Source organism: Tachysurus fulvidraco, chromosome 26, assembly GCF_022655615.1.
Source record: "Tachysurus fulvidraco isolate hzauxx_2018 chromosome 26, HZAU_PFXX_2.0, whole genome shotgun sequence".
Taxonomy (NCBI): Eukaryota; Metazoa; Chordata; class Actinopteri; order Siluriformes; family Bagridae; genus Tachysurus; species Tachysurus fulvidraco.
This window is the reverse complement of record NC_062543.1, coordinates 13,316,367-13,381,027: the sequence shown is the minus strand read 5'-3', so window position 1 is coordinate 13,381,027 and position 64,661 is coordinate 13,316,367. Positions and strand designations below refer to the sequence as shown.

At 37.0% G+C, this 64,661-nt stretch overlaps 6 protein-coding genes across 18 annotated transcripts in view; 4 read left to right on the top strand and 2 right to left on the bottom strand.

Annotated features, from left to right (window-relative positions):
- Positions 1–5,784, bottom strand: part of LOC113641487 (neuronal tyrosine-phosphorylated phosphoinositide-3-kinase adapter 1) — a 36,562-nt gene extending 30,778 nt beyond the window's left edge. For 3 of the 5 annotated variants that reach the window (XM_047809366.1, XM_047809365.1, XM_027144182.2), the window contains exon 1: positions 5,584–5,781. The gene's annotated coding sequence lies outside the window, so the exon portion shown is untranslated. Of the gene's footprint in view, positions 1–5,300; positions 5,523–5,583 lie in introns of those variants that run through there. The other 2 variants (XM_027144185.2, XM_027144183.2) reach the window with 2 other exon arrangements.
- Positions 5,785–8,913: 3,129 nt separating this feature from the next.
- On the top strand, positions 8,914–14,488 carry mogat3b (monoacylglycerol O-acyltransferase 3b). Its single transcript, XM_027144213.2, has 8 exons — positions 8,914–9,157; positions 10,459–10,560; positions 10,641–10,748; positions 11,299–11,369; positions 11,551–11,755; positions 12,258–12,432; positions 13,740–13,924; positions 14,200–14,488. The coding sequence occupies exons 1-8, from the start codon at positions 9,145–9,147 to the stop codon at positions 14,352–14,354; spliced, it is 1,014 nt and encodes a 337-aa protein (XP_027000014.2). The 5' UTR covers positions 8,914–9,144; the 3' UTR covers positions 14,355–14,488.
- Positions 14,489–14,717: 229 nt separating this feature from the next.
- Positions 14,718–17,968, bottom strand: znhit1 (zinc finger, HIT-type containing 1). Of its 2 annotated transcripts, XR_003440327.2 has the most exons (6): positions 17,812–17,968; positions 17,149–17,319; positions 16,117–16,196; positions 15,644–15,813; positions 14,974–15,444; positions 14,718–14,818 (listed from the first exon to the last, which is right to left on the bottom strand). XR_003440327.2 is itself a non-coding variant. In XM_027144231.2 (5 exons), the coding sequence occupies exons 1-5, from the start codon at positions 17,831–17,833 to the stop codon at positions 15,423–15,425; spliced, it is 465 nt and encodes a 154-aa protein (XP_027000032.1). In that variant the 5' UTR covers positions 17,834–17,952; the 3' UTR covers positions 14,858–15,422. The 2 variants fall into 2 exon arrangements, 1 of the variants encoding a protein (XP_027000032.1); XM_027144231.2 differs by lacking the exon at positions 14,718–14,818 and having other exon boundaries at positions 14,858–15,444; positions 17,812–17,952.
- Positions 17,969–18,242: 274 nt separating this feature from the next.
- On the top strand, positions 18,243–24,934 carry LOC113641493. Of its 8 annotated transcripts, none has more exons than XM_047809401.1 (18): positions 18,244–18,579; positions 18,903–19,112; positions 19,483–19,661; positions 19,758–19,791; positions 20,022–20,261; positions 20,488–20,675; positions 20,789–20,822; positions 21,183–21,422; positions 21,667–21,854; positions 21,975–22,008; positions 22,380–22,558; positions 22,688–22,712; positions 23,105–23,341; positions 23,557–23,750; positions 23,837–23,876; positions 24,050–24,076; positions 24,182–24,220; positions 24,374–24,549. In XM_047809401.1, exons 1-18 carry the CDS (start codon positions 18,564–18,566, stop codon positions 24,412–24,414), a joined length of 2,145 nt encoding a protein of 714 aa, XP_047665357.1. In that variant the 5' UTR covers positions 18,244–18,563; the 3' UTR covers positions 24,415–24,549. The 8 variants fall into 8 exon arrangements, with proteins under 8 accessions (XP_047665362.1, XP_047665357.1, XP_047665361.1 ...); XM_047809400.1 differs by having other exon boundaries at positions 18,245–18,579; positions 22,679–22,712; positions 24,406–24,934; XM_047809402.1 differs by having other exon boundaries at positions 18,245–18,567; positions 22,679–22,712.
- Positions 24,935–31,142: 6,208 nt separating this feature from the next.
- On the top strand, positions 31,143–43,011 carry LOC113640201. The gene is made up of 14 exons (XM_047809358.1): positions 31,143–31,237; positions 33,863–34,027; positions 34,271–36,016; positions 37,653–37,850; positions 38,252–38,436; positions 38,721–38,778; positions 38,943–39,530; positions 40,215–40,424; positions 40,794–40,972; positions 41,060–41,093; positions 41,324–41,563; positions 41,779–41,972; positions 42,047–42,086; positions 42,485–43,011. Exons 2-14 carry the CDS (start codon positions 33,931–33,933, stop codon positions 42,490–42,492), a joined length of 3,777 nt encoding a protein of 1,258 aa, XP_047665314.1. The 5' UTR covers positions 31,143–31,237; positions 33,863–33,930; the 3' UTR covers positions 42,493–43,011.
- A 10,820-nt stretch (positions 43,012–53,831) lies between these two features.
- Positions 53,832–59,445, top strand: LOC113640204 (plectin-like). Its single transcript, XM_027142591.2, has 7 exons — positions 53,832–54,120; positions 54,457–54,783; positions 56,596–56,627; positions 56,772–56,804; positions 57,090–57,150; positions 57,259–57,438; positions 57,721–59,445. The coding sequence occupies exons 1-7, from the start codon at positions 54,102–54,104 to the stop codon at positions 58,977–58,979; spliced, it is 1,911 nt and encodes a 636-aa protein (XP_026998392.2). The 5' UTR covers positions 53,832–54,101; the 3' UTR covers positions 58,980–59,445.
- Positions 59,446–64,661: the final 5,216 nt, after the last annotated feature.

Genomic DNA, 64,661 nt, shown 5'->3' with positions numbered 1-64,661 from the left:
TGTGAACGTGAAAGTCCTTGCTAACTACATAGCAGAATCGTGTACTGTTTATTATTGAACTAAGTCTAACAGGCTACTGAATCGAATGAGAAAGTTTAGTACACTGACTATTATCATGACAGATTGATAATGTTGTTAACATTAACTGGACTACTAACTAGCTACTAACTAAATAGTGTGTTTTGCTTGACTTTAACATGACTATTTTTACCTGTTTTTTAGCTACACTGCCCAACACTTAGCTTGGCTAATTTTAGCTAGCTATGTACTACTGTATGTTTCATTCACTTACTGACTGACTAACTAGCAGAATTTCTTTCAATTTCTCTCTAAATTCTTCTTTCCCCTTAACTAGCAATATCACAGATATTACATACTATTATATAGTATGTGCCTCTGCTCACGCTTATTCACAAATGCTACGCAGCCGATATGCTTGAAATGCTATGTTTTTTCCTAACAAGATAGTCACTGGATTAAGATCAGTTAACTGTACAACACATTTAAAAGTTGTTCAAGAGTATTGAAAGCAGCTAGCAGCAAGCAACATGCTAAACCCTGCAATCCTAGCATGTTTACTGATATACAAACAAGAAACTATTTACATTTTGATAAAACAATATTGGAATTTAAAGCTTAACCTGGGGTCTGTCCATGTAAATGTACGCTTAGTAAATTGAATACTACTGTATGCTACCTTTGCGGGCAGGAAGACACTTCTCTCTCTTTCTCTCTTCCTATTTTATCTCTCCTTCTGTCTTGTTTCACTAATCACTCTCCATCTCTGCCTTTCAGCCTTATTTTCTTTTCTCTTTTGGTGTATGGACGAAAAAAAAAAAAAACATGCATACACGACAAAATTCAATAATTTAATTTGGGTTTCCAGAGAAATCCGCAGTGAAAAGGCAGACTGGAAAGGCGAGCCTTTAAAGATGAGCTTTTTTGTCAAAGTCTAATCAGAATCCCCCCCCTTCTATCTCTCTCTTTCTTTTTCTCCGATTTTAATTACAGCATGCTTTGTGGGAATGACAAGACGTAATACTGCAACATTTGAGTCGCCATAGCATGTACTGTAAAAGCATAAATGTTTTTATGAAAGTATGAGAAACTTGAATGCTACGTGAGAACACAGATCACATTTGAGGTTAGAGGATGATGTTTAAAATAGACACTGATGCTGAAATCCCTCTCTGGGTTTGCTAATGATTAATGAGACTTTTATTTTGTATTGTACATTCACACTAGCAAGCAACAAAGTGACAGGTGACTAATTTCTATGTGTTTCATGACATGGGGCTGCGACTTCAGTGACAGCGCAAGTGATGTTGCTTCCCTCATTTATGCGATCGAAGCTAGTAAGAAGTAAACTACCTTCTTGGCTTGTACCTTGATGGTTGATTCCAACCTCCACCCTGTATGTACTCCCCATGCTTTGGAGGTTTTGTGTAGTTACTGTACATGCATGTCTAAACTGCATGCAATTGTTTCCTGCAATGGGTTGGAACCACATCCAGGGTGTCCACCACCTTGTGCCTGGAGTAGTCTCAGGGTTCCCCATGAGGATAAGAAACAGTACAGAAAATAGATAGATGCACAGTTAACTTTAGAAGCTCTACTGTATATACTGTAGGTGTGACCATTTGTCATGTCTGCAAGCTACAAACTACAAACAATGCCACTTAGCTAGTGTGAATGTAGGGTATATATTTTCTTGCTGCACTCTCTCTCTCTCTCTCTCTCTCTGTCTCATTTACTTCATCACTCTCACTGATTGGCACCAGCTGCTTCACCTTCCAAATATTGAGTCTCCACTCTCATCCTGTTTGCACACCTTCAGCCGAAATCCCTCAAATCACAGTTTCTCTTTATTATCCACCCCAGTCTCCTCTTTCTCCCTTTCTCCCTCTTTCAAATGAGCCGCACGGAAGGCACTGCAGGTCCGTGTTCGTTGTGAATGAACCTCTTGTATGAGAGAGGAAGAGAGAGAAAGAGAGAGAGAGAGAGAGAGAGAGAGAGAGAGAGAGAGATTGAGAATGATGAATGATTAAGATGAGAGTACTGCAGAATTTAGCATGAGTGTGCCTCCAAAAATCAATGGCTACTCTGTGATACATGCAGCGAACAAGTGGACGATCAAAGCGTTTCTGCACAACCCAGTGCTCCATATACTTGCACACACACTCACACACACACACACACACACACACACACACACACACACACACACACACCCCACACACACACGCGCACACACACACACACACACACACACACACACACACACACACACACACACACACACACACACACACACACTTCCAGATAATCCACTGTGATATGATTTGAATGTCATAATCAATTCGATTTCTCAAACACTCATGTAACAGATAAGGCCAAAATCCAATATAATATAAATCCAGTCCAATGCATTATGCATTCGTCTATGTAATTAATATAAGCAACAAAACTGTCTGTCTAATTGCGTAAATACTGCATCATATCTCATGCATCATTTATCCTTCATCATCATGATTTATCGACTACCGGCTGGAACGCGTCAAAACAGCACGTCATCATCGGTGCTCACCGGTCGCCATGGTAACCCTCCAAACCGCATGTCTACGCTACTACCGCACTGTCATGACGCAAACCTACTACTTGAGGTATAAGGATAGGATATTCGACATTTAATGCATATTAAATGACTCTCCGGTTGCCAGATTGGGAATTTTGAACTCTCAATAATACACATTTTTAGCTGGGAAAGCTTGAGAATGTGGCAAAAAAAAAAAAAAAAAAAAACCCCCAAACAATATTAGATCTGAAGGAATCCCTGTAATAAACTCTACAAATCTCTTATTTTGTGGTGTATTGTGTTAAACCTTGAGATATATATCCTATTGGCTCACATAATTGCTTTAGAATTAATACTAGAAATACAGTAGTAATTACAAAAGTGTCATCTTAAAAGTATCACACAATTATCCTCAACTAGACATGTATGTAAGCAACTCCAAGGAATTAGGGAATGTTGTACATTAATCTAATCAGTTGTACACAGTTTGTAAACACTTTTGTGCTATTTTACATCTTCTCTTTATAAATGTCTGGACTTCTTCTTTTTCTCCCAAAACAACCGGCTACACTACATTTCCACAAGGTGTGTATAAATGAGTTTATGATGCCCTGAGATGGACTGGTTTCCCATTCAATGAGTGTTCATACTTTTTGTCTTTGTCTTCTGGATCTATCACTTTCCTGGCAACGATGAAGCAGTCGCTGAAAGTGTGTTAGCGAATTGGATCCTAAGGCCTACTGTGGGTACTTCAATTAACTTTGAAAGGGTGCAAATACTTTACTCTCACCATGTGTATGTGCATGCAAGCAGCTGCTGTGCGAACAGCATTGTTCACATACTCTCATATGTAATGTACATCTGGGGGATTAAATCTGGCGTCCACCAAGAAAACATATATGTCCTCCAGTCAAAGTGTTTAGTGATTTGACCAACGGACATTGTTGTCATCTGCTTCTTTAATCAAAAACCTTCACTGTACATTCAAAAGTATTTTAGTGATCTAGAAAATCCAGAAGGCTTGTACTCGAAACAGACCTTTCAGTCAGTTTGAGGAGGTTTTTAAAATTTAACACAAATTGTAATAGTATAATATATACTATAGACCGGTATTAACTGCTATCAATAAACGGGGTTATTGTTAGCATTCAATACCGGTCTATAGTATTGATACGTTTACACAACATTTCCAATGTTAGTGTTCTACTAAGTTGAGGTCACAGTGTCAACACTGACTCCACATTTTACTTTGGTGTCACACCATGTAGACATGCTGCGTAAATCACTGAGAACGTGCAACAACAACACGCCAAACAACCACAGGATAGCACGTGTCCATCATGCGTACACATACGTGTAGTTACCAACAAGTGCAAGTCTTCATATGTTAAAGCTAAACATTCTGCACCTTTCTATTTAAAAGATACACAGTACAGATATAAAAGATATGTAACTGCAAAGGAAATGTATAGGTTAATACCCTGTTTATATATCAACATATCAACATATTGGTGCCAATGTTAGAAACATTATGGTTGAATTGAATTGATTACTGGTTTCTTAATATGTTGATTATATACCTCTAGGCTATTTGTCCTGTGTGAGCATTCACATTAATGAGCAAGGTTATTAAATTTTGGAGGGTTAGAACGGTGTCACCAATCTGGCAACCCTGACTCCTGAAACGCGCGTTTCTCGCAGGCGAGACGGTGCGCGAGCAGAACATGGCGGAACGCCGACGTAACGCCCATTCAATTTTTGTATAGTAGACAAGTTCAAACGCGACATAAAACTGAAACGTCTTTCGGGCGGTTTTACCTGGCCCACTGAGTCTGATAACACGTTTACGCGCGCGCAAATCCGGCACAGACGCAATACCGGTGAGGGTCGGTGTGTTTACTCTGCTACGGCTACCGACCGCTGTCGGGTGTGCAGGCTGAATGTCCGCACGAATAAACAGCTGACTTTCTTTTCCATCAAGAAAAAAGAACACACGGGGCGTCACGACAGAAACGGCGCATGGTGTTTACGCGCATCCACGTGAGCCATGAGGGCAATCATCGCTAAATGAGAAAAAAAATTTGTGTAAGTGTAATATTTCTAACCCCAACAACTCCCCAACACACTCACACACACACACGCACGCAAGCGTGCGCACGGATGTTTGTAACCGTATATTCGTCCACAAATCGATATCAAAGCCGCTGGAATTTCACCACAACGAGCATCGCGACCGTAAAAACGTCCCGTGGCAATATTTCACTCCCCCATGAAAATAAAATACCCACTAATGAAATGATGCGCGGAAATAAAACGCACGCACGCACGCACGCACACACACACACACACACACACACACACACACACACACACACACACACACACACACACACACACACACACACACACACACACATTAACACAGAGGCCAAAATTCACAACAAATCCACAGAGGGATGCGCACACCGGCACCGGTATCGCCTTTGATAGAATGAGGAAAATAATAATAATAATAATAATAATAATAATAATAATAATAATAATAATAATAATAATAATAATAATAAGCCATGAGACGTCTCGGTGTCTGTGCGTCGGTGGCGGTTTGTAAACAACGGTCCCGTTCACTTCACTGCGTAAAACAAAAACAGCATAAGAAAAAAAAACACAGAAAAACATCAGTGTTAAATATATGCTTTGAATATATGGTGGTCTCGTGACGTACCGGCGTTTCCGTGCGCAGATTTTCACAACGGTGAGTGAAGAAGAAGACGAAGATGAAGAAGCAGCGACAAACGAGCGAATTTTTAAAAACATGGATTTTAATGTCGCAGTTCTTCCATAAGGAGCTCACAGAGGAGGAGAAGAAGACTCGTTCCCGTCACACGCACTTGTTTTTTTTTTTATTTTTCTAATAATAATTCTCTCTCTCTCTTTTTTTTTAAACCGAAGGACATTTCATCTGCTCCGCCATGCTAAACAGGTACATCGCTGTTGTTTGCTCTCACCTCGTGCACGCGCCCGCCCTCATCTCCTCCATCCTCCCCGGTCTCCGTGCGTCCGCTGACTGACTCGTGGCTCCGATGTGACAGGTTTCCTCCGCGATCAGCCGGTCAGCACTGCGAGCGAGAAAACAGCGCCCGCCGAAACCCCAACCCCTGATGACGCGCCCGCACGCACGCACGCACGCGCGCAAACGCTCTCTCTCTCTCTCTCTCTCTCACACACACACACACACACACACACACACACACACACACACACACACACACACACACACACACACACACACACACAGAGCGTGTCTGGACACCCCGCGATATCAATCGGACTCTCTCTCTCTCTATATCTCTCTCTCTCCCCCTGTCTCTCTCTATCTGTGTGTCTTTCTCTCTGTCTTATACACACTCGGAACGGAGGACATGTCTAGACACCCCGCGATGTCAGACAGTCTATTTTTATTTTCTCGTCAGACACACACACACACACACACACACACACACACACACACACACACACGCAGCACCTTTACTGAACTTCCGTTTATTAGTGCGTCTAAGCACTAATTTGTGTAAATTGAAAACATTTGGTGTAATTAGAGGTTAGAAATCATTTGTTCATGAATCTGATCATGTTGATTTGGACATGTCATCTAATAACATGTCTATGTGTCTACATGCAATCATCAGGTGCAACCTGCACAGCGGAGACCAGAACATTTATTCCCAAACGTGGGTGTGTTAAGTCACATCAGGGTCAGTACTGAAATTCAGATAATTTATTTGTTTGTTGGTTTGTTTGTTTTTGTGTTGTGACGCAGCAGGTAGCTTTGCTGCATCACAGCTCTGGAGTCCCTGAGTCAATCCTGAGCTCTGGTTACCGTCCATGTGGAATTTCTCTCCTCTACGTGTCTGTGTGGGTTCCCTCCTGGTTCTCTGTTCTCCAACAAAACATGCCAGTATAATGATTGCTGATGCACTAATGATCTATTTCTGCCTCACACACTGCCTCTGGTCTACCTCTAATCCAGATCAAGATGAATATAAATCAGAAAGTCATATACCCTCACCTCTTAATTCCTGTTATTACAGCGTTTACATTTGCATAATCAAGCATGATTAGCTCTTACACCTTATGATACAATAACACAGACCCCTTAAGATTTGTGGATTTTGCTTTGAAGACTGAATCCCAAATTACCCAAGTAACAATATTATGTTTTGTGGGATCATTGTTGCTGAAATTAGTTAAACATTTTGAAACCAGTTTATTTAAGTCTTTAAGTACAATTTATCCCTTCACATGTTAATAAGGACATGACTGACCTGTATAATTTACATACAGAATTATTAAACACATCACATTCACAAGAAACATGTCTTTATTTTCATACATGTTTAAGTTTTCTTACACGTAATCTTTAGATGATTCTTCCATTTTTTTATACACCTTGTATATTTTCACATGATTTGTAATCACATGTGATTGTATTTATACACAATTTATTTATTTTCACTTGTGATTTTACATACATATTTGTTTACAAACGTGATGTTTACACAATTCATGTATGTTCTCATGCGATTTTTACATGGTTACTTTGATTTTGACGATTATGTTGTTAAACAGCTAATTTGTTTTACATGTCAGTTTTAAAATAAAACTATTTCATATGTGGTGTTTACATGTAATTCTTGTGTTTTTTTTTGTACATGGGATTTGTACAATACTTGTTTATTCTCAGGTATTTTTGTTACACAATATGATTTTCCACATTCTTTTTGCAGTAAAGCATTTTGTTTTACAGACATTTGAAACACCCCCCCCCCCCCAAACACACACATGTGATCATATATTACTCCCATAATCGGATGTGGAAATCTTGTGATCATTTTATAATGTATGTGATTCATTAAGGGCAATTCTTAAGCCATTGTATTTGTAATTGAAATGTTCATTGATGCATGGTATTAATTAATCAAGACACAATATTACAGTTTATAAGTCCTTTGTCTTTGAATATTTGGTCATTACACTGATCCTGAAATGAAGCAAACATACAGAGTTCTAAATAAACAGAATACACTAATACAATAAATACATTAATGATGAGGCCAGACCCTAGAAACGTGCACAACTATTATTGTTATTTCTTGGTAATAATGTTTTAAATGCAATGCCAATGTATTGTTTTTTTCCTTTTTTCCCCCCTTCAAATTATCCTGTGTGTATGTCGTTGTGTCGTTATTTTAATGTTACCCATTGCACTGAAAGGAAAATATAAAACGTTATATATACAGTGCATACTACAGTAATTATTATATCCTAGCCCATATTTAAAAGGCTGTAGGAGCCATATTTAATAGGCTGTAAGAAAGCTTTTAGTAGCCTATTAGGCCACATAATGTGCATTCAGAGAGAGAGAGAGAGAGAGATAGAGAGAGAGAGAGAGAGAGAGAGAGAGAGAGAGAGAGAGAGAGAGAGAGAGAGAGAGAGAGAGAGAAAACAAGCATGCACACACGCACACGTTTTTTTAAGTTTAAGGAATAACACCTACAGCTAGAGTTATACTAATTACCAGAATAACTAATATATTCAGTATCCCTATTCCTGGATATGAATTTATATTCATTACATATAAAGTATAATTTAATAAGTATAATCATTTTATTTCATCCTTGTTAGTGATGACCAGAGGAAATCTGGCTCCCCCTGCTGATGATCCCACCCTAACTGCATCTTATGTGTTTTTTCCTTGGTTCATTTATATTCTGTTTATATTATTTTTTATTATTTGTTCGGTTTTTCGGTTCCACTTACTCCATTCTGTTCTTTTATCTATCTATCTATCTATCTATCTATCTATCTATCTATCTATCTATCTATCTATCTATCTATCTATCTGTCTGTCTGTCTGTCTGTCTGTCTATCTATCTATCTATCTATCTATCTATCTATCTATCTATCTATCTATCTATCTATCTGTCTGTCTGTCTGTCTGTCTGTCTATTTGTCTGTCTGTCTATCTGTCTATATTTTAATTTATTATTGTGTGCGTCTTCTTTACAGTCAGTTCTATGTCCAGTTTGGTTCCTAGTGTGTTTTTTTTTCTGTTCTGTTTTGTTGATCCTGTTCTGCGACATTCTGCGCTTTTTTCTCTCCCTGCGTGTTCAGTTTGTGTACGTTTTTATCACGTCACGTCACGTACGTACACGTGCAACAGGTCACTTTCTGGAACGCTCTTGGCCACGCCCATGACCTGCGCGCGCTCGCGCTCGCCCTCTACTTCCTTTTACCTTTTATTTCGTGGACGAGCGCTTCCTTCAGGCCCTAGCAGTATGTTTACTAACCAGCGAGAACGTCTCAACAGATGAGTCCCTCGTTTTAGCACCTCCGGTTCCTGTGGGTGCGGAAGCTGTGGCAGTTTGCAGTCAGAACTTTTCTTAGCCGCTGCACGTGGATCACAGTGCAGAGGCGCGAGCGCGGGGACGGGAGCGAGCAGGGACGGGGACGGGAGCGCGCAATCAGCTGAAGCGCAGTGATTTCTACGGTCAACCAACCGGAGAGACATGAATGGAACAGGTATATATTAATATACTATATTATAAATATAACATATAAACATATAAAAATATACTATATTATACATATAACGTATAAAATTATACTATATATGTATATATATATATATATATATATATATATATATATATATATATATATATATATATATATGTGTGTGTGTGTGTGTGTGTGTGTGTGTGTGTGTGTGTATGTAGTCGTCTTTTACTTTCCCTCTCTGTTATTTCTCACAGTCTTATTGTACCTTTGTCTCTGCTTGTCTATTTGTTCCTTTCTCTTTATTGCCACTGATCCCCTTCATTCTACCCCCCTCTCACTTTCTCTCTCTCTCTCTCTCTCTCTCTCTCTCTCTCTCTCTCTCTCTCTCTCTCTCTCTCTCTCTCTCTCTCATGGCACGTCTTCTTATTCTTCTTAACTTTACCTGTTTCAGTGTCCTTCTGTCTTTTTCACTCTTTCACCTTTACTGCCTCACTTATCCTCTATCACAGCCTGGTTCCTGTTTCTTTTGTGTCTCTTTCTGTCTGTGTTTTCTAACTAAGGATTCATATAAATGTGTCATTTCAGTAAAATTGAGTGCAGTGTGCAACGACTTGCTATCTAAATATATTACCAAATATCCTACTCTGAATGCGTTACACAAGGTGAGAAGGTCCATCACGCTGGCAGATATGATAACACAATCGGTCAGAGGTCGGTCTGATGAATCGGTCGTACTTTATAGTGACATCCACGTGTAGATCAGAATGAATTACAGTAGGAACAGTTCAGGTGAGAAAAGGAAAACCTCCCGGTTTAGTATTGTGATAATCAAAGGCATGGTTTGGATCAGTGATACTGTTTGTACGTAAAATGTTTCATGGGATAACAAACGTTTATTTCATTCAATTCCTTTACTAAATTTTCCCAAAAATCACTTCTGTCTGCTTACGACATGTTACTAAATGTAAACAAGACGAACAATCAACAGTATGATGGTTGTATGGAGTGATTTGCTGAGGAAAAAATGATTTACTAATGACAATTATTGCTATTGTTTATAGCCTTTTGTTATAGATATCAGTTTATCATACTACACGATAACGTCTCGCATTACTAACTGAGTCAAAAGGGAAACTTCAGACACCAAAGACAAGTTGGCTAATCAGTTACGTTTTGGCTAAAGCCCAGTTCCGTCATGGCCACTTACGAAACAGGAAACTGGATCTTTTACAACTCATCTGTGGAGCTTCATCAGTTCTGACACGTGACTATGTTTATCGTGTTTTGGATGTCTTTCCGTTAAATGTCTCTTTGTCTCTCAGTTGCGTCAGTTGATGAGATGGAGAACAGGCAGAAATCACGATGGAAACTGTTTCTTGAGGATATCAGTGTGTTACAGCTGGTGCTGTCCTTCTTGTTCATGGGTGAGATACAGTACTCGTACCTGTGTAATATCACATTGTAAGCGTTTATGCTAATTATCGAAGACTCTATTTTTGTTTAGGAATCTCATGTATGGCGTTGATGCTTTATCTGATGTTTACTTCGCTGTGGCCGATTCCCATTCTGTACTTTACCTGGCAGTTTTTTGACTGGAACACACCTGAGAGAGGTTTTACACAAACACAATCACTTCCTTTTTTGAATATACAAACATTGACTGTCTTACTGTTTCACCCGTTTACACACACCTTTATTTATGAGTCAGGCCATTTTCACATTTCTGCTTTCCTTGATATTAAGCATAACTTCATAACTATACATTCTGTGTTAAAATCAAATCTCAGCCTTCTGAATAAAAAAATTATTTATTTAATTTTCTTTTTTTTCTCTCTCCAGATGTTCACGCCATTCTCTAACTGAGATGGTTAAACAATACAAAGTGTATTTAGAAAGTGTTGGAAGATGTGAAAGTCTGGATTGCAGAATCACATTAAACAATAAAATTAAATAATGAATAAATAACATATTTAACTAATGAATTAATTAACATTAATTGATCAAATTCATTATTATACTTTTTTTAATATAATATGGTCAAATAATCGTTTCCAGTTATTCTTTTATACGGACACTTGTAACGGTTGTTTAGCAGTCATCATCTAAGACTAAAAACTGCTGCCAAGTTCCTCATACTGAGAGCATTTTTGTGTTTTTACCAGGTGGAAGAAGAACTAGGTTTGTGAGAAGCTGGCGTGTGTGGAAACATTTTAAAGACTACTTCCCAATAAAGGTAATCTAGACCTGCCTCCATTTCCACTCCTCATTCCTGACTTCTGCCCCCCGACCCATTTTAGAGCCATTGTAGGGGCTGTTAATGTTTATACTTATTATTCAAAGTGTTTAAAGCTTCATGATGGTTGTATATAGTATAGTATAGTATAGTATAAAAATAACATCCTTCGCCCTTTCAGCTGGTGAAGACAGCAGATCTGAGTCCCAGTAGGAACTATGTTCTGGGTTGCCACCCGCATGGCATCATGAGCATAGGCGCCGTCTCCTGCTTCATCACAGAACATGGCGGGTTTGCACAGGCGTTCCCTGGAATACGTCCCTCACTGGCCATGCTGGCTGGCCTCTTCCGCATACCTCTGTTCAGAGATTACCTCATGTTTTCAGGTCAGTGCATGCTAGTATTCACACTATGGGTATGATGGGATACCATGATAAGGGAATTTGAGTTAATTATAGCGGTCATACAACATACAGTATATACAGCATACATGTACATTTAATAAGACTTTATATAAGGACGTGAAAGGGAATGTGGAGCGCACTGCATGCCCACTACGTACCCACTGTTTATCTCATACGCACTAGATACCATCATATTTTTTGCTCTAGTGCTGTTTCTTTAAGGCAGTTGTTCTGGCATTTAAACAAGACATATAAAGTACATGAGTATAAACCCCAAACGCTGGTGTTTCTGCAAAACACGTGCAGGAAATGTGATTACGCTTTATTACAATTTTACTACACTCACTCCCTGTGTGCAGTCTCTTTATTTTTCATTAAACACAGATTTCATTAATGGTGTAAGTGTTTCACACTAAAGTAGATTAAAGAAATCTAATCAAAATCAAATTCCTCTAAGATTAACAAACCTCTCTCGGTCTCTCAGGAATATTGCCGGTCAGTAAAGATAGTCTGAAATACATGCTGAGTCAATCCGGTGTAGGCAACGCTATGGTCATCATAGTCGGAGGAGCTGAGGAGTCACTAGCTTCTTCTCCTGGAGTGAACACCGTGGTCATGAAGCAGAGGAAAGGCTTCGTGCGTCTCGCTCTGGAAAACGGGTGAGGAGAGAAAATTACATGGGCCTTACACGGGTTGGTGCCTCAATAGCTGACAGCTTTTAATCCTTGTATGGTGTTTGTATTTTTTTTTTACTCAGCCAGTGTTCGTGGGTCTGGTGACTCGCTGCATTTTTGGGTTTTTAATTCAACACAATCAAAAATTTTATGTTAAAATACTCTACAGATGTTTACTTCATCCCAATTACAAGCAATCTAAACAGCATATATGGTTAATATTTGCCCTTTACCTTTATTACGTCACATTTTTTAAATAAAGTGCTACTCGTTTTTTGTTGTTTTTTAATAAAATGCAATAAAAAAAGAAAATCAAATTTAATCAAGTTATGAGTGAAAAAAAAATCAACAAATTTACAAGGAAGCAAAGTTTTTCAAAACTATTGATGTTTACTAATATGGGTCCCACAGACCCGAACATCATACAAGGGTTAATTCCTTATATTTCATTTTGCGTCCTTCGTTCTTCTGAAACTGGTCTTCTAACTGTTCCTTTAACTCGTTTACCATCGATGGGTGATCGGGCTTTCTTTTCACTAGCTCCAAAACTTTGGAATTCTTTACCAACTGAGATAAGGCAAGCAAAATCTCAGCTTAAAACTCATTTTTTAGGGTAGCTTTTAATTGACTAATTGTAATTTTACATAGTGCTTATTTTATAGTCTATTTTTGTTGCTTTAATTTTAATCTTTATATTATGTGATGTATTTTTGTTGATTTATTTGCTTTTGTAAAGTGCTTTGAGATAATAAATAAAGGTTATTATTATTATTATTATTATTATTATTATTATCATAAAATACACAAGTCACTTTATGAAGGCCAGATTTTAAAATACTGATCATGGAGAAAGGGATGTGTTACAGTGATTACACTGGTAAATTTTTGTAACAAGTTTTCGTTAAAGTTAATTAATCGTCTTGTCTGCGTCACAAATCGTATAGCGTTACGAAATATAACTGTCGCCACAACCCTTATACCAAATCACTAGTTCGGGTGCTATAAATAAATGATGTGTCAGAATATCCCTGTTATATCCCAGCTAGGAACTTACTTTAGGTTTCTATTATCTAGATTAAGATCTTGCTATTTAATGCGAAAGGTTATTTTTTTAAATCTGTTTAATGTAATTTATATACATAATTGTTGCCTCAAAAAATAATAATAACGCCTAAGAAACTCAGTGCTCCATTTCTGACTGCTTTACTATCATATTTCCACATTTGATTCCTTACAGGTTATTAACAATAGTATGTGAATGCTTTTACATGTGATCCTGGTCGTCTTCTCAGGGCTGACCTCGTTCCGGTGTACTCATTCGGGGAGAACGAGCTCTTTCCCCAGGTTCTGCTGTCCGAGGGCAGCGTAGGCCGCAGGCTTCAGGCTCTGTTTAAGCAAGTGATGGGATTTGCGCCGTGTCTCGTCACCGGGGGACGCTGGCTGTTCCTGCCTTACAGGAGACCCGTCACTACTGTGGGTGAGTCCAACACAATTTGTACCTTCAGTAGGAATGTTGATGCAGAGATGTTTCTCTATTCACTTACTTAGGATAACTACACTGTGTATAAACCCTAGAGATGTCCAAGTCTTGAATAAATCTCAATCTCTATAAAAAACACAGGCTTTAGAGTTTAAAGGCTGCTTTGCCCTTGCAGTCTCCGGTACATGTTGGACAGGACGTGTTTTAATAAGCATAGCTGCCTGTGATGCATGACATTAAAGCTTAATTATCTCTCTTGTCCTCTGTCTCAGTTGGAAGCCCCATCTCTGTTCCTCACGTATACAATCCATCCGAACAACAGGTGGACCACTATCACACGCTTTACATGGAATCTCTGTCCGAACTCTTCCACACGCACAAAAGCAGCTGCGGTCTGGCCGACACACACCAGCTACGCATCATCTAAACATCACACACACACACAAAGTTGAATTTTAATCCTGTAAAATACACAAGTATTATTTTTAAATGACATTTGCTGCTTTTATCTACTTTATAGCTTTGTAGTTGTTTGCTCTCGATTAAATATAAACATTACTACGACGTGTAGTAATGTTTTGCCTTTTTTATGTTTATGTTCAATTATGCTTACATGTGACTTGCACAAAATAAAGAAATAACTGACCTTAAAAACATAATTACCCTTTGAGTCACTTATAAACTTTTTTTATATTAACTTGTATATGAATGTATAAACCTCAGTGTTGCACTTAAGCAGAAATTTAAAAAAAAAAAAAAAAAAGTGAATTTAAATAAATAAATAACAACATTTTGTGGTAAAATTCCAGATATTTATTTATTTATTTTTTAGCTTGCTCAGATTTCCTTGACTGCAGGTTTGGTCAGTGTAAGTCAGCGCCTGTGTTTTACCTGTAAAAACGTGTAACATTACATGAATACAAACAATCATCCTTCTCCAATATTTATTTACAATAGAGTTATTTCAGCGACAATAAAGTAACAAGACCAATTCTAAAGCAAAAGTTTACTCTAACAGGCCTGCAGCTAGCCTAATGGTTACATACCTGTATGTTTAAGACTGAAGGTTATCCATTAGATTGTATATGAAACATTTCCCTCAGAATTTTATGGCGTAATGAATTTGTTGCTTTTAGATGGAAATTGACAGCATGAGAAAACTGTACAATAAATATGTTATGGAGATTTTTGAGAGCGTAACTCTGATCCTGCAAAGCTGCAGTCCAGCTACATGGCTTTTCTAAAGCTTGAGGGATGCCAACGTTACCATTCGAGATGATTGTTTCAGTTTGTTTTTTTTTGCACGCTTTCTTGCTACTGTCATCATGCCATTGTGCAAAGTAGTACATCCCAAACGGCATTGAGGAATCCGGGTCTCTCTTTAGGACGTACTCCTACATGGGTCCTCTGTCTACCAGCACTGGCGTAGATCAAACAGATTTCAATCTTGTTCAATCCAGGGTGAAGTGGATTTTAAACCATCGAATACGTCCGATCACACGGTCCACTTCAGACACCTGATTTTAACAAAAAACAAACAAAAAAGAATGTGTCATGGTGCAGCTTGGAAATCCAGATGGTTTGATCATCTCAAAACAGACATATATAGTTTTAAATCTGTAGCAAATATATTTATAAATAGAAAGTCGTGCACAAACAGTGTAGATACAACACTACAAGATCACTTCAAGCATCATAAAGAACGGTGTGTGTTACCTGGTCTCGTGATGTGTGGCTAAGCAGCGTACGCAGCAGTAGCGAGCTCCGCAGGACACGCACGTGTAGTTGGAAGGGAAACCGCACACGGCACAGAAGTGTCGCTGAGGAAAAGATGACGGCTCGACACACGCCGTCAGGTAGTTCGGACCCTCGCTAACACTCAAGTCCTGGATAGAGAGAGAAATGTTTTAAAGGTTTAATTCCTCCCCTATAGCTCATATGTTCTCCCTTTCCCTTTATTCCATTCTACACATACATGCTTTCTTTCATGCCTCAATCACTTGTTATATGGCATTTAGTTGTAAAGCAACCAAATGAAAATGTCAGCGATTAAACTGTAAAAATTAAACCTTTAGAGTAACTTTCTCCCGTTTCACTATAGAAGTTAGCATAAGTAAACAAATAACGTAATAAAAATGGTGGATTGCGACACATGAGGATTAGGATAGAGTTTGTGTGCAAAGCCTCACCTCTTCCTCAAGCAGGGCCTGGAAGTTTTTCCGGAAACGTTGCTTGAAATGATCGCCTCTGGTCTTCTTCCTCCGTTTCCCTTAAGAGTTACAGCACAAACAAAGACGGGTCAAGTTAAAGAACAGAAGTAACACATCTATGAGATCTGATAAGTGAACAGATGCCAACACCAGACAGGAAATTAGTTACTTAGAGAACCGTATCAGCATATACGTAGTAGAATGTCATTTTTAGTGTGACAATCAGACACAAGTCAAATAATCAATTCAAATTAAGAATAAACAGGATTTTATCTGTTTTTTTGGATTTGTTATTGCCCTTCCTGTAAGTGATAATCAGCTTACACACACTCTTTACCCTCCTGCTGTCTTAGAAAAAGGTACCGAAGCCCTCACGACCAGACTGTGTAACAGTTTCTTTCCACAAGCCATCAAACTCCTTAATAACTGAACAGTACTGAGCATAACGCACACACACACATCAACTGTATGGACTGCACAGACCTACACCAAATACACACACTTCCAATATACATCCATCAATATGTTACATGCTGTTTTTGCACACTGTAAGAAGATCGTTTTCCAAGGACTTTCCTACTATCAGAATCAAGTATTTCTTCTTTCCGGTGACGTGACAGATGGACAAAGATGCACGCTACGTTAATGCCAGCTGTGTGGATCATGAATGGTGCTTATGACAGAATGAAGTGAGGAGGCACAAAGCTCATCTATATGTAAGGGGATGTTTGTAAAAACAAAAGAATTAACGTTAAGATTTGAGGACACTGCACTGTGATCTGTACTATAATAAAGAGGATTTGTAATAGTTTCTAGTTCTGCTACAACCTCAGAAACACGGCTTACACACCTGACGAAGGACAGCACTAGTCCACAGTAGACTGTTTGGTAGATTTACCTCAGTTCACGTGTGAAATGGCATCAAACTCAGAACTATAAGTTAGCACGTGCGTGGAACGTGTCTTTAAACGTGTCGTATTAGGAACCAGAACAGTGTGAACGCATCTATACCAGGTTCGTCATTCTCGTCGAAATGCGGCAGGCGCTTCACCGGCGGCGGGAGGCTCGTCTGTGGGTCGTCCTGGAAGTTATCCTTCTCGAGCGCCTCGAGCTGCCTCGTGAGCCTCCGGTGACGTGTCGCTACATCCAGCACGCGCCGCTGGCTCTGGTCCTGAGAGCGCACTGAAGGAACACAAACACTGATTAAAATGACGATATTTATTTATAAAACCTGTATATAATATGTCTTATATACACACACACACATATATATATATATATATATATTCAAATAGTTAGCCAACTCATATGCTAATTAGCTAATACTGGCTAAACAATCTGACTAACTTTAGCCAACTCGGTTAGCATCTTTAGCCAACTCGGTTAGCATCTTTAGCCAACTCGGTTAGCATCTTTAGCCAACTCGGTTAGCATCTTTAGCCAACTCGGTTAGCATCTTTAGCCAACTCGGTTAGCATCTTTAGCCAACTCGGTTAGCATCTTTAGCCAACTCGGTTAGCATCTTTAGCCAACTCGGTTAGCAACTTTAAACCCAAAATAAAAAAGGCCGTAAGTGCTGTAAGTTTTACTACTTAAATATATAGAATATAGAAACCGCGTTACTAACAGTAGCTCGACAGAATAAACAAATAGACATAAACAAAACAAACCTACCTGCTATTTTCTTCTCAGCCATTTTCCCAGCTACGGCGCAGCGAAGAGGACAAATCAGATGCGTTACGTAAATAACCACGTGACTACTTTTCCAATTGATCAGAATCTTTCTGTATAATTCAGTATCCAAAATCTTTTAAAGCTGTGTTTTAAGCAGTGTGTTTTTTTTTAAATATAAAGATCAAAATACGAATACAGGATTATTTTATTATATACACAAGTCTCCTTACAGTGACATATAATTTAAAAGCTTACATTTGTTCAAATGTAAGTTGTTATTATAAATAGAATTGTGCATGATTTCGTTTTATTTCGTTTTTTACTGTTTTTTTTTCTGTCACAAAGTACATTTCAACTGTTATCCTTAAACCCAGTGGTTTGTACTTTAAAAACGAAGCACATGGAGTGACTCGGTATAAACTAGTCTTCAAAATAAAAGCCCTACTGCGCCATTGCTAGCATGACGTGCACTTTTTCACGTTTGATTTGTGAGGTCTTTAATAATTCTATCATTTTTATTTCTAAGACAAAAACAGCCAAAGTGCTGCTCCAAGTTTCCAGTGGATCCTTTATATTTAGGGATAATTAAAAACACATCCGGGTCCTTGATAGTTGCTGTTTTGATGATTAGTGGAATGATAGGATCTATAGAGCTCAGAAGCAAAAGTGAAAGTATCCATATAGCATAAAAAGTAAAGTATTTCCTTATTCGGATAAACCGCATGTAAAGCTGTGAAGCTGTGAAGCTGAAAATGGGTAATATGCAATGTAATTTCTTGCTTTTATATAAATACTGTTTTTTTAAGCTGTAGATTTCCCTTTTTTCCATCTCAATGGTTGTCATTTTGATCAGTATGTTTGTTTCAGTCTATAACTGTGTAAATGTCTAAACATTCAGTCACTTATTCAGAAAATCATTGAAAAACATAAAGAAAAATGTGTGAGTGTACCAAGTTAGAGGTTTTTCTTTTAGAGGTTTAATTATTTCTTAATTGGGTGTTGAAGTGAAAAACAGGCATATTTTTTGTAATGTCATTTACACCTGTGAGTTCATTTTATTCTTACAAATTTCTGTTGTTTAACATATTTAGCTCAGGACCACACAACTAACCAGACTATGAAGTATGTTACTTTTGCACTTGGATGCACATTAAAACATCATATGGATATAGAACAGAAATTCCAGGAAATAATTCCAGCTCTACAGAATGTGCAGGATCCAGAGGACTGTGATTTCATTATGGCTTTCTGCTCTGTTGTTGCTAAGAAAGCAACAAAACAGATGCTTAAAACCCTACCAGGTAAAACCCTCATTATTATTTATTATAGCTTCATGAAAACATCCGAATGCATAAATTAGACATAAGAAGTATATGGAATATGAGAAGTAAGATTTTTGTCTTTATGCTGAATCTCATTAAAATGTATTTACTTTTTATAATTTGTTAAATGTGAAAGTATGAAACACGTGAAACATCTTTTGCTTTCTGTTTGTTGAATAGTTGAGATAAGACGGTTTCTAATTGACTCAGTTCCAGTGAATATCTGGGACTGGGTGCAATAAGGAACACCTCAGTGTTTAAGTTTCTGTGCTGGTGACTAATAAGATGTGAGTTTAAGTAAATAACTAAACATTCAATCATTTTTATTCTCACATGTCTCCATCAATAGGTAACAAACCTGTAGTTCTGGTGGTGCTTCATCATCCAGAATATATTGTACCAGTCAGCAGCAGATCTGTAAATAGACAGAATACGATCACAGTCGACTGTGTAATCCATGAAGATCAGAGATTAGTGCAGTGTCCTGAAAATGACAAAGCATTGTCCAAGGTTATAAAATTTATTGAGGTGAGGATTTAATTTTTTTCTTAAATCGTGGTTAATTTTAACAAAATTAAATAGGAAAATCTAGAAATCAAAATGTTCTAACAATATATTTTACAGGACATTCAGGGAGGGACACCGAGTAAAAGTCCATGTAAGTCACATTGTCACATACAGTTTATTGTGTATAATGTAACATTACCACATAGTTAATTAATTTAGTCCTTTTTCAATTTAAATCTTTTTTAGACTCATCAAATCCCAGTAGCTACTTTTATTGCACTTTTATTTAGTACAGTTAAAATCCCATTAATCATTTATATTATGCTACAGTGGCTGATGATTTGATGTTTCTTTGCAATCTACATTTTATTTTCTCTTTAGATGATCAGCCTTCTGGTAACCAGATGTTGAAGCGTCCTCGTCTAACATACTTCACTCCAATGTCTGGAAACACATTAGGACATCATGAGGACATAGAGAAGAAACTTCAGGAACTAATACCAGGTCTGCAGAAGGTGACGAAATTGGAAGAGTCTGATTTAGTTCTAGTTTTCTGCCCTGCTGTTTCACAAGCTGGAACTGACACTGAAGCAGGAGTAGAGATGCTCAATACCCAAGCAGGTAAAACACTCATTATTCCAATAAATAAATAAAATTAAAAAAAATTTAAGAGTATGATCAAATAATTAAATAGAATTTGACATAAGCTCACTTACCTTCATTCCTTTTTTACCTTCACTTACCTTTTTTTTTTTATTAAACTTTATTATTTTCCCAAAGTTTAATTTTACAATATGAGAAATATTTGCTTTCTTATTTCACTAAACTCCAATGTCTCCATCAAAAGGTAACAAACCTGCAGTTCTGGTACTGTTTCATCACACGTTTAATGCAGAATTCATTGTATCAGACAGCAGCAAATCTATTAACAGTCAGAATACGATCACAGTCGACTGTCGGTTCCATAATGATCAGGGATTACTGACGTGTCATAAGAACAACAAAGCACTGTCCAAAGTTGAAAACTGGATTAAGGTGAGGATTTTTATTTCTCTAAAATCATGGTGAATTTTACAACAAAATTAAATTGGGAAATATTTAGAATTTAAATGGCCAAGTTGAAAATGTTTTAACAATATATTCTACAGATCAATCAGGAAAAGTCAACAAGAGAAAGTCCAAGTAAGTCACTTTGTTTCAGACAGTTTATCATGTATAATGTAACAGCAACACATATATTTAATTTATTTAGTCATTTTTTCAATATACAACCCACAATTACTGAGTAATCGAGGGTCGAGGGCCTTGCACAGGGGCCCAGCAGTGGCAGCTTAATGAACCTAGGATTCAAATTCACAACCTACCCCTCAGTTGTCCAACACCTTAATCACTAAACTACCACATCCCATAAATCTTTCTTGAAATACTGGTGGCAAATTTGCTGTTGCTCAATAATTATCCTGATTCCTGCAACACAGCTAAAATATTCCTAGGAATCATTTATATTATGCTACAGTGACTGATGATTTATTTTCCCTTTAGATCATCAGCCTTCTGGCATCCAGATGTTGAAGCGTCCTCATCTAACATACTTCACTCTAATGTCTGGAAACACATTAGGACATCATGTGGAAATAGAGAGGAAACTTCAGGAACAAATACCAGGTCTGCAGAAGGTGACGAAATTGGAAGAGTCTGATTTAGTTCTAGTTTTCTGCCCAGTTGTTTCACGAGCTGGAACTGACATTGAAGCAGCAGTAGAGATGCTCAATACCCAAGCAGGTAAAACACTCATTATTCCAATAAATAAATAATTTTCACAAAAATTTACAAGCATTAATTTTAAGGATGAAAAATAATAAAGAGAATGATCAAACAATTAAATAGAATTTGACATGAGCTCACTTACCTTCATTCTGAAACTTTGTTTTTATTAAACTTTTATATTTGCCCAAAGTTTTTATTTTACAATATGATAAATTATTTGTTTTCTTATTTCACTAAACTCCAATGTCTCCATCAATAGGGGACAAACCTGCAGTTCTGGTGGTGCTTCATCACACGTTTAATGCAGAACATATTGTACCAGACAGCAGCAAATCTGTAAACAGACATAATACGTTTACAGCCGACTGTCTGTTCCATGAAGATCAGGGATTACTGACGTGTCATAAGAACAATGAAGCACTGTCCAAAGTTGTAAACTGGATTAAGGTGAGGATTTTTATTTCTCTAAAATCATGGTGAATTTTACATTTTACAACAAAAATAAATTGGGAAATCTTTAGAATTTAAATGACCAAGTTGAAAATGTTCTAACAATATAATCTACAGATCATTCAGGGAAAGACAACAAGAAAAAGTCCAAGTAAGTCACTTTGTTGAAGCCAGTTTATCATGTATGATGTAACACCAACACATACTTAATTTATTTAGTCCTTTTTTTCAATTTACAACCCTCAATTACTGAGTAACCTGGGATTCAAATTCACAACCTACCTATCAGTTGTCCGACACATTTTCAAATACAGTGTATTGTGTAAAATATAACATGATCACATATTTAATTAATTTAGTCCTTTTTCAATTTGAATCTTTCTTAGACTCATGAGATCCCAGTAGCTACTTTTATTGCTCAATTCTTAGTAATTAGTTAAAATTCCAGGAATCATCTATATTACGCTACAGTGACTGATGATTTGATGTTTCTTTGCAATCTACATTTTATTTTTTCTTTAGATAATCAGCCTTCTGGTAATCAGATGTTGAATAATACAGAGAATAATGTACCAGACAGCAGCAGATCTGTAAACAGACAGAATACAATCACAACCGACCGCCCGTTGAATGAAGATCAGAGATCACTGCCATGTCATAAGAACAATGAAGCATTGTCCAAAGATGTAAACATCACTGAGGTGAGGATTTTTATTTCTCTAAAATCATGGTGCATTTTACATTTTGCAACAAAAATAAATTGGGAAATCTTTAGAATTTAAATGGTCAAGTCGAAAATGTTCTAACAAAATATTCTACAGATCTTTCAGGAAAAGGCATCAAGAAAAAGTAAAAGTAAGTCACTTTGTTTCAGACAGTTTATCATGTATGATGTAACACCAACACATATTTAATTTCTTTAGTCCTTTTTTTTTTTCAATTTACAACCCACAATTACTGAGTAATCGAGGGTCGAGGGCCTTGCACAGGGGCCCAGCAGTGGCAGCTTAATGAACCTGGGATTCAAATTCACAACCTACCCCTCAGTTGTCCAACACCTTAACCACTAAACTACCACATCCCATAAATCTTCTGGGATGTGTTACCATACAGTAAATCTTTCTTGAAATACTGGAGGCAAATTTGCTATTTCTCAATAATTATCCTGTTTCATGTAATGCATCTAAAATATTCCCAGGAATCATTTATATTATACTACAGGGACTGATGATTTGATTTCTCTTTAGATCATCAGCCTTCTGGTGATCAGATGTTGAAGCGTCCTCGTCTAACATACTTCACTCTAATGTCTGGAAAGACATTAGGACATCATGTGGACATAGAGAAGAAACTTCAGGAACAAATACCAGGTCTGCAGAAGGTGGAATTGGAAGATTCTGATTTCATTTTGATTTTCTGCCCAGTTGTTTCACAAGCTGGAACTGACATTGTAGAAGCATTGAAGATGCTCAATACCCAAGCAGGTAAAACACTCATTATTCTAGTAAATAAATTATTTTCACAAAAAATTACAAGCATTAATTTACAGGATGAAAAATAATATTTGACATGATCTCATTTACCTTCATTCTGAATCTTTGTTTTTATTAAACTTTTATATTTGCGTAAAAGTTAAATTTTACAACAAAAGAAATATTTGCTTTTTTATTTCACTAAACTCCAATGTCTCCATCAAAAGGGGACAAACGTGCAGTTCTGGTGGTTCTTCATCACACGTTTAATCCAGAGCTTATTGTACCAGACAGCAGCAGATCTGTAAATAGACAGAATACGATCACAGTCGACTGTCTGTTCTATGAAGATCAGGGATTACTGACTTGTCATAAGAACAATGAAGCACTGTCCAAAGTTGTAAACTTCCTGAATCCCAAGGTGAGGCTGAAATCACTCACAGTGGGTGGGTTTTGTTTGTTCTACCATAGGTTTAGTGTTAACCGCTTTGTTGCGTGTGTTTGCAGGGTGATGAAAATCCTGAAAAGAACACATTTGGCAACTTTGGTGAGTTTGACAAATTTGTAATTAATTTAAGCTAAGTTAGATGAATCTGTACATTACGCCAGTGAGAAAAATCTGAAGCTTTTATTTCCTGACAGCTGCTGATAAACATAAGTACATAACATTATGAATGAAATTTGAATTAATGACTACTGTATGAATGTTCATTTATTCAGGAATAAAGTTGCCAAAATTACCTGACAGTATGTGATTTTTTTTTCTTTTTTGCAAATATTTAAGTAAATAAATAAGTACATAACATTATGAATGAATTTTGAATGAATGACTATGAACGTTCATTTATTCAGGAATAAAGTTGCCCAAATGGGGGTCAAAAGACACTGACAGTATGTGATTTTTTCTTCTTTTTTTGTAAATACTTAAGTAAATAAAAAAATGATATAGTAAATATAAAAAAGAGAGATGAATTTTATGTTATTGCAAAAATGTAAGAATAAGAAATAGATTAAAAAAGACAAAAGACTAATCATGTGCTTTAGATGTGTTTTTGTTTTATTTATCTTCATCAAAGAGAGTATAGAAAAAAGAAAACATGATGAATGATGAATACAGAGAAGGCCATGTCCAACCTGGACCATCTTCCAGACCTTGAAGATCTCGGTTTCTTCTCAAGAAGCACTGACCAACCCACTACCTATATATATCTTAAATAAATCATGTTTAGAACTTGTAAGATTTATTCATGTAAAATTGACTCGTCTCCATTATGATTAATGTCCTTAAAACTGCTGAGTATTAGCATGTAGTAGATGCCTGCTTTTATTTGTGGCTCTCTCTATTCTTCCTACAAGCATGAACAGTGGACAATGTAATGTTCTTTATGATAATCTTTTAAATATACTGAATAAATGAAATACGTAACAATTATAGTAAGCAGTATATTATGATTTAATATAATGATTTAGTTATGTAAAATAAAAATATATAAATGAAACAGTAGGGTTCATGTTGCTGTAGTAATGCCAGGTATGATGCAGCATGATATAACACATTAGTTATTGCCTGTTATTCTGTGACAAACAATAAATGTTCTTAAAGCAGCTTTTGTTTCAGCAACTTTTTCCACTTAAAATGAGACAAAACTAATGAAAGCACAAAATTCTGCGATAACTATATATACCACGCAAACCAAACAAAAGCCTTTGACCAATCAGATTCGAGAAGTTTGTAAATTGAGTTCTTTCCACTGATTGGACGAGACATCTGTCATTCAGGATATACAAGAAGTAGGAAACTGTGCAGAAAACTTTATTTCTTGTACATGTATGGAGTTCTGAGTTCTAGTTAACTATTTTAAAACTATTTTAAAGAGCACCATTATATCTAACAATATATTCCATTGGGAAGCAGGAAGAAAATATAATGATGGTAGCATATCATAGCATAAAGATTAAGTTTCCATCTCCGACAACACACTTGGAGAACGTACGTTTGTTTCAAAGACAAAACTATTCACACTAAATGATGTAAGGAATGCTACAAGAGCAGAATATCTTGAGTGACAGGTTTTCCGCTGCTGAGTATTCACTGTAGTTCCGCATGCATTCGGCCGCTAGTGGTTGGAACGAACGAGCCCTTCTCAGCACCTACCACAATGGCCTTAAACCAGCACTGAGGTTGCAACTCTGAGCCTGCCTACGATGACACCATGGGCTTAGAGAGCTTCATTCAGAGATGAAGCTTAGAGATGACACGTAAGTATGTACCTCTGCATCATCGGAATCCTCTCATTTATAAGGCACATATGTCTACAGGCACTGGTCATCTCGGCATACATCAAACCCTCTCACTGCTGAAACATCACTTCTGGTGGCCCAACATGGCTCAGGACATCAGAAGGTTCCATGACTCCCCGACATCTTCCCACCGGTAAACTTTGTCCACTTCCCATTCCACACAGTCTCTGGTCACACCTAGGACTGGACTTTGCCACAGACCTCTCAGCTTCCCAAGGTAACACATGCATATTCATCATAGTGGAACGTTTCTCTAAGTCATTTTGACTCATTTCCCTCAAGGGTTTACCCACTGCCATACAAAGTGCAGAATTACTCTTCCAGCATGTGTTCAGATACTTCAGTATCCCAGAAGATATTGTTTCTGATATTGTCACTGACTTTAGCAAACCATGTCTTTATGGAGCTCATATTGTGCATATAGTGTTGTTATGTTAGAAGATGTTTTGTATCTTTCTTATTGGTATCTTTCTTTTCTGTTAGTTCTCCAAAAGTCTGTGTCTGTGTCTGTTTAGTTAACTCTCTGTACTCAAACCAGTATCTAATCATTATTATGAGTCTCACTCAGGAGGTTGCACACATAAACACATTTGAGAAGATAATATGGACACGACTCACAGTGTATCACCGTAACCAAAAGGACGATGGTCAGTAAAATGTTTATGATAGTACAGTAAATAGCACCATTATCTTCTTCTTCTACATTTCGTCCGGTATGTTGTCTCAGTTTTGGTTTGTTTCTCTTTGTTTGTTCATACACATTCTGTGACCTGGAGAGTCTCTGCTGCAAGAATCTCCATTGTCCAAAAAATCTTATCTATAATGACCAAAGATATTGAGGAACTAGGATACATCAAGCAAGGCTAGAGTTTTTTTTTACATTTTGATGAAGTCAAGTCAAGTAAAGAAGCTTTTATTGTCATTTTAACCATATATATAGCTGTTGAAGTATACAGTGAAATGAGACAACGTTTCTCCAGGACCATGGTGCTACATAGAACAAAGACAGTGCTAAATAAGTTAGTCCTAGCCACATAAAGTGCATCTGTGCAACCTGGTGTACACAGTGCTGGACAAAATACAAAAAAGACAAAAGTCAGTGCAAACACAAAAAAAAAACAAGACAATACAGAAAAGACAAAAGACAATCCACAAAAACAGCACCCACCAGTGTAAATACTGTATGTTCAATAAATATTATTCATGTGTCTGCCCTGCCCTTGTCTCTTCCTCCCTGCCTCTGCACACCTGTTCCTCATGTGTTCATCGTGTTGTGTATTTAACCGTGCCGCGTTGCCTATGGCGGCGCAGAATCCTCTTGGTTTGTCGTGTTAGTTGTCATGTCTTTGTTCCTGTTTTGTGTTTTTTATTTAATAAACCCGTTTATTTTACGCTATCCTGCATTTGGGTCTGTTTTTGTCCCCCCTATCCCTGACACTTAAAGCATTTCATGGACACAAACAAACCACATTTCCGTCTAATTCCATCTAATAGTTAAGTCGTGGCCTAATGGTTAGGGAGTCTGACTTCTAACCCTAAAGTTGGGGGTTCGAGTCTCGGGCCGGCTCCGGGTGTGCTCCCCGGGCCCCGCAGCATAAATGGCTGCCCACTGCTCCGGGTGTATGTTCACAGTGTGTGTGTGTGTTCACTGCTTTGTGTGTGCACTTTGGATGGGTTAAATGCGGAGAACAAATTCTGAGTATGGGTTACCGTACTTAGCCGTATGTCACATCACGTCACTAATTGCAGTTTCTGTTCCAGAACAACATTAAGAAAGTTGTTTCCATTTTGAACAGATAATACAATTAACTATACATTTCATGTATAAGGATAAATTGAATATTGGATAATTCATAGTTAATGCAATCAAACCTTATGTATGTTTTTTATATTTCTTTTACTCAGACTGCGGATAAATATTAATAAGGACAACAAGGCCAAGAACCTTTCCATCTGTCTCAAAACAAATATTTTCCAACCAGCATGCTTACCAATACTACTGTATGGCTGCGAAAGCTGGATTATAACAGAGAAGCTCAAACAAAGCCTCAACAGTTTTGCCACCAACTGCTACAGAGTAATGCTCAACATCAAGCGCTTGGACAAAGTCTCAAATGCAGTGATATACCATACGATCGGTATTGACCCGCTACACCTCCAGATACAATGGAGGCAACTTAGATATGTCGGTCATTGTCTACGCAAACCAGAGTTCGAGCTGATCAACAAGTACGTTCTCTATCAACCATTGGAAAGAAAGCGTGGTAAACCAAAGCTTCTCTACCCACAGTACATCGGCAAATTGATCAACAGTGAGATACCACCAACAGTTTATGAAATGCGAACAGCAGCAAGAAACAGAACAGAATGGAAGAAGATTGTTGACGCCTGCAAACCACTAATATTTGCAGCCGACTGATGATGATGATGATGAAAAATCAATTTATAGTGGCAATAAACAATTGTTCCATCATCAGGGTCACCAACGTCACTTTTTCCAATCTTAAATGTAATTATACAAAAAGAAAATGCATGATACAGCAAATGAAAGCCAAGGAAAAAGACAAAAAAACAAAAGGTCCGATGTGGGTGCAGGTTTTCATTCCAAACAAGCAGAATGTAACCTGCACTACTAATAAATTATTGATTTTTGATATCACCATATTGGGGGTCCTTTTCTGTCTAAGATTCTCCTTCCATAACATTTTATATTACATTTACATTTACAGCATTACATTTACATTTACACACTTATCCAAAGCGACATACAGAAGTGCTTAAGTCTCTGTCATTGGAGACATTAACTCTGGTTCACTAGGTTTCATACTTAAGATACCATGAGTTTTTTTGTTTGTTTTGTTTTTATGCAACAAAAAGGGAAACAAGTCATGGCAGCAGCTGCCAACTGGTGCTCCCACAGGTACCTGGATTATATTTATTCATTTCCAGTCTAATGTATTGTTCAACTTATTATTTGACAATTTTGGCCCTATGTTTGGACCAAAAACAAAAGTCGCCCAACAACTTGACCCTCTTGGTCAATAGTATGTCACTGTTGGTATTTGAATTTGCTTTATTTTGGTCCTTAGTTAAAGATAAAGCAACCAGTGTTGCTTGTTGATTTTTGTATTGTCATAAATGTTAAAATTATTTTAAACTTAACTTGGTAATTGCACCCCAGAGTTACTAAGCTGGTTTTGAGCTGCAGCGTTGTCATCATCCACCAGGTGGCGCCAAAGTCCTGTTATTACCACGAGCGTTAAACAGAGTTTCCAAAACCGTCCTTTGGAATATTTCACTCACTCATTTTCTACCGCTTTATCCGAACTACCTCGGGTCACGGGGAGCCTGTGCCTATCTCAGGCGTCATCGGGCATCAAGGCAGGATACACCCTGGACGGAGTGCCAACCCATCGCAGGGCACACACACACTCTCATTCACTCACACACACACACACACACACACACACACACACACACACACACACACACACACACACACACACACACACACACTACGGACAATTTTCCAGAGATGCCAATTAACATACCATGCATGTCTTTGGACCGGGGGAGGAAACCGGAGTACCCGGAGGAAAACCCCGAGGCACGGGAGAACATGCAAACTCCGCACACACAAGGCGGAGGCGTGAAGAGGTGTGAGGCAAACGTGCTACTCACTAAGCCACCGTGCCCCCCCTTTGGAATATTTAAGATGATTAAATATGGAAAGATTAGAAATATGCTTAAAAGTGTCCTATTCACATAAATTACAATAAAATTCAGCAAACGGTGGGATGTTTGTTTATCCAGCTCATTTACATATAGACTGTGTGCTTAACCTCTAACATTAAAGGAGACCTAATCCAAAAAAAAAAAACAAAAAATTAAGAATCTTGTGAATTGGACCTTATTATTTTATGCATACTACATACATTTTGGTTTGCACTTTGCACTAAAGCTCAATAATATTCTACTAATCAGTAATTATTTATATGGTTTATCCTGATGGGCCATAGTCAGATACGCAGTGTTGTATAAAGTACTAGAAAGCAATACTTGATTAAAAGTAGGCTACAAGTATCGTACTAGAAACAGACTTTGGTAGAAATGAAAGTTACCTTTTAGAATATTACTCAAGTAAAAGTCTTAAAGTATCTGATATTTACTGTACTTAAGTATCAAAAGTAATTTTCTGATATTTAATGTACTTACTGTAAGTATTTGAAGTAAAAGTAAAAGGTAAAATTTCAGTGGTTTTCGGTAGGCATAAGAGGCACTTCATCCGGTAGGAAGAATCTTTCATTCCAATGTACAGTACAGAAAAGTTTCTTGCAAATACGGCCACGTGTGTATAACGTTATCTTCACCCTGTTCACCCTGTTCACCATTATCGTCGGGGTGGTCGTGTACTACAGGGGCGGAAATGCCCGGCCACGTGCGGCTCTTACGTTCACATCGAAGTTTGTATTTGTGTCTTTTTATTGTGCGAGTTTGCTTCGCTTCAGTTTAAATACGGTATTTTCATCAAACTTGCATGTGAGTGGGATGAAAAATGGCAGGAAAAAAAGGTGATGATCATGTGTGCCCATGTGTATGATGTGGTTCTTTGCGGTAACATAGTAAAAAATGTGGCTCTTGGTCTCTGACTAGTTGGCCACCCCTGGTCTACGATAACGGGAGGTCCTCCAGTAGGTGCTTCCATGGCAGTTGTGCTTCTTTTGGCAACATTACGCTGAAATAGAGCGTGCGGCGCTACGTAATGCAATCTAGAGGCAGTGATTCGCCAAACCTCCCTTATTGCAGTCACACACATTTCTGCTGATTTTATTTTGTAGTAACGAGTAACGAAAATGCTTAGTGGAAATATAACGTAGTAAAAGTATACATTTTATCTTATAAAATTGTATTACCATTATTACCTATGCAGGGCTCTCAAGTTTTGAAGACAGACAAGAGTGACATCTCCAACCCCCACCCAAACACAACATTGGGCCTACCCTTTTCACCACCTTCTCTGGGCCAGCATCCTGCAACCTGGCCTTTTTAGGGAGCTTTCCTCTCATGGCGAATGAGAGAATGCGTTGCCTTTTAGTTGACATCTTTGAAAGACAGATGCAATGATTAATGCATCCATGGCCAGGATATAAAATATGACATGATCTTAAAATAATAATTGATGTATCCTAAAATCAAGATAAGATAATTTATCCATGTATCCTGCCTTGATGCCCGATGACGCCTGAGACAGGCACAGGCTCCCCGTGACCCGAGAAGTTTGTATAAAAGCGGTAGAAAATGAATGAATGAATGAATCATCATTATCATCATCATCATCATCATCATCATCATCATCATCATCATCATCATCATCATCATCAATAAAACCAACCATTAATAACACCACACTTAAACAGATTATACAGTTTTCATTAAAAACAATCGAAGTTAATACACACTGTTTAGTGACGTCACGGGTCACTGAACCTGATCTCACAAAACCAGTAACTCATGAACATGATCCACATTCCAGTGACTGAGATTGTGGGAGTGCTGATGGTTCTTGTGATCTTGAGTCCGTGGTGGTGTGGAACGAGAGCTGTGACGGTATGTGCTGTGGAAATAATACATCCAGTATTTATGGATAAAAAATGATTAGTAATGTTGTTCTGTCATTAGACTAAATTATAAATGTAGAGGAAGCTTAGAACATATTTCAGCTGAGCTAAAACCATAAAAGAATCACAAAAAAACACATAGGTGACTTTACTTCTGGTTCTGTTAAATGCTACAGAGAAATATATTTAAATGTGAGACGAAGAGTTAAAGGAATCTATAGTGTACATTATTTAAGACAATTTAAGATATATGGCAGTGAGAGGGTTAAGAGAGAACGCGAGAAACAAATGAGAATGAAAGTGAAAGGTACAGATGTTCTAAAGGACAGTTTGAAAGACATGTGTCTAGTATGTTTGCTGTGTTTTGTGTGTGTGTGTGTGTGTGTGTGTGTGTGTGTGTGTGAGCTTGTATTTGTGTCTTTTTATTGTGTGTGTTCGCTTCACTTGAGTTCAATATGATATTTTCATCAAACGCGCATGTGAGTGGGATGAAAATACCTCAAAGTTTCCCAGTAGGAGCAAGATCATTTGTGTAAACAATTTATGTCAAGTTTGCTCTCAAAATGGCAGGGAAAAAATGTGATGTTCATGTGTGCTCATGTGTATGATGTGGCTCTTTGCGGTAACATCGTAAACACAGTATTTATGGATAAAAAATGATTAGTAATGTTGTTCTGTCATTAGACTAAATTATAAATGTAGAGGAAGCTTAGAACATATTTCAGCTGAGCTAAAACCATAAAAGAATCACAAAAAAACACATAGGTGACTTTACTTCTGGTTCTGTTAAATGCTACAGAGAAATATATTTAAATGTGAGACGAAGAGTTAAAGGAATCTATAGTGTACATTATTTAAGACAATTTAAGATATATGGCAGTGAGAGGGTTAAGAGAGAACGCGAGAAACAAATGAGAATGAAAGTGAAAGGTACAGATGTTCTAAAGGACAGTTTGAAAGACATGTGTCTAGTATGTTTGCTGTGTTTTGTGTGTGTGTGTGTGTGTGTGTGTGTGTGTGTGTGTGAGCTGTGTGTGTGTGTAATATTGGTTTAGCCTTTTTTTATCCTGATACCATGTATTTCTGCTATACTTTAATCAGGAAGTTATTAACAGTCACTTGTTAATTATTGTGTCTGATAAACCATTTACTATTGTATGCTGTATAGTGGGTTTTGATAGCCAGACAGATTTACAAGGCTTTTAGGGACAATATTTAACTTCCTACAAAGTAAAAAATGTAGGTTTGTTTTTTTGGTTTACTGTAATGCCTGCATCAGTCAGTATCTGAGTAATCTTAATGTGATAGCATTTTGTTTTCAAATATAAAATGATAATGGGATGGCTATGAGTGTGGGATGTGTGTTTCTGAGAAAACTTTAAAAACACATTACAGTGGATGATATAAGTGCAGCTTATAACGTCAAAGTGAAAGCTTTAACAGCAACAGGCCAAAAAATAGAATCACTGACCTGGATAAGGGATCGCCCCCTTGTGTCAGTATTTTGTTGAACTACCTTTGGCTTTAATTACAACCTTTAGTCTGTTGGGATACGTTTCTACCAACTTTTCACATCTGGTCTTCTCAATTCTCGCCCACACTTCTTTACAGAACTGCTCAAGTCCAGTTGAATTTGCTGGTGACCATTGGTGCACTGCAGTCTTCAGGCATTTCAAAGTTTTATAGTATATTTTAATATATATTTATTTTTTTTTCTGTTATATCTGTCACTTGGATGTCACACAGTAAGTTGCACTGAGTAAATATTTTACAAAAGTGGGGTGGCCAACCCGCGGCTCCCGAGCCGGATGCAGCTCTTTGCCCGGTTTCATACGGCTCTTACCTTCATATCGAAGTTTGTATTTGTGTCTTTTTATTGTGTGTGTTCGCTTCACTTGAGTTCAATATGATATTTTCATCAAACGTGCATGTGAGTGGGATGAAAATACCTCAAAGTTTCCCAGTAGGAGCAAGATCATTTGTGTAAACAATTTATGTCAAGTTTGCTCTCAAAATGGCAGGGAAAAAATGTGATGTTCATGTGTGCCCATGTGTATGATGTGGCTCTTTGCGGTAACATCGTAAAAAATGTGGCTCTTGGTGTCTGACTGGTTGGCTACCCCTCGTATATTTTAATATATATTTATTTTTTCTGTCCTGTTGCTGTTATATCTGTCACTTGGATGTCATAAGTTGCACTGAGTAAATATTTTACAAAAGTGCTATTGATACTATCTAACATTGCCTTTGTGCTATAGCAGGAAATTAATTTGAATTTTGTGTTTACATCTTTGTGGCAACAGAGGAAATGTGGGAACTGAGCGAAAGTACAAGTGATGGCCAGGCTGTAAAATTGCAAACTGCACATTTAATTCTGCAAACATACATGCTAATTTAAATAGCTTTATTTTATCTGAATATGAAATATGTTAACTTGCACATTTCCTGTATATGATGTAAGCATAAGTACATTATAAGTACTTGTAACAAACTAGCTTTTAGCTTTTTTCATTGTTTCATGGCATAAACACATACTTAGCTTCAAGTGGAGAAAACATGCACAGGAACTAAAAAAATGTCTTAATTTGCATTGTATTGTCTACTTTTCCTACAGATGTACTTCTACTTGTTATTTTTAAAGTTTGAGCTGGTGTTGAATGTCAAAAGTCAGCATCCTTGAACATGGCTTCTGTACGAGAACATATGGAAACTGCAGCCCTGGGGAGGCCGCTTCAGCTGGGAATGCTGTACGACTGCAGAAATGATTCAATAGTACCAGGTATGACAATATTCAATTATTGTGACTTTTTGTTTTATTGAATACACACATGCTGATTAGGATACATTTTTACTATTGTCACCTATTATTTCTATGAACTCATACATATACATTAGAGTATACACACACACACACACACACACACACACACACACACACACACACACACACACACACATATATATATATCATTTTCTACAATTAAAGTTTTGATGAACTAATCTATTATTATTTTGCTAACAGGAATAACACTTTGGGATCAACAACATGTGCAGCATAACACAAATGTTCGTTCGCAACATAACACAGAGTTCACAGTTACAACTTCAGACACAATTGAAGAAAAATCTAAACAACTGAAAGTTGATGGTGAACTGAAACTGAGTCTTTTGAGCGGGATTGTCAATGTTAGTGGTGCAGCCAGATATTTCAATGACACTAAAAAGTCATTTATACAACAAAGGTTGACGCTGCATTATAAGACAACCAACAAATTCGAGCATTTGACTATGACACATCTGGCACAAGGACAAATCCATCACCATGAGCTATTTGATCATGATATAGCAACACATGTAGTTGTAGCAGTTTTGTATGGAGCAGATGCCTACTTTGTATTTGATAAAGAGATGAATTTGTCTGATGAGACAAAAGATGTACAGGGAGATGTAAAAATTGCTGCTGACAAGCTAAAGTTCCTTTGTTCTGCTGGGGCACAGGTAGAGTTAAACATGAATGAACATGAAAAGGCTGCAGTAAAGCAAATGAAGTGTACATTTTATGGTGATTTCAAGTTGTCCTCAAATCCAACAACTTATGAAAATGCTATGAAGGTTTATAATGATCTTCCAAAGATGCTTGGAGAAAATGGAGAACATGCAGTTCCAGTTAAAGTTTGGCTTTATCCTCTGGATAAACTGGACTCAAGAGCAGCCAAACTTCAAAGAAACATCTCTACAGATCTAATTAGAGCTGTGGAATTGGTAATTGAGGATTTAAATGTCACATCGATGAGATGTGGTGACCTGATGGAAGACACAGTGGCAAAAACATTTGGCACATTTCACAATCGAGTTCAGGACTTTCAGAAATTCTGCACTGAATATAAACAAGATTTCATGATCAAACTACAGTCCATCCTGCCAGAAATCCGAGGAGGTAAAACAGATATAAAAGACCTAAGTGAACTTCTAGAAGCCCACGAGAAGTCTCCTTTTAGAAGCCGTGATGTCCTGCAGTGGATAATAATGAAAGAAGAAAAATCTAACCAAATAAAATCACTGCTAAAGCAGCTCAAGGAACTTGGAGCAGAAGTGGATGCTGACAGAGACAAATGTCTGTTAGACTTGAATGTTGAGAATTTGTTTTCTTACAATTTTACCTGTCTTCAGCAGCCAGAGCCTCTCCTGACCCAACAAGAGAACTACCTGAAACCTTCAACAGTAACAAATCCCAGTGAAAATACACTCTATCTAGATCTACAGGAAAAATCCTGGACCCTTGAGGAGCTCAAGTGCATGAAGAATAATTTGAAGATTTTTAAGGATTTGATCAATTCAAATAAAAGTAACAAAAACACAAGGTTTATTGTTGAGAGTGTGCCTCAAACACCAGATAAACCCGGCTCCTGTGTTCTAATATATGAAAATGGAGGCACTGAAGTTACCCGTTTTGTTCCTCCATCAAAACCAAAACCTCCAACTGTTGAATATGTCACAGATAACAGCATAAAGCTAAAGATTAGCTCTTTGTGTGCTGCTACACTGAAGATGCAACTACTTCACAAAATGACACAAGAGAAAAGCTGGAAATCTCAGTCTGTGACTGATGAGAGTGTTACACTGACAAATCTTAATGCAGGCACTGATTATGAAATAAAATGCGCAGCAGTTGGAAAAATTGACTACATGGTTGAAAGTGATGTAACTGTAACAACTACTACCGACTCTGTGATAAAACACCATGGAGCTGAAAGTCACCAGGTACTTGGTAAGTAAACACAATTTAAGAACAATTGTTAAATAAAGAAGCTCCCTGGTTGAGACGATCAATAGAGTAAAGCTTTTGGCTTTTCTCCATATAAAAACCCTGAATTTTGGCTTTATATTAAACATTACATTTTAGCTTCTACAAAGTTCTTTAGAAGTTGTACAATATTGTGTGAGAATTCATAATGATATTTGTGCCTACATTTTTTTAGTGAAAATTATTAAAATGTGGGAATTTAAAAAATTGTAGACACTATTGGATCTATATTGTCCACTTCATCTGTCAAAAACAGAATCATTAAGAATATAATTTATTTTAATAAATAATAATAAATAAAAAAAATTCAATTAAATTCAGATTTATTTGTATAGCGTTTTTTACACTTGACATTGTCTTAAAGCAGCTTTACAGAACATAAACACAGAACAAAAGGTTATTATAAAGAATAATATAAAGATTAATAGAATACAAAATTAAAGATTAATATTAGATATATTTAGTTCACAATGTGTATGTATTTATCCACAATGAGCAAGTCTGAGGTGACTCAGGCAGCAGTGGTGAGGAAAAACTCCCTTAGATGGTAAAGGGAGAAACCTTGAGAGGAACCAGACACAAAGAGGAACCTTGTCCTCATATGGGTGACACTGGAGGGTGTGATTATAAATATAAAGTCTGATAAATGTTGTATTGATGCAAAAGACCACATGTAGTTCACATCTCCTCTATAGTATTGTAGAGTCCAACTGTAGCTGGTAGATTTCTAGATGCCTCAGCATTCTCAGATTCGGCCTCATCTCCGTGGAGGTCCAAAATCTTCATCATGCCTCGGGATGTGTAGAAAGAGAGAAGCAGTGGAGAGGGATTAACATATCTACTGTTCATAAAATGTGCAAGTCAGATGTAATAGTGCCCAATATTATGGGATGTATTATGTGTACACCTGACTAAAGAGATGAGTTAAAGGGCAAGTCGTGGCCTAATAAAGGGCAAGTCGTGGCCCAATGTTTAGAGAGTCTGACTCGTAATCCTAGGGTTGTGGGTTTGAGTCTCTGGCCATGACTGAGGTGCCCTTGAGCAAGGCACCGAACCCCCCAACTGCTCCCCGGGCGCCGCAGCATAAATGGCTGCCCACTGCTCCGGGTGTGTGTTCAGGGTGTGTGTGTGTTCACTGCTGTGTGTGTGCACTTCGGATGGGTTAAATGCGGAGAACAAATTCTGAGTATGGGTCACCTAACTTGGCCGTATGTCATGTCACTTTCACTTTATAATCTACATTTAAACTGGGAAAGTGTGTCTGAGCCCTGAATACTATCAGGAAGACTATTCCAAAGTTTGGGAGCTATATATGAAAATGCTCTAAGTCTCCACCTTTAGTAGATTTAGTTATTCTGGGAACTAGGGTTGAGTTTTTTGATCTCAGAATATATACAGTATAACGTTCCTATTTGGAAGCTTCTTGAATGTGCATTTTAATTAGAATCTTGGATCGTGTACCAGTGAACATTATTAAAATGTAGGAATTTCTACAAACTGTAGTTTCTATAGTATAAAAAAATAACTGTAGTATAAATATAATCTATCTTTAATAAATAATAAAAAAAAAATAGTAAATGGTTTTCCTGTTTGTTCACAGATTTAAAGTTTAAGCTGATTTTATCTGGTAAAACACTGAATTCCCACAAGAACTTCATAACTCGTCTTAAACGACGAGTTCACCTGAAGGAGGTGAATACAGAGGATGAGTGTGATTTCATTCTGGTTTTCTGTCCGATTGTGTCACGAGCTGGAACTGACATTGAAGCAGCAATGAAACGTCTACACAATATTTCAGGTACTCAGAAAATATTCTCTACAATAATGCTGTCAGGGTTCAGCACGGACTTTCGGCCACGTGTGTTTGTTGTCTTTCCTCGTCATGTGTCTGCCCTGCCTTCGTCTGCTCCTCCTTGTCACCACACCTGCTCCTCATTGTGTCATTATTGTCCTGTGTATAAATGTGAGCCACGTTGCAGATTCAATGGTTACGTCTAGTCTAGGTTGGTTTCGTCATGTGTATCATGTTAGTCCTCGTTGTTGTCCTGTATTCGTCTTTATCATTTATTAAACCCCTTTCATTTGAAGCTATCCTGTGTGCGGGTCCGCCTCCTTCCTCCTCTGGTTGTGACAAATGCATTGTGTATGCTGAATTACTTTTGCATATAATGAATAAATTGTATGGATTTTTTTAAACAGACACCAAACCTGTAGTCCTGGTGGTGCTCCATCACACATTTTATCCAGAGTGTGTTGTTCCAGACAGCATCAAATGTGTAAACAGAAAGAATATGATCGCAGTCGACTGTCTGTTCCATGAAGATACAGGATTACTGCAGTGTCTGAAGAATAATGACTCACTGGACAAAACTTCTCAATATCTGGTATTTTTATTCAATTTATGCTTGGAAAAAAATGTAAAAAATACTAAGTAGATAAGTAAACCTACATTTCTTCACTTACATATGATTTTAATAATAATAATAATAATAATAGAAATAATAATAATAATAATAATAATAATAATAATAATAATAATAATAATAATAATAATGTGTTTCCTTACACAGACACTTTATTAATCTGTCAGCAGAGCTGCTCTAAAGTGTGTATAATTTACCCGACCTATGTAATTATTTGTAAATTTATGTCTTCTGCTTTTTAACAGAAGGAACTATATATAAAATGTGAAAACATGAAAAGGCAAAAGGAAGGTGAAAGGTCAAGTGAGTGTGACAGATTTTTTTTTGTTTCTTAAGATAATAATGTAAAATAAATCAATTAATCAATCAATGTCTGTGTGTGTGTGTGTGTGTGTGTGTGTGTGTGTGTGTGTGTGTGTGTGTGTGTGTGTGTGTGTGTGTGTGTGTGTGTGTGTGTTTTGGCATAGGACCCAGAAACGGTGCAAGATGCATTGAAAAGGAAGTTACAGGACTTGAAGATACAAATATGAAACCAGATCAAACAACTAATGTGTCAGAGGAAAGTGAAAATTCACAACCTGAGAGAAACCAACCACTTATAGACAGACTTCTGATAGAAAATACACAAACACAACAGGAGAAGGACAAGACACTGGAAGAGAAGGAGAAACAGCTCAAACAGACAAGAGCTGAACTGGACAAAACAATTAAAGAGTTAGAAGACAGTCAGCGACACGTGGAGGAGAAAAACACACAAATAGAGAATCTGAACAAACTGCTGAAGGAGAAAGAAACACAGCTGAAGAACACAGATAAAGAGCTGGAAACCAGTACAAATAAACTGGACACACTGGGACAGGAGCTGCAGGACAAGCAGAGACAACTACAGGACACGATGATTGTAGTGGAGCAACAGAAATCTGAGTTAGCAGAAAAAAAACAAGAACTTCAAGAGAAAGAGAGACTTCTGACTGAGAGAGGGACACAGATAATGGGAAGAGACAAAGAGCTTCAGGAGAAAGACAGACTTCTGACAGAAAGTCACCAGGTACTTGGTAAGTATACACATTTTAAGAAAAATTGTTAAATAAAGAAGCTCCTTGGTTGAGTTGATTAATAGAGTAAAGTTTTTGCCTTTACTCCATATAAAAACCCATAATTTTGGCTTTACATTAAACATTACATTTTGGCTTCTACAAAGTTCTTAAGAAGTTGTACAATAACACAATTAACACAGCACATGTACAGCCCACTTCTTCTACCTCTGTATTTTTTCTCCTACATGATTAAATAGATGTATGCTCCTTCAAAATAAAAGCCCTACTGCGCCATTGCTAGCATGACGTGCACTTTTTCACGTTTGATCTGTGAGGTCTTTAATAATTCTATCTTTTTTATTTCTAAGACAAAAACAGCCAAAGTTCTGCTCCAAGTTCCCAGTGCATCCTTTATATTTAGGGATAATTAAAAACACATCCGGGTCCTTGATAGTTGCTGTTTTGATGATTAGTGGAATGATAGGATAAAAGAAAAAAAAGAAAAGAAAAAAGAAATCTACAGCTTAAAAAGACACTATTTTACAGTGTCTTTTAAAGGTGTAGATTTCTTTTTGTTCCATCTCAATGGTTTTCATTTTCATCAGTATGTTTCTTTCAGCCTATAACTGTGTAAATGTCTAAACATTGTACACCTGTGAGTTAATTTTATTCTTACAAATTTCTGTTGTTTAACATATTTAGCTCAGGACCACACAACTAACCAGACTATGAAGTATTTAACTGTTGCACTTGGATGCACATTAAGACATCATGTGGGTATAGAACAGAAATTCCAGGAAATAATTCCAGCTCTGCAGAATGTGCAGAATCCAGAGGATTGTGATTTCATTATGGCTTTCTGCCCTGTTGTGGCTATTAAAGCAGCAGAAAAGATGCTTAAAACCCTACCAGGTAAACCTCTCATTATTATTTATTATAGCCTCAAGAAAATATCCGAATGCATAAATTAGACATAAGAAGTATATGGAATATGAGAAGTAAGATTTTTGTCTTTATACCAAATGTCATTAAAATGTATTTACTTTTTATATTTGCTCAAAGTGAAAGTATGAAACACGTGAAACATATTTTGCTTTCTGTTTGTTAAATTGTTTAGATACGACAGTTTCTAATTGACTCAGTTCCAGTGAATATCTGGGACTGGGTGCAATAAGGAACACCTCAGTGTTTAAGTTTCTGTGTTGGTGACTAATAAGATGTGAGTTTAATTAAATAATTAAACATTCAGTAATTGTTATTCTCACATGTCTCCATCAATAGGTAACAAACCTGCAGTTCTGGTGGTGCTTCATCATCCAGAACATATTGTAAAAGACAGCAGCAGATCTGTAAATAGACAGAATACGATCACAGTCGACTGTCTGATCCATGAAGATCAGAGATTACTGCAGTGTCCTGAAAATGACAAAGCATTGTCCAAAGTTATAGAATTTATTGAGGTGAGCATTAATTTTTTTCTTAAATCGTGGTTAATTTTAACTAAATTAAATAGGAAAATCTAAAGGAAATCAAAATATATTTTACAGGACATTCAGGGAGGGACACCGAGTAAAAGTCCATGTAAGTCACATTGTCACATACAGTTTATTGTGTATAATGTAACATGACCACATAGTTAATTAATTTAGTCCTTTTTCAATTTAAATCTTTTTTAGACTCATGAAATCCCAGTAGCTACTTTTATTGCACTTTTATTTAGTACAGTTAAAATCCCATTAATCATTTATATTATGCTACAGTGGCTGATGATTTGATGTTTCTTTGCAATCTACATTTTATTTTCTCTTTAGATCATCAGCCTTTTGATTACCAGATGTTGAAGCATCCTCGTCTAACATACTTCACTCTAATGACTGGAAAGACATTAGGACATCATGTGGACATAGAGAGGAAACTTCAGGAACAAATACCAGGTCTGCAGAAGGGGATGAAATTGGAAGAGTCTGATTTAGTTCTAGTTTTCTGCCCAGTTGTTTCACGAGCTGGAACTGACAGTGAAGCTGCAGTAGAGATGCTCAATACCCAAGCAGGTAAAACACTCATTATTCCAATAAATAAATAATTTTCACAAAAAATTACAAGCATTAATTTACAGGATGAAAAATAATATTTGACATGATCTCATTTACCTTCATTCTGAATCTTTGTTTTTATTAAACTTTTATATTTGCGTAAAAGTTACATTTTACAACAAGAGAAATATTTGCTTTTTTATTTCACTAAACTCCAATGTCTCCATCAAAAGGGGACAAACGTGCAGTTCTGGTGGTTCTTCATCACACGTTTAATCCAGAGCTTATTGTACCAGACAGCAGCAGATCTGTAAATAGACAGAATACGATCACAGTCGACTGTCTGTTCTATGAAGATCAGGGATTACTGATGTGTCATAAGAACAATGAAGCACTGTCCAAAGTTGTAAACTTCCTGCATCCCAAGGTGAGGCTGAAATCACTCAGTGGGTGGGTTTTGTTTGTTCTACCACAGGTTTAGTGTTAACCGCTTTGTTGCAGGGTGATGAATATCCTGAAAAGAACACATTTGGCAACTTTGGTGAGTTTGACAAATTTGTAATTAATTTAAGCTAAGTTAGATGAATCTGGGCAATACGCCAGTGAGAAACATCTGAATCTTTTATTTCCTGACAGCTGCTGATAAACATAAGTACATAACATTATGAATGAATTTTGAATGAATGACTACTGTATGAATGTTCATTTATTCAGGAATAAATTTGACACCCCATTTATGTCAAGTCACTGATAGTATGTGATTTTTTTTTCTTTTTTGTAAATACTTAAGTAAATAAATAAGGATACAGTAAATATAAAAAAGTGAGATGAATTTTATGTTATTGCACAAATGTAAGAATAAGAAATAGATTTAAAAAAAGAGAAGACTAATCATGTGCTTTAGATGTGACATTTGTTTTTATTTATCTTCATTGAAAGAAGTATAGAAAAAAGAAAACATGATGAATGATGAATACAGAGAAGGCCATGTCCAACCTGGACCATCTTCCAGACCTTGAAGATCTCGGTTTCTTCTCAAGAAGCACTGACCAACCCACTACCCATATATATAGCTTAAATAAATCATGTTTAGAACTTGTAAGATTTATTTATGTAAAATTGACTCGTCTCCATTATGACTAATATCCTTAAACCTGCTGAGTATTAGCATGTAGTAGATGCCTGCTTTTATTTGTGGCTCTCTCTATTCTTCCCACAAGCATGAACAGTGGACAATGTAATGTTCTTTATGATAAATACACTGAATAAATGAAATACGTAATAATTATAATAAGCAGTATATTATGATTTAATGCATTTACATGTATTGTTCTGTAAAAGTAAAAATATATAAATAAAACAGTAGGGTTCATGTTGCTGTAGTAATGCCAGATATGATGCAGCATGATATAACACATTAGTTATTGCCTGTTATTCTGTGACAAACAATAAATGTTCTTAAAGCAGCTTTTGTTTCAGCAACTTTTTCCTCTTGAAATGAGACAAAACTAATGAAAGCACAAAATTCTGTGATAATAATATATACCACGCAAACCAAACAAAAGCCTTTGACCAATCAGATTCGAGAAGTTTGTAAATTGAGTTCTTTCCACTGATTGGACGAGACATCTGTCACTCAAGATATACAAGAAGTAGGAAACTGTGTAGAAAACATTATTTTTTGTACATGTATGGAGTTCTGAGTTCTAGTTAACTATTTTAAAACTATTTTAAAGAGCACCATTATATCTAACAATATATTCCATTGGGAAGCAGGAAGAAAATATAATGATGGTAGCATATCATAGCATAAAGATTAAGTTTCCATCTCCTACAACACACTTGGAGAACGTACGTTTGTTTCAAAGACAAAACTATTCACACTAAATGATGTAAGGAATGCTACAAGAGCAGAATATCTTGAGTGACAGGTTTTCCGCTGCTGAGTATTCACTGTAGTTCCGCATGCATTCGGCCGCTAGTGGTTGGAATGAACGAGCCCTTCTCAGCACCTACCACAATGGCCTTAAACCAGCACTGAGGTTGCAACTCTGAGCCTGCCTACGATGACACCATGGGCTTAGAGAGCTTCATTCAGAGATGAAGCTTAGAGATGACACGTAAGTATGTACCTCTGCATCATCGGAATCCTCTCATTTATAAGGCACATATGTCTACAGGCACTGGTCATCTCAGCATACATCAAACCCTCTCACTGCTGAAACATCACTTCTGGTGGCCAAACATGGCTCAGGACATCAGAAGGTTCCATGACTCCCCGACATCTTCCCACCGGTAACCTTTGTCCACTTCCCATTCCACACAGTCTCTGGTCACACCTAGGAGTGGACTTTGCCACAGACCTCTCAGCTTCCCAAGATAACACATGCATATTCATCATAGTGGACCGTTTCTCTAAGTCATTTTGACTCATTTCCCTCAAGGGTTTACCCACTGCCATACAAAGTGCAGAATTACTCTTCCAGCATGTGTTCAGATACTTCAGTATCCCAGAAGATATTGTTTCTGATATTGTCACTGACTTTAGCAAACCATGTCTTTATGGAGCTCATATTGTGCATACGGTAGGGAGTTGTTATGTTAGAATAGGTTTGGGCTTCTTAGTCCCAGTGAGTAGAATAATAAACGCTTCAGCATACAAAGAGGTTTGATGCAATGCTCATCTACTGTACATCGTGGAAATAGTTCGAGGAAGGCCGACGATCGTGTAAGGCCGTGATAACCATATTTTCACGTACTTTTGGTCATATACTGTAGTTTTAAGGTAATGAAGTTTTGCATCTCTCAGCAACAATAAATGACCTTATGTTTAAAGTTATTTAATTGGAAATTTAACTTGGTTAGACTTCGGATTGTTAAAACATTTCTGCCCCACTTTGTCTAAAGTGGCATTCTACAAAAGAACAAGTTCAATGTTTTATTACACCCTAAAGAAGGAATGCAAAGCCAAGTATCTCTATCTGTCAGATTTACCTTGGTTAGTCTTCTGGTTGTTCAACACTGCTGGCCATATTTGTCTAAAGTGGTGGTCTACAAAAGAACAAATGACTATTATTGGTATCTCTTTTTTCTGTTAGTGCTCCAAAAGTCTGTGTCTGTGTAGTTTACTCTCTGTACTCGAACCAGTATCTAATCATTATTATGAGTCTCACTCAGGAGGTTACACACATAAACACATTTGAGAAGATAAAATGGACACGACTCACAGTGTATCACCGTAAACAAAAGGACAATGGTCAGTAAAATGTTCATGATGGTACAGTAAGTAGCACCATTATCTTCTTCTTCATCTACATTTCGTCCGGTATGTTGTCTCAGTTTTGGTTTGTTTCTCTTTGTTTGTTCATACACATTCTGTGACCTGGAGAGTCTCTGCTGCGAGAATCTCCATTGTCCAAAAAATCTTATCTATAATGACCAAAGATATTGAGGAACTAGGATACATCAAGCAAGGCTAGAGTTTTTTTTTTACATTTTGATGGTCAAGTCAAGTAAAGAAGCTTTTATCGTCATTTTAACCATATATATAGCTGTTGAAGTACACAGTGAAATGAGACAACGTTTCTCCAGGACCATGGTTCTACACAGAACAAAGACAGTGCTAAATAAGTTAGTCCTAGCCACATAAAGTGCATCTGTGCAACCTGGTGTACACAGTGCTGGACAAAATACAAAAAAGACAAAAGTCAGTGCAAACAAAAAAAAAAACAAGACAATACAGAAAAGACAAAACACAATCCACAAAAACAGCACCCACCAGTGTAAATACTGTATGTTCAATAAATATTATTCATGTGTCTGCCCTGCCCTTGTCTCTTCCTCCCTGCCTCTGCACACCTGTTCCTCATGTGTTCATCGTGTTGTGTATTTAACCGTGCCGCGTTGCCTATGGCGGCGCAGAATCCTCTTGGTTTGTCGCGTTAGTTGTCATGTCTTTGTTCCTGTTTTGTGTTTTTTATTTAATAAACCCGTTTATTTTACGCTATCCTGCATTTGGGTCTGTTTTTGTCCCCCCTATCCCTGACACTTAAAGCATTTCATGGACACAAACAAACCACATTTCCGTCTAATTCCATCTAATAGTTAAGTCGTGGCCTAATGGTTAGGGAGTCTGACTACTAACCCTAAGGTTGGGGGTTCGAGTCTCGGGCCGGCTCCGGGTGTGCTCCCCGGGCCCCGCAGCATAAATGGCTGCCCACTGCTCCGGGTGTATGTTCACAGTGTGTGTGTGTGTGTGTTCACTGCTTTGTGTGTGCACTTTGGATGGGTTAAATGCGGAGAACAAATTCTGAGTATGGGTCACCGTACTTAGCCGTATGTCACATCACGTCACTAATTGCAGTTTCTGTTCCAGAAAAACATCAAGAAAGTTGTTTCTGTTTTGAACAGATAATACAATTAACTATACATTTCATGTATAAGGATAAATTGAATATTGGATAATTCATAGTTAATGCAATCAAACCTTATGTATGTTTTTTATATTTCTTTTACTCAGACTGCGGATAAATATTAATAAGGACATCAAGGCCATTAAGTATTCTCTCTGTTTTATCTCCTAAATCCTGAAATACCTGCAAAAATTACCTGCAGGTTAGTATAATGATCTCCAATTTACATAACATCACTAGTCATGCGATTTGACCTTCGTTAACAAAATGACACTTGAAAAATAAAACACTAGAAGACATGCAAATTTAATTATTTATTTATTTTTAAAATTTAATCAGAACAGGTCGGGCCCATGGTGAATGTGAAGAAAACAGAAGCATTCACTAACCAGGATAAGAGTAAAAACTTAAAGCTAGGTAGCCAAAGGATTGAGTGGGTTAACAACTTCAAGTACCTGGGGTCAATGGTCAAGTCGAGGGAAACTGACATCAGCACAAGAAAGGCCCTCGCGTGGGCAGCCTTCTGGAAAATGAAGGATATATTTCGCTCAAAGAACCTTTCCATCTGTCTCAAAACAAATATTTTCCAACCAGCATGCTTACCAATACTACTGTATGGCTGCGAAAGCTGGATTATAACAGAGAAGCTCAAACAAAGCCTCAACAGTTTTGCCACCAACTGCTACAGAGTAATGCTCAACATCAAGCGCTTGGACAAAGTCTCAAATGCAGTGATATACCATACGATCGGTATTGACCCGCTACACCTCCAGATACAATGGAGGCAACTTAGATATGTCGGTCATTGTCTACGCAAACCAGAGTTCGAGCTGATCAACAAGTACGTTCTCTATCAACCATTGGAAAGAAAGCGTGGTAAACCAAAGCTTCTCTACCCACAGTACATAGGCAAATTGATCAACAGTGAGATACCACCAACAGTTTACGAAATGCGAACAGCAGCAAGAAACAGAACAGAATGGAAGAAGATTGTTGACGCCTGCAAACCACTAATATTTGCAGCCGACTGATGATGATGATGATGAAAAATCAATTTATAGTGGCTATAAACAATTGTTCCATCATCAGGGTCACCAACATCACTTTTTCCAATCTTAAATTTAATTATACAAAAAGAAAATGCATGATACAGCAAATGAAAGCAAAGGAAAAAGAAACAAGGATGTTTTGAAGCAGCCATGTCCAATCTTATCAACAAAAGGGCCGATGTGGGTGCAGGTTTTTATTCCAACCAAGCGGAATGTAACCTGCACTACTAATAAATGATTGATTTTCGACATCACCATATTGGGGGTCATTTTGTGTCCAGTTATTAAGATTCTCCTTCCATAACATTTTATATTACATTTACATTTACAGCATTACATTTACACACATTTACATGTACGACATACAGAAGTGCTTGTCTCTATCATTGGAGACATTAACTCTGGTTCACTAGGTTTCATACTAAAGATACCATGAGGTTTATTTTTTTTATGCAACAAAAAGGGAAACAAGTCATGGCAACAACTGCCAACTGGTGCTCCCACAGGTACCTGGATTATATTTATTCATTTCCAGTCTAATGTATTGTACAACTTATTATTTGACAATTTCGGCCCTATGTTTGGACCAAAAACAAAAGTCGCCCAACAACTTGACCCTCTTGGTCAATAGTATGTCACTGTTGGTATTTGAATTTGCTTTATTTTGGTCCTTAGTTAAAGATAAAGCAACAAGTGTTGCTTGTTGACTTTTGTATTGTCATAAATGTTAAAATTATTTTAAACTTAACTTGGTAATTGCACCCCAGAGTTACTAAGCTGGTTTTGAGCTGCAGCGTTGTCATCATCCACATAGTAAAAAATGTGGCTCTTGGTCTCTGACTGGTTGGCCACCCCTGGTCTACGATAACGGGAGGTCCTCCAGTAGGTGCTTCCATGGCGGTTTCAGTTGTGCTTGCCAAACCTCCCTTATTGCAGTCACACACATTTCTGCTGATATTATTTTGTAGTAACGAGTAACGAAGATGTCTAGTGGAAATATAACGTAGTAAAAGTATACATTATATCTAGGAAATGTAGTGGAGTAAAAGTGAAAGTTGACATAAATTTAAATAGCGAAGTAAAGTACAGATACGTGAAATTTCTACTTAAGTACATTAACGAAGTAATTGTACTCCGTTACATTACAACACTGAAGTTACGCAAGTGTAACCAGAAGCCAATGGTGCAGTCTAGTTTTTTGTAGTGAGTATACTGTGATCCCCCCAGCCTCATACGCACCCATCCTAGAGCGACACCCTATAGGCACCACGGCACTCACTAACGCATAAAATATGCATCTGCATGTAATTGCGAGCATTATTAAAGACTGCTTACTGTATGTGTTATCAACATTCCGATTTATCATAAGCAACAAAAGACAGTCAGCCGATAAAACCTGTGCTCCAGGTCCCATATTCATATAACATTTAAGACTGTAGCTTAAGACTTTTGACTGTGCCAGTAAGGCCTAGAATCAATCTGAAACTAGTTTCTGAAACTAGAGAATCTCTTCTTTCAAATGAGACCAGGCTCACCCCTGTGTGTCAAAGTATGTGGGAGCTGTACCACTTTATGTTGGGCAAGTCATATAGGCAGAGATCCTTAAGAGGTTAATAACAAGCAGAGGTTTATGGCCAGGGAACTGCACAAACGTGGGTAAGAACTGCTTATGTGCCAGACATACTGTACGAACGGCTCTACACACAGTTGCCTTTCCCACAGGCTCTGAATCGCCCACACTGTACAAAAACTGGCCAGACGCAAAAAACCTAAGTTTGTCATATTTGCGATATGCAATTTTAAAAGACGTGTTAAATAAACTAACGAATCTTTTGAAAAAAGATAACGCTCTTTCAAATACTTATTAGAGTATGCAAACACATCAATACGCGGTCTTATAACCCTTTCCCGACGAAAAAAACAGGCTCACCAACCTTCTGCAACGAAGTTACACTGAAACATAACCTGCTCCCGAGCAGGTTATCTTCAGAGTCAGTTGCTATGGTTACATACATACCCAGAAAGTTACCTCCGTTTTTGGAACCGAAAGTTGAGGTTATCCACGAACTTACCCTTAAACATACCCAGGTATGTCACATAACCTGCTTTCTGGAATACCCCCCTGGACACAAATTCTTACCCTGCTTAGATTGTGTGCTGAAGTTGAAGGACCCTCATGTGTGGGCAAATCCCTAGTTATGTACTGTGAAAGGACAATGACAGTTTGTTACACTAATGCCAAAAGGGGCCATACATTATAAATGGTATGCATCATACCCCAGTGGATCTACTAGCATTGTCCACTTCTGTCACAGAAGATGTGGTCTCTTCATCGTCATCTTCATCATCTTCATCCTACAGGAGAAATATTCAAGTATACATTATCTGGCAAAAAAAATAAATAAATAACAACCTAAAAGTAACTAAAGGTACCTGACAACAAATCACTTACAACGGTGACAGACTGTGTTCTTTCTGGAGGGTCCAATAATACAATCGTCCATCAGTATCTATAAGAACACACAACCCATTAAATTCTCAATATTATCAAAGAAAATAATACATGAAAAGAGTAACATGTCAGACTGAGATCACAGTAGCCTATACATCATATGCAGTTAAATAAAATAAGCCTACATAAAATTAATCTTGTTCAAAAAGCCTTTAAGTGACAGAGATAGTCATTTATTAGGACAAAAAATGAAAACAAATCATAGAGGTAAACTTACATTTCACCATTTTTTCCCCCATCACTTGTGGTGCATGGTGTGTGCGAGGAACTGCCCCCTGGAATGCCAGCAACCACTGATCAGATGGGGTGAGGGGAGGTGGTGGTTGGCCCCCGCCAGTTAGACGGGCTTCGGTCTTCTTTCTATTACCCACATGACAGAATGAATATACTAAATTCTGTTATAATAATAGTTCAGTAATTGTGTAATCAAATATTACATTTTTGTAGAATATTTTTTTGGGTTTTATTTTGACTTGACTTACAGTTCTTCTGGCTCCAGAAGGATTACACCTTATTAAATAAAAAATATACATTATTATTTTAAACTAAAGAAATAAATGGCAGGAAAAGAAAATGCTTTCATAGTGATATATTCAAAAGGATGTATAAGTCATACTTCATTATTTTGCATTATAATAAAACGGGAGCCAAAACCAAATTTGTAATTTAAGCCACTCACGCATTTACTCTGTGTTATATCTGTCACTTGGATGTCAAAAGTTGCACTGAGTAAATATTTTACAAAAGCACTATTGATACTATCTAACATTGCCTTTGTGCTATAGCAGGCAATTACTTTTGTATTTTGTGTTTAAAACTTTGTGGCAACAGAGGAAACGTGGTAACAGAGCGGAAGTACGAGTGATGGCCAGGCTGTAAAATTGCAAACTGCACATTTAAGCGTACATGCTACTTTAAATATCTTTATTTTATCTGAATACGAAAAATAACTTACACATTTCCTGTACATGATGTAAGCATACGTACATTATAAGTACTTATAACAAACTAGCTTTTAGCTGAAGTTTTTTTGTCATTTCATTGTTTCATGGCATAATCATAAAGTTAGCTTCAAGTGGGGGAAAAATACACAGGCATTAAAATAAGTTACCATTCATCTCTTTTAGGTCTGCAACTTTTTTAGGTAGCTTGTTATTTTTGTATTGTCTTAATTTGCATTGTATTGTTTATTTTTCCTACAGATTTGTTACATTTAAAGTTTGAGCTGACGTTGAATGTCAAAAGTCAACATATTGTACCAGACAGCAGCAGATCTGTAAATAGACAGAATACGATCACAGTCGACTGTCCGATCCATGAAGATCAGGGATTACTGACATGTCCTGAAAATGACAAAGCATTGTCCAAAGTTATAGAATTTATTGAGGTGAGGATTTATTATTTTCTTAAATCATGGTTCATTTTTATTTTTGACAACAAAATTAAATTGGAAAATCTTTATATTTTAAATGCAAAAACAAAATGTTCTAATAATATATTCTACAGATTATTCAGGGAAAGACAACAAGAGAAAGTCCAAGTATGTCACTTTGTTGCTGCCAGTCCCATCAGTTGTCCAAAACCGTAACCACTAAACTACCACATCCCATAAATCTTCTAGGATGTGTTACCATAAATCTTTTTTGAAAAACTGGTGGCAAATTTGCTATTGCTCAATAATTATCCTGATTCATGTAATGCATCTAAAATATTCCCAGGAATCATTTATTACAGTTTATTATTTATATTACAGTATATTATACTACAGTGACTGATTTGTGTTCTCTTTAAATCATCAGTCTTTTTTCCAGATGTTGAAGCGTAATCGTCTAACATACTTCACTATAATGACTGGAAACACATTAGGACCTGATGTGGAGATAGAGAAGAAACTTCATGAACTAATACCAGGTCTACAGATGGTGAAGAAATTGGAAGAATCTGATTTCATTCTGATTTTCTGCCCTGTTTTTTCACACACTGAAACTGACATTAAAGCAGCAGTAGAGTTGCTCAATACCCAAGCAGGTAAAACACTCATTATTCCAATAAATAAATAATTTTCACAAATTTACAAGCATTAATTTCATGGATGAAAAATAATATTTGACATAAGCTCACTTCTTTCGGGATATTTGTTTTTATTAAACTTTTAGATTTGCCTAAAGTTACATTTTACCATCTGAGAAATATTTGCTTTCTTGCTTTCTCCAATGACTTCATCAAAAGGTGACAAACCTGCAGTTCTGGTGGTGCTTCATCACGCCTGTCTTTCAAATCTTATTTTACCATTCAGTCGCGAATTTGTAAACAGACACAATACGATCAGAGTCGACTGTCTGTTCTATGAACTTCAGGGATTACGGAGGTGTCATAAGAACAATGAAGCACTGTCCAAAGTTGTAAATTGGCTGAATAGGTGAGGCTGAAATCACTCAGTGGGTGGGTTTTGTTTGTTCTACCACAGGTTTAGTGTTAACCGCTTTGTTGCGCGTGTTTGCAGGGTGATGAAAATAATGAAAAGAACATACTTAAGTAAATAAATAAGGATACAGTAAATATAAAAAAGTGAGATGAATTTTATTTTATTGCACAATTGTAAGAATAAGAAATAGAAATTAAAAAAACAGAAGACTAATCATGTGCTTTAGATGTGTATTTATTTTATTTATCTTCATCGAAAGGAGTATAGAAAAAAGAAAACATGATGAATAACAGAGAAGGCCATGTCCAACCTGGACCATCTTCCAGACCTTGAAGATCTCAGTTTCTTCTCAAGAAGCACTGACCATCCCTCTACCTATATATAGTTTAAATAAATCATGTTTAGAACTTGTAAGATTTATTCATGTAAAATTGACTCGTCTCCATTATGATTAATGTCCTTAAACCTGCTGAGAATTAGCATGTAGTAGATGCCTGCTTTTATTTCTGGCTCTCTCTATTCTTCCTACAAGCATGAACAGTGGACAATGTAATGTTCTTTATGATAAATACACTGAATAAATGAAATGCGTAATAATTATAATAAGCAGTATATTATCATTTAATGCATTTGCATGTATTGTTATGTAAAAGTAAAAATATATAAATGAAACAGTAGGGTTCATGTTGCTGTAGTAATACCAGGTATGATGCAGTATGATATAACACATTAGTTATTGCCTGTTATTCTGTGAAAAACAATAAATGTTCTTAAAGCAGCTTTTGTTTCAGCAACTTTTTCCTCTTGAAATTAGACAAAACTAATGAAAGCACAAAATTCTGTGATAATAATATATACCACGCAAACCAAACAAAAGCTTTTGACCAATCAGATTCGAGAAGTTTGTAAATTGAGTTCTTTCCACTGATTGGATGAGACATCTGTCACTCAATATATACAAGAAGTAGGAAACTGTGTAGAAAACTTTATTTCTTGTACATGTATGGAGTTCTGAGTTATAGAGCACCATTATATCTAACAATAAATTCCATTGGGAAGCAGGAAGAAAATATAATGATGGTAGCATATAACGATTATATAAAGATTAGTTTTCCCATCTCCTAAAACCTGGAGAACGTATGTTTGTTTTGAAGACAAAACTCCAGGGCTATCAAGCGTTACACATTGAGCGTGACAGTCACTCATTTCGGTCTTTTGTCACGATCTCCCACCACACATTGTATTTCTCATGCAGAAAAACGTACTATTTATCATTTATTTAATATGAATCTGTCCGCACCGCTCTGTCTATGGAATCCGGCAGGAATCAAGAGCGTCTACCCTGGAGTTCTTAGTCTAGCCTGACATTGACACACAAAAAAAGAGGCTACACAAAGAGGCTAGCTGGACTAGTGGAGTATACTATCCAGAGTATGTTGTCCCAGACAGCAGTGGAGCTTTATCCAGATATACATTTACATTTACAGCATTTGGCACCTTATCTATATCATGTACAATAATAGATATTCACATTCTTGTTCCTTTCAGAAACCATGAAGAGAACCGAGGTAAAGTTCCGTACAACTGCCTAGAAACATACTCAATGATGAGGTGATGGGATGCAGTGTCCTGCAAAACAGTTACTGTTAATTATTTTTTTATGAAATCAGCTATACCACCTTAACCACTAGGCTAGTGCATAAGTATTAGATCTATGTATCTTTAATGATTTTCCCTAATGAGCAAACTGGAGGTGAGGTCACTCCTTGAGATGATATGAGGAAGAAACCTTGAGAGAAACCAGACTCAGAAGGGAACCTCATCCTCATTTGACTGACACTGGACAGGAAATAATGTCATTCTATAACAGTTTGTAGTTGAGAGAGATTAAACAACCGAGAGCTCCTGAGGAACTAACAGTCAGCGTCATTTCCAAGGTCACAACAGACCCAATGCTGAAAATATCATAGCTTCCTGTTCAGAGAGAAAAAACAAAACCCTGTGCAACTGACACACTAAAGCAGCAGGAGTCTGTGAGAAGAACGGCAAAGATTTAAGGGAAACGTTAAGATTAAAAATTCCTTTAAACATATAAAACAGACTCATTATATCATACTATTTGATTTCTCTGGAGGATTTTACTCAATTGAAAGCAGAGATGGCTGCAGCATCCAACTGTAAGTTTAACATTTAAAGTTATACGCAAATGGATATCGACAAAAAAAAAATTTCCTGTGTACTTCCTGTAACTTCTTAAATGTTTTTTTATTGCAAAATTATGCCTGCCTTTGACTGATGGGCAACATATTGTATAAGGCAAAAGGTCATTTTAGTTTTTAACTGTATAATTAAACGGAAAACTTTGTAATGTAATCATCACTGTTAAGCAGTGGAGGTCGCAGTGGCCTATAGCACTCTGTATTTTTTAGCAAAGCAGTAAGGCATATGTAAGATTTCATATGTGCATCATTTACATCTTGATTCTTATATTTGTCTTTGTCTTTTTCATGCAGCTGAGTTTACACTCATTTCCCACCAATATAAAGGGATTCAGCTTGGCTCAACAGTCACATTCTCGTGTTTCCTATCTCCTGAAATCAGTGCTGTTGACATGCAGATCCAGTGGTTTAAGGGGACAGACTGTGTTTTTCTCTATAAGAACAGAGAAATTAAAGAGGGGAGAGGCTACAAGGGCAGAGTGAGTCTATTCACTCAGGAGCTGGACAAAGGAAACATCTACTTACAGCTGAAAGAGAGCCGTGAATCAGATATAGGACATTACCTGTGTCAGGTGACTGATGGGGAAAGAATGGGAAAGCTTACAGTAAGACTATGGTGGCGTAAGTATCCCAAATCTACACTTACCATCAATGTAAACACTTTCTCAATTGAATCTAAATAAAAAAAGATAGAACATTAGATAGATTTATTCAGATTTCAATTGATGCTCATCTGCTAAACTTTCATTTGGACATACGATAACTTCACGACACCTCTTGGTTGTAAAATGCAAACTCTGACATTGTATTATGTGGACACCTCAATATCAGTACCTCCTGAACAGCTTTTTCCAAAAATAATGGCCATTAATATAGAATTGGTAGATACCATGGATTTTTCTATCTCCTCCATCCTGTTTACTTCTGAAGACTGGAGACTCATTTTGAACATGATTCTGTAACATTAGGCTTTCATCCTAGACAAAGATTCTATACTAAGTTTTACTTTTGATACGGTCTTACTTCCTGTTGCAGCCGTCCTCTGCTGCAAGATAGCGTTAGTGTGCAACGTCTTTCTGTTTCCTGCTGCGTTAGAGGTGTGAAGTGTGCTTTCATTCATGGGAAATATTTAGCGTTATAGTATATAACTGTGCATGATAAGTACATGTGTAACCTTGCAAACAGATGTAATTGGATGGATTACTTTCAGTGGATTGGAGCGATGAAGCTGCTCTGCTACTCATGACATCCGGAGTGAGAATAATGTCAGTTTATGACATTTTTTTTTTGCACCAGGTGCACAAACCACTGGTGTGCAGTTGTGTTTTTAAGGTTTATCCACTAGATGTCAGTGTTCTTCTGTAGAATAGACTTAACTTGCCAGACCAGATAAAGACTAAAGCAAGCACCTAAAAACTTCAGTAGGGTGAAAGCATTTAATCAAATAAAACTACTGATTTAAAGAAAATAGTAATTCAGCCACTCAAAAATCGAACAATCACAGCTTTTGCGTATTAGATGACAGCACCATGTGAGAAGAAAAAAAAAAGGTTATATTTATTACAAGTGAATTAGATACAAACCTGGAGATAATCTGAAATTTATATAAGCATGTGGTCTTAACGTACATACAGACTCCATTGGGACTTGTAAACATATAAAGACATTTAAACATATTATATAAGACATAAACGTTTACTACATAAACATTTAAAAAAGTCAAAATATACAATTTTTATACTGCTTCATTAATAAACTGCTACACTTGCTAACGTAAAACTGCTAACAAGCTGCTTAAAACTGTTAGCTAAGTCGCTACCAGTGGCTAATACAAACCCGTTAGCATCACACTGCATGTCAACGTAATCAGCACTTCACTCGGAAATTATAAGGAAAATATACGTCTTATATTTTTGTTTCAGGCATTAAAAAATGTAATTCTTGAAGCACGCAAAATCATATTATTCTTTATCATGGTCTGTATTTGTGGCTAAGTCAATTCAGGACTCTACCATCAGGTATAATATAATATACAGAGGGAGGTACCGTTTTCTACACGAGCCAAAATAAACCTGCAGTCAAACAGACTTTTTATCTCATTAGGGGATGCAAAAGAAAAAGGAAGAAAAATGTGCGATTCTGTCATAATGACTATTTATTTATACTTTATTTATTTACACATGCTATTTATGTACAGTATGTGCAAGTATGAACAGAGAAATGGTGAGACTTCTACTTTTGGTAGTGACATAGTCAAAAGTTAGAATGGATCAAACAATAGCTGTATTTCAGGGAAGGATTATATAATGTTTGAGTTTTGTCCTTAAAGTTTTTCCCATCAGCTAAAAGCTTTGACTTGGGTTTAACAAAGACTGAAGTAAACAGAAACAGACTAAAAACATAACTTTTAATTCTTTTAATTATCTAATGCAGATCATCTTCGAAGCATAAGCAGACTCTTTCAGGTAATTTTTTATTTTGAATATCTCTTGCTTGAATTTGAGTATTTCTTGTACTGCTTGTGAATATTTTATGGCATATAATATATTTGATCATAATCACTTTTTTTTTACTAGCTTTATTGTCTGATCTGTTTTTTTTTCCTCCAGTGTGGTGTCATTCCCTATGTTAAAATCGAGCAGGTAGAAACATATTTTATATTTTAAACAGTATGTAAAGTGGCAAGTGGTTTAAATCCTGAAAATATAATCATTCATTATAAAAAAAAAATGACAAATTAATTCTTTTAAATTGATTTTTTTTAATATTTAAAGACTGTCTAAATTTAGCAGACTCACTCCTGTTAGTGTTAATAAGTATAATATAGCTTATAGTTTTAATTTGTTTATAGGCTAACAGTAATGCTAGGTTAAAAACGTCTATATAATGCACAGTATGACTTTACTGTTTTTTGTTCGCATCTGTAGTGGGGGAAAAAATGGTCAAAAGAGGAGAAAATTAAAATGTCAGAGTCTTCATTGTTGACTGGTAAGTTTGAAACAACAACAAGAAAAATCTCTTAACATTTCTATCAAAATGATCCAGATTTTGTATATATTTAATACGGTACTCATACTTCACTGTTAATATTTACAGAATATAATACAGATGTTAAAGGCATCATAAAGGACCTTCTTAAAACACACGACGCATTAGAAAAAACTGAGCAGCGATTGAAAGACACCACGCAGGAACTAAACAAAGCAAAAGCAGAGCTGGAAGTTGCTGCTGCTCCAGACTTATATGGCTTTGTGTCAAAAGTGGAGTCTCCAGTCAGTGAGTGGCTTTTGGTCATTCTTAAATTGTATAATGAATTTAATGTAAAATAGAAGGAATATTTGAAGAACGTTCTTGAACTATGAACAATGAGAAATTGTCTCAATATTGTCTCAAATTTAAATGCTAAAGAGTTATCTTTCTATATATAATATCCGTACCTGATTTTTTTCTTGTACACTGTCCACTGTTAATTTTTATTATTTTTTTCATAATCACTGATAATCATATAATCTGTTTAATTAAATGTAAATTAAGTGTCTCATTCTTGCTCATTGTCAGTGGGTGAAGCATCAGCAAGTTCAAATTCTTCAGAATTGCGGTTTGTGCTGCTCGGGAGGACGGGGTCTGGAAAGAGTGCAGCAGGAAACATCATCCTGGGAAAAGCAGAGAGAAACCTGGATATCACACCTACAGCCACCCAGCAGAGTGAGAGCACACAAGGGGAGGTGGCTGGTAGGAAGGTGACTGTGGTGGACACGCCTGACTGGTTCTCTTCTGGACTCTCTGTGGAGAAGCTGAGACAGGACGTGGGGCTCTGTGTCCGTCTGTCTGCTCCAGGACCCCATGCCTTCGTCGTGGTCATACCTGTAAAGCAGCCTACAGAAAAGGAGAGAGGAATGATGGAGAAAATTGAAGAGATCTTTGGAGAGAGGTGTTGGGAGACTGCTTTCCTCCTTTTTACTGTTTCTGATGAAGTTCAGAAGAAGAATATCGAGGAATTTATCCAATCAGGAGACCAGGAGGTCCAGAGACTTGTAAAGAACTGTGGGAATAGGTTTCACTGTCTCAATATTAAAGAGAGTGAAGATGGTTCTCAGGTATCAGAGCTGCTGGAGAAGATAGAGAAGATGGTGGTCAGAAATAAAGGAAGATTCCTCAGCAGTGAGCTCTACCTGGAAACAGAATCTAAGATTGAAAACATAATTTTGTGTATTAAAGAAAAGAAGATAGCCAAAGAAGAACGAGAAGTGGAAGTGAAACTAGAGGAGGAGCTCCAGAAATCTCTGAAAAAGATAGAAGGAATGATCCAAGAGCATGAAAAAGATATTACACAGCTGAACAATCAAGTAGCTGATCTGGAAGGAAAAATTAAAGAGGAAATGGATGAAGTGAAAAAAGAAAAACTGAAAGGGGAACTAGATGGAGAGATGCAAAAGAGGACAAAGATTGACAATGTAATTAATATACTAAATGAAAAAGTAGAGTGGGAGAGGAGAGAGTTGAAGGGGATACTCAGACAAAAGGTGGAAGATATAAGGAAGGCCTATGAAGGAGAGGCTGGAATGGAGGAAGAGAGAAGACTTGTGAAAATCATGATTCCTGAAATCCAGAGATATATTTTGACCTCCAAATCAAAGATGGAGGAATATTTCAGAGGACAGATGGAAGAGAAGGATAGAGAGCTGGAGTTACTGAAAAAGACACTGACCCAGCTTAGAGAAGAGAAAAACGAACCCGTTTTGGGAAAAGAGGCTCATAATGAGTCTGGAGAAACCGCCTTCAAAAACAAGTGGAGGAAACATGGTGGGAGTTTATGATTACTCAGGATTTCACAATGTTTGTAACTGTGCATAAACCTGACACTTTTTCTGGAGGGAAGTTACTCTTGAGTACTTAGCGATTCTGTCATCCAGCCACATACACAACTGGTACAAATGATTTTCTTAACTTTAACAGGAATTACATGATTACAAAAGAGGTTTGCTAGGTCTAACCCTCATATAACCATTAATAACTATTACCTTTTGTTTATGATTGTGGTTTCACTGTGCTGGTCTGTAATGCTGCACTACAGTGTATCGGTATGAATGCAACTAAATGTTATTTAGAAAACTGACAAGACCATTTTTTATATATTTTTTGAGGATGATGATGAGGATGATGATGAAATTTAAACCTTTGCATGCGTTTTCAACCAAAAACAGTTTTTATTTTGTAAAAGTTACTTACATTCTGTGCAGCAAAAATATAAAACACATATCAATAAACATTTGATAGGCTCCATTGATTTCGTACTTACTTTATTTTAATTTTTTTTTCTTTATTCATCTGTTTTTACTTTACGCTATTGGCGCATTTACAATGGGCGCATTATGGAGAACCTTTAAATGCAACTGAACTATGAATGAAACTTTCCTGAAAGATTTGTAACTGTTACTCCTCTTGGCTCCTCATTCCTGGTAAAACCATCAACACATATTGTAAATATGATAAACATTAATTGCATCTAGTGCACACTTGTGAACTCTCATGCATTTGGACAACACCGATCCATTGTTTCCTAAATTTCCTGTGTTCCATTTGTAAACTTCAAAAAGCTTTAATATTTTAACCCCTGCGCTGCTCTTTCACACACCCATCCCTCCACCCGTTCCACCTCCTCAATGAGTTGAGAGGTCGCACCGAAGATCTCGCAGTCAGACTCGTCATCGACCTGAAAATAGGTGTGAACATGGTCAGAAAGATGAAACATTTGCTAACATTTGTTTTATACCAAAGTGCTGTTGAATTCTTGTTGGTCAGAAAGTACTGATTTATGGTATTTACTGGTCTTTATTTAGCATTTTCGTAGGGAGTCACTAGTGTCAGCACCTGTAATTGTATGTTCTAAGGTAGGACTTATGCTATGCTCTGTTTAGCATCATGACAAGATGTCTTACAGTATAATGTCTTAAATTAAAACCTCAAGTAGAAAGATGAAAGAAACACTTTCGAGGGAACAACTGCCCACATCTGCAACCATCTGCAATGGTGTTAATGAAGAGAGGAACTTTGTTAGCAGAAGTTCCAGAGCATTAAAAATATCAGCACACCCAGTAATGTTTTATTCATTACATTTACAATGCAGCCGTCTAGTTTGTTTGGTTTAGTTATACATTTTGCTGAAAGGTCAGATTGATGTCAGATGTCAGAGTGGAGATTAAGGTGGAAAATATGAAGCATTTTATACAATATAGAAATATTCACTATAAATACCGTATCAGAATCGAAACCATCTCCGGAACTTTGTGGCTGGTTCATTTGCACTAGCATGTGCTTTCCATTGATCTGTGAATGCAGCCAGTCCTACACACACATACACACACACACACACACACACACACACACACACACACACACACACACACACACACACACACACACACACACACACACACTTAATAGCCCAAAGAAACAGAATTTCTGTAAGTTGCACAGATCGACATATATTTACAGCTTATATATATTTGTGTGTGTGTGTGTGTGTGTGTGTGTGTGTGTGTGTGTGTGTGTGTGTGTGTGTGTGTGTGTGTGTTTGTGTGTGTGTACCCTGTTGGATTTTGTTACAGTTGTAAGTTTGGCCTTCCTGAGGGCACAAAACAATGTAGCTGTTTCACAGTCACCCTGATCACTCCTGAACAAATAAAACACTTCGCCATGAAGATACCACATCTCTGGAAAATCAAAAAAATCCATATTATGTTTTAGAAGACACTACATTTCTAAATACATTTGGACACCTGATCAGTCCAAAATGAACACAGCCACAAGAGCAGTAATACAGTGTTTGTATTCATCAAAAGGTGTTCAATGAGGTCAAAGGCACGACATAAGCCACTGACTGTAGCAAACCATGTCTTTGTGGAGTGTGGAGCTCATATTGTGCATAGGGCATCCGAGGAAGGCAGACGATCACGTGAGGGTGTGATAGCCAGATGTTAGCATACTTTTGGTCTTATTGTTATACGATATAAGTTTTGCATCTCTCAGCCACAATAAATAACCTTATGTTACTTCATTTTATTGGAAATTTAACTTGGTTAGACTTCAGATTGACCGCCCCCCCCCCCCCCAAAAAAAAAACAAACAAAAAAAAACACCTGTAAGCAATGTTCCCTTAGATATGCGGAGATGTGCGTACGTGAACCAGCCTCAAATCCCACCCTGTACGCGCCCATTTTTAACCATAAATAGTCAATGCAAATCACTGCATAGCGTGGACCTCGTTATAATGAGTTTCCTCTGCGCTCTGTGTGATTTTAAAAATGGGGTGAGGAGCCAGCGTCTCAGGGGGTAGCCACGGTCGCCTACAGGTTATAATTATATTAAAAGCAACATTGTTATAATTATAATAAAAACAAAATTGTTACATTTTCTACTTTTTAATATTGTTATACTCACCAAGAAGCCAGCCATCACGTAGCTACTGCGCCTGCATTTAGTCTGTTCCCTACACTGTTATGTGTCAAGATAAAGGAAGCATGTGTTGAACCAGGCCAGCGTGCCACAATGTTTGTGAAGGTCATGTTGGAGTCACATATGATTTGCACATTAATAGAATGCACATGCTTTCTATTATCATAAGCAAATTCATTTTCAGATGGTGCAGCAACATGAGCGCAGTCAATTGCGCCGATTACATTTGGGAAACCAGACATTGCTGCAAAATTTCATTTTAATTTCGGCCTGTTCTCGCACAGTGTAGGGGAACCTGATGTATCGACTACCCATATTAAGTATACCATTCAAAATGACAGATATTATGGCACTCAGGGACCGCTGTGATATACCAGACCTATAGGGTGAGATGATAGATTCCAATAGAATTATTTCATATACGAAAAGGTTTTAGACACAAAGTTGAGGATTACTTATAGTTTTTTTATATAAATAATTTACCTGTCTGCCAATTCCCGCTGGAAACAGCCGGTTGCCAAGAACCCCAGAGTGGTGAGGACTTGTATTTGGACTGGGATGGCATGGTTCCGGCATGGTTGCCCTCTCTAATACTGGACCCAATTCAACACATAGATCTAGCACAGCTCTAGGGAATCTAAATCGGCTAATTAGCCAGTCATCATAATGGGCCAGGAAATCATCATGGTCCCTGAAAACTCGTTCTCTCCTTATTCTCCCATTGGCGTAATCCTCCAACAGTGCCAGCAGTGCCATCATGAAGCATTACATACCCTGGTCACCGAAGGATTTATATGTTTCTAGCAATTAGACTGATCGTTAACACCTTGACAAAATCACAGAATTAATTTGTGGGTGAAAATGTAAGACGGAAATGTTATAGTGAAAACATGCTTCTTCATGACGGTTTTGTAATGAACACTGTAATAGTTAGGACCGATGATGAGTAGCGATTGTGCTTCATGACTGTATTTGCAGACTTTGACATTTTATGATATATGTACATTAAGGAAAATATTCTGCAGTTCTCTAATAAATGGGTATTTCGTGCTATTCTGTATCACATGTAGTCGCGCCATCTCCTCCTGCGCTCCCGTTGTAGACAATGTGACTGTAAGGCAGCGCTGATTATTCATTCGTTCATTCATTTTCTATCACTTATCCGAACTACTCGAGTCATGGGGAGCCTGTGCCTATCCTCAGGCGTCATTGGGCATCAAGGCAGGATACACTCTGGACGGAGTAGCGCTGATCATTATTATTATTATTATTATTATTATTATTATTATTATTATTTTATTTTTAATACATTTATATTTTTAATAAAGCCCTCAAGGCACTCGTAACAGTGACAGTCAACAAAAGAACAAGTTCAGTGTTTTATTACAACCTAAAGGAGGAATGCAAAGCCAAGTATCTCCATCTCACAGACTTACCTTGGTTAGTCTTCTGGTTGTTCAACACTGCTGGCCATATTTGTCTAAAGTGGTGGTCTACAAAAGAACAAACGGGATCTCTTTATGGTATCTTTTTTTTCTCTTAGTGCTCCCAAAATCTTTGTCTGTGTCGGTGTAGTTTACTCTCTGTACTCGAACCAGTAACTAATCATTGTTATGATTCTCACTCAGGAAGTTACACATAAACACATTTGCCAAGATAAAATGTACACGACTCACAGTGTATCACCGTAACCAAAAGGATGGCGGTCAGTAAAACGTTCATGATGATAAGTAGCACCATTCTCTTCTTCCCTACATTTTAAAAACAATTCATATAAATTAAAAGCACAGTAGTATCTGATTTAATTATTGACATTAAATAAAATATATAGTTATTTATGATCAATTATTAGCCATTTGAACATCCTTTAGTTTGTTCACCTACTGGATCTACTGTATGCGCTCAGATTTGAATTCTTTCTTACCCATATAAATTAAAATCACTATTTAAATAGTAGCTGATTTAATTATTGACAATAAATGAAATATATAGTTAGTTACTGTATGATTAATCATTCAAACTTCCTTTAGTTTGTTCACCTACTGTATCTGTGCATTCAGATTTGAACTCTTTCTTACCCGGAGCATTTCTTCCAGATTTTTTTGGTTGGAGATGCAGTCTCTGGTATATTTCCTCAGTTTGGGTTTGTTCCTCTGGAATTGTTTGTTCATACACATTCTGTGACCTGGAGAGTCTCTGCTGCATCTCCATTTTCCAAAGAAATCTTATCTACAATGACCAAAGAGATTGAGGAACCTGGATATGTCAAGCAAGGCTAGAGTTTTTTTCACATTGTGATGATATGCAATCTCTCAGACAGCATTTCACAAACACCAAAAAAAAAAACACATTTCCGCCTAATTGCAGTTTCTGTCAGACCAACCACAAGAATTTTTTTTTCAGTTTTTAACAGTTAATACTATACATTTCATGCATTAGGATAATATGAATATTGGATAATGCACAATTATTAACATGATCGAATCTGATGTATGTTTATATATTTCTTTTACTCAGACTGCGATAAATATTAACTAGATTTGTAAAGTCCGTCGCGACAAACTTTGATGTTGGCTTTGACAAGGCAAGTATTTGCAAAGGCCGGTGGTTTTTGGAGATGAGTGGACATGAGGGTCAGTGTTACTTTTGGAGGCAAGTGGACAGAAAGCTAGGGTGTCAAAACATTTGGAGGTAGACGAGCATGTGATGAGAAGGTTAAGAGTTTTGTCAGGGTCTCGACTGTAGCAGATTGTCAGTGCCGGGGTTTGAATCGCCAAACTCCTGATCACCAACACATACCTCCAACCCTGATAACCCTGCAAAATATGAGACAAACATTACTTTAACATGTATTCTCTCTATTCTCTTCTCGAAGTCCCTCGGTCTTCTAACAAAGGATCCTCTTCAAGTTCTTCTACCTAAACTATTATTTGAATCTTTTAAATGAAGGAGGCGGACTTAGACCTTTTTGTCTTTTCAGGGTCCTCACAATGGGATGCCTTGTTTTTATTAAAAGCAATGTAATACAGATAGATGTGTATAAT

What these genes read in the sequence shown, in the direction of transcription:
- mogat3b (XM_027144213.2), top strand. An exon ending in AAGACTACTTCCCAATAAAG is followed by an intron (nt 11,370 to 11,550) that starts GTAATCTAGACC and finishes TCGCCCTTTCAG; the next exon opens with CTGGTGAAGACAGCAGATCT. An exon ending in CGTCTCGCTCTGGAAAACGG is followed by an intron (nt 12,433 to 13,739) that starts GTGAGGAGAGAA and finishes TCGTCTTCTCAG; the next exon opens with GGCTGACCTCGTTCCGGTGT.
- znhit1 (XM_027144231.2), bottom strand. Translation starts at nt 17,833, where the DNA reads ATGGCTGAGAAGAAAATAGCAG. An exon ending in GGCTGAGAAGAAAATAGCAG is followed by an intron (nt 17,320 to 17,811) that starts GTAGGTTTGTTT and finishes GTGTTCCTTCAG; the next exon opens with TGCGCTCTCAGGACCAGAGC. An exon ending in AGGCCCTGCTTGAGGAAGAG is followed by an intron (nt 15,814 to 16,116) that starts GTGAGGCTTTGC and finishes CTCTCTATCCAG; the next exon opens with GACTTGAGTGTTAGCGAGGG.
- LOC113641493 (XM_047809399.1), top strand. An exon ending in GAACACATTTGGCAACTTTG is followed by an intron (nt 23,877 to 24,049) that starts GTGAGTTTGACA and finishes TCATTTATTCAG; the next exon opens with GAATAAAGTTGCCAAAATTA. An exon ending in GTTGCCAAAATTACCTGACA is followed by an intron (nt 24,077 to 24,181) that starts GTATGTGATTTT and finishes TCATTTATTCAG; the next exon opens with GAATAAAGTTGCCCAAATGG.
- LOC113640201 (XM_047809358.1), top strand. Translation starts at nt 33,931, where the DNA reads ATGGCTTCTGTACGAGAACATATGGAAACTGCAGCCCTGGGGAGGCCG. An exon ending in AAATGATTCAATAGTACCAG is followed by an intron (nt 34,028 to 34,270) that starts GTATGACAATAT and finishes TTTTGCTAACAG; the next exon opens with GAATAACACTTTGGGATCAA. An exon ending in AGAAAGTCACCAGGTACTTG is followed by an intron (nt 39,531 to 40,214) that starts GTAAGTATACAC and finishes TAACATATTTAG; the next exon opens with CTCAGGACCACACAACTAAC.
- LOC113640204 (XM_027142591.2), top strand. An exon ending in GCATAAGCAGACTCTTTCAG is followed by an intron (nt 56,628 to 56,771) that starts GTAATTTTTTAT and finishes TTTTTCCTCCAG; the next exon opens with TGTGGTGTCATTCCCTATGT. An exon ending in AAAAGTGGAGTCTCCAGTCA is followed by an intron (nt 57,439 to 57,720) that starts GTGAGTGGCTTT and finishes GCTCATTGTCAG; the next exon opens with TGGGTGAAGCATCAGCAAGT.